Source organism: Dasypus novemcinctus, chromosome 4 (assembly GCF_030445035.2).
Source record: "Dasypus novemcinctus isolate mDasNov1 chromosome 4, mDasNov1.1.hap2, whole genome shotgun sequence".
In the NCBI taxonomy this organism is placed as follows: Eukaryota; Metazoa; Chordata; class Mammalia; order Cingulata; family Dasypodidae; genus Dasypus; species Dasypus novemcinctus.
In genome coordinates this window covers 167,008,513-167,077,046 of record NC_080676.1, presented here as the reverse complement: position 1 = coordinate 167,077,046, position 68,534 = coordinate 167,008,513, and the positions used below count along the sequence as shown (strand labels likewise).

General features: G+C 63.1%; 1 protein-coding gene across 4 annotated transcripts; it reads left to right on the top strand.

Moving 5' to 3' along the window:
• Positions 1–28,141: 28,141 nt before the first annotated feature.
• Positions 28,142–56,386, top strand: POFUT2 (protein O-fucosyltransferase 2). Of its 4 annotated transcripts, none has more exons than XM_058296352.2 (9): positions 28,142–28,292; positions 30,057–30,307; positions 33,616–33,760; positions 35,323–35,433; positions 41,860–41,926; positions 50,019–50,144; positions 51,130–51,310; positions 51,554–51,677; positions 54,862–56,386. In XM_058296352.2, exons 1-9 carry the CDS (start codon positions 28,162–28,164, stop codon positions 55,013–55,015), a joined length of 1,290 nt encoding a protein of 429 aa, XP_058152335.1. In that variant the 5' UTR covers positions 28,142–28,161; the 3' UTR covers positions 55,016–56,386. The 4 variants fall into 4 exon arrangements, with proteins under 4 accessions (XP_058152335.1, XP_071071101.1, XP_058152336.1 ...); XM_071215000.1 differs by having other exon boundaries at positions 28,148–28,292; positions 51,494–51,677; XM_058296353.1 differs by lacking the exon at positions 35,323–35,433 and having other exon boundaries at positions 28,148–28,292.
• Positions 56,387–68,534: the final 12,148 nt, after the last annotated feature.

The following is a 68,534-nucleotide window of genomic DNA, read 5'->3' as shown; positions in this document are numbered from 1 at the left end:
GAGAGCCGGGGGCTGGCGTGTGAAGCCCTTGGAGGGCGGGGGGGCCCTGCCCTTTCTCCCGCTTTCCAGGATTCCTGGGGAGGGTCCCCGCAGTGCCGGCTGGGGGAGGGGACGGTGCCCCCACTGAAATCCCCAGAGCGGTAGCCTGCGGGGGCATCAGCCACGCCAGCGCCCCCAGAAGCCGCTGCACGCCCGGCCTGCAGGAGGGGACGGAATGTCCTCGAAGACCACACCAAGGCCACATTTCAGGGCCCAGGGACAGGAAACGCCCGTCCCCGCCCTAAAACAGAGGCGCCTCAAGTGTGACGGTGGTGCGAGGGGGGGCTTGGAGAGACAAGATCCCCAAGCGGCCACTTTGCGCGGGACAAGGACGGCAGACCGTGGCGGCTGCGCGGCCTGGAGGAGACCACGAGTGCCACGTGCATCACGGCCGTCAGGACATGCGTGGGAAACGCAGCGAGCTCCCGGGAGCACGCCGGGGGGCGCCACGCTGACCTCTCGGTGCCGTGGAGTGCTGTGGGGTGCCCCGGGTTCTCGCCACTGTCTTTGCAGTTCTGCAAATCTAAAGCAAACAGCTCCCAAGCCACATGGGCTCAGGCCCGCCTCGCTGGGCACCGGCGCGTGTTCTTAGCCCGGGCGCTAACGTGGCAGCGAACCCTGCTGCTCCTTGGCAGACAGGCGACTGAAGACAATTCCTATTTCAAAGAGCCGTGAGCGACAACTGGGCCCCTCGTACCTGGAAATATTTCCTGTTCCCTCGCGCCTCGTAACAAGGAGGTGATTATTCTTTCACCGCCGAGAAAGCCCTGACCCCGCAGCCACCCTTCTCTCTCAGGAATGTCCTTCTCCCTGGGGGTCCCCACGTCCCACGGATTCTTTCCATCAAAGGGTCTTTGTGTTCGTGCCGCAGCGGCGGTCCTGATTTCCTGGGCTCTCACGGTGCCCCGTCTCGCCAGTGTTGCCCCGCCCCTGGGCCGCCCGGGGGTGGGGCCATGGCCACGGTGCAGGTTCTGCCGAGCCCCCCGGAGGCCTGGCCGGGGCTGGGGTCTCCAAGACACCGGGGCCCAGGGCAGCCCGGAGGAGGCGAGAGCGTCGGGGCCGACGTGGGCAGGCTGAGCCGTGGCCAGGGGACGACCTAGGCCAGTTCTCAGGGTGAAGGGGAGAGGAGCCGTGGGCGCGCCCTCCCGCCGCAGCGCCTGCACCCAGCCGAGGCCCGGGGCGACCCCAGCGCTGGAGCGTGGAGCTTACAGCATGACTCAGTCTGCAAAAAATGTTGGAGAGCTGCGTCACTGCTCGGCAAGCGGGTGAACGGGGGGGGGGCCAGAGTCCCAGCGCCCCAGGCCTGAGCGGTCGGTGCACAGACCTGTGCCAGCCACGAGGCTGAGTTTAGCATTTGTCATCACGTACGAGACGAGGCACGGCCTCTCATGGCTAGTTTAATGTGCACAGATACTTAAGCGTTCATTGGCTCCGTTCGGCTTTACTGAGCCTTCCTGCGTGTTGGCACTGGGGACGTATCAGTGAGCAAAGCAGACAAGCATCCCCCCAACCTGGAATTCACATTCCTGTAGAGAGCAGCCAATAAACGAGACATAACAGGCAGAGCACACCGTGTGCTCAGGCACAGTTTAATGTGCACAAATATTTAAGCATTCGTTGGCTCCATTCGGCTTTACTGAGGCTTCCTGCCTGCTGGCAGCGGGGACGCATCAGTGAGCGAAGCAGACAAGCATCCCCCCAACCTGGAATTCACGTTCCTGTAGGGAGCAGCCAATAAACGAGATGTAACAGGCAGAGCACACCGTGTGCTCGGGCTCCAGGCGTGACGGAATTAAGGTGACATGACCGAGAGGGGAGAGGGCACGAGGGGCAAGCGGGTGGCCGGGTGGCCTCACTGGGAAGGCAGTGTCTGAGCAGAGGCTTGGAGCTGGGGCAGGTGGGAGCCAAGTGAGCTCTGGAGGATGCGCATTCCTGCAGGGGGACAGCAGGGCAGAGCAAGGGGGGGTCCTGGTGCATCCCAGGAGCAGTGAAGGAACAGGTGAGGCTGGAGAGGAGCGAGTGGGGGGCTGGCTCCCCAACGCGGGATATCAAGGGAAAGCAAGAGCAAAGGAGCTTGGCTGGAATGCCCAGGGATGTGGGCATGGAGTGGGCACCAGAGCTCCCCTTAGGGGGGCACGGGGCTGAGACGCCACCTAAAACTGAGCGTGAGCAGGTGAGCGAGGCCGGGGAGGGGCCGGTCGGAGACCCCTCCTGGGAGCCCCCACCTGCTGGTGCAGGTGCAGGGGCTCGGGGCTCGGGGCTTCCGGCCAAGCCGACCCCACGGCTGCAGCGCACGGAGGGGCAGGGAGGGCTGAGGTGGAAGCTGGGGGAGGAGGGGAGCAGAGGAGGGACCCCGGGAGCAGCCGGCTGGGAGCTCAGCAGCCGGAGGGGCCAGCACCCCCAAGGCCCAGATGGGCAAATGTGACTCGCGGCCCGAGGAGCTGTGGTGGGGCGTGAGGGCTTGAGAGACCCCCAGGGCGCACGAGCGCCAAGAGCTGCCACTGCCGGGCATCTCAGAAACGGAGGGCAAAAGGAACCTTCCAGAAGGCGGCCAGAGCGGGCTCCTGGGCACCGGGTGGGAGCGTGGGGGTCGGGCAGGGGCGCAGCTCCAAGGGGCGTGGGCCCTGAGCCTCACGTCAGGCTGGGCACCCCGGGCCACACCCACATCCCCACGTGCTCGTCCTGCCTGGGAGCCCCCCTGAGTGGATGCCATCATGGACTCGCAGCGCCCGGTCCAGGCCCGGCCCCCCGGGGCAGGCCGCTGAGACCCATGGCCCTTGGGATCCCGCCACATCCCGTGCCCGGCATCACCGGTCCTCGGCTCTAGAGCGGGACCCACTGGGCAGGCCGAGCGGCGGCTCTGTGGCTCTGGCCTCTCGAGCGCTGTGACGTCCCCAGACTGCCTGAGGCCGTGCACAAGGCCAGGCACTGGCACAGTGGCGCAAGAGCCGCGGGACGGGCGCGGCCGAGCCACGGCCGATGGAGCCTCCTGTGGGCGCTGGTGTCCATGGAGCTGCCTGCAGCCTCGCACCACACACCTGCCTCGACGCAGGCGGTGCCCTCCGAGCGCAGACGCGAGCCGGGCCTCCATCCAAGCTGGGCAGGGGCGCTGCCCGCTCCTTCCTGCGCTGCCGCCGCCTTGGCCCCGCCCGAGAACCACGGTCCCGGGAGGACGAGTCACGAGGCCGCAGGACCCACAGCACTCCCGGCCTGCTCTGCCCGGCAAAGCTCCCCCCCGAAGGGCCCAGGGCAGAGGCGGGGACCCCAGGTTCTCCAGAATTCCTCCCCGGGCCCGGCAGGCATTTCTAGCCTGAGTTCCTGGAGAATTAAAGTTATTTTTACAAACCTAGGAGGCCGGCGCAGGGGGTCCAGCTCCGATTTGGCCAAGCCGGCCGCGTTTTCCCCCAGAGTGGCCGTTCCTGGGTCTCGGCAGGAGCGTGTTGTGACACGAAGTCTTGTTGACCATCTCCTCCGCCCTCCCCGAGCCCCTTCCTGGTCAGCACCGAGGCGGCCGCAGGCAGCAGGCAGACGGGTCCGTGCATTGAGCGCCCAGCGCAGAGACCAGGCGGCCGGCCTGCGTTGGGGGAGCACATCTGGATGAGCGGCGGGAACTGGGACAAAGGGTCCCAGGCCACGAGGCCCCACGGCTCCACGGCCCGGGCTGAGCCGCGGCCGCGGCTGCTCCTGAGTGTGGACGTGACACGCGTGGGGGGTTGGGGCTCATGCAGCCGTAAGGAGGACGCGCAGGCCACCGGGACTCCGCCTGCTCTCGGGGAGGGCCTCTATAAGGCGTACAACCCGATGGGGCTCGCTGCGGCTTCCAGAACGGATGGCCACACACGGGGGCTGAGAGGGACGGACGTGTCCCCTCTCCCGTCCGGGAGCCCGGGACTGAAGTCCGGCCGTGGGCAGGGCCGGCACTTCGGAGGCCCCGGGGAGGGCTGCTCCGGTGGCTGCGGCGCTCCTGGCCTGTGGCCACCGCCTCTGTCGCCCCCGCCGTGGGCCGGGCCCCCATTCCCCTCATCAGGACGAGGGACTGCTGGCCCGACAAGCCTCACTCCAGCCAGGGCCCTCCGGCCACGTCAGGTCAGGCCATGTGGCGTGGACACATGCCCCACGGTGCCGAGAGCAGGCGCCTCGCTCCAGGGGAACCGACCCCCCGAGGGCCATCTTAGCTGGCGTGAGGCGTAGTGGCCGCGCGTTCCGCACCCTCCGGCCGTCCTTCTGCAGCCTGACGACCGAATCCGCCGGGCGGCTGTGCCGGCCCTGGGGCCCCTGCCACGGAGCTTCGAGATCGCCCGCGTCATGGAAGGGGCCCGGTGGAGTGGCCACCCTGGCCGCAGGACCCCGGCCCTGTGCTCACTCAGCCCACCCTGGCCTGGCAGGCGACGGTGGTCCCGAGCCCTCCCTCCGCGGCCTCGGCTGACTCAGGATGGGGTCGACCAGCTGCCCGCACACGTCGTGAGAAGACAGAGGCTGGTCTGCACAAATAAATGGGATCCTGAAGGACAGGACTGCAGGGGTGATGCCACCCCTGAGCTGGCCAGAGCACCACGCACAGCCCCTCGCCAGGGAGCCCGGCCGGGCCCAGGAGCTGTGCGGGGCTGTTGGGTCAAACGGCCGGTCACCAAGGATGGGGGGGGAACTGAGGATGGGGGGACAAAGGACAGGCAGGTGAGGACGCCGCAGCGGCCCCTGGCCCAGCCCATGCCCGTGTGGGGCCGCGGCCCACCAGGGTCCCCCTGCCCTGCCCTGCCCTGCCCTCGAGTCTGGGCAGCCCTTCCTGCTTGGCCGGGCACAGGACACAGGGCAGTGCCGAGCTGGGGCTCCCAAGGCTGGGCGGGGGCGAGACCAGCCCCGGGGAAGGCCGCCTGGGGCCACCTGCTGGCAGGTGCGTGAGCCCCGGCACCCAGCCCCGCCGTGCTGGTTCCCCCACACCTGGATGAGACGCGCCCGCCAGGCCCCCATCGCCCGAGGAGCAGGGAAGTGCACCCCAGGGGTGGCCTTGCGCCCCAGCCTCGGGACAGCAGGTAACCCGCGCCGGGGACGTCGCCGAGGGCGCCCTGGGACCTGGAGGCTGCACCCGCAGGCGTGGGCCCTCCACGGAGAGGACGGTGCTCCAGGACCCGCCGGTGGCCTCCCCATCGGCCCGTCACCCTGGAGGCCCCTGGGGGCCTGGCAGGTGCAGGGGGGCGGCGCCTCTGAGCTGTGCCCCAGGCCCGGGGGCTCCACACCCAGCAGGCACCCGTCAGTGCCAGGTCTGGGGGCTGCATCACTGCACGGATGGGGCCTTCCAGCAGCAGGAACGGGCTGTGCCCAGTCCGGGGCCCTGCCGCAGTGGGCGGCCCTCCCAGCCCCTCGCAGCCTCGGGGGCCTCTTGGTGTCCGGCTCTTGGGTCGGCACCCCCCACCCGCCACGAGGCCGCCCCTCGTCTCCCCTGACGGCTCACCTGGGCCAACTCCATCCGCACCGCCCCAGGTCCGGCAAGGACAATGCGAGGCCCAGGGCGCCGTGGGGTCACAGCCCGCCCCTCCCCTCATCCCTCCCCTCATCTCCATTCCATCGTCCAGCTGGTGCCCGCTGCCCCCAGGGGTCCTGGGGTGCCGGGGGGGGGCCAGCCCTAGCTCCACCCTCCCAGAGGGGGAAAGGCACCTGCGCCCTGCTCTGTGCGCCCTGGGGCTCACGGCCCGGCCCCCCTCTGCGGGGAGGGGGCTCCTCGAGGGCCGGTGCCAGCGCGGCCACAGGGGAGGGCCGCGCACCTCGGGCCCCCAGGCGGCCAGGCAGCGTGGAAGCAGGGCCTGTGGCCGCATCCGCCGGGCCCCGCGCCGGCATTCTCTCCCGTCGAGTCACATCCTGTGAGGTTGTATTTTTGAACCTCTAAAATACATGTATTATTTGGGCCCAGCCCAGGTGTTTGGGTATGAGCGGCTAAAAATAAGTGGAAGCGCGGGCTCCCACGGCCCCTGCGGACGCGGCGCTTCCACACGCGGAGGCGGGCGCCGCCTGGCCTGTCCCCAGGGACTCTCCGTCCAGGGCCCCCGGCTGACGTGTGGCTGGAGGCCTGCCCCCGAGGAGGGCATCACAGGAGCAGGACCGCGGGCCGGAGGGGGCAGGGGCGGCCCAGGCCCCAGGCCCTGCCCCCCGTGTCCCGCGGCCGCGGCTGGACAGGGCCTTATAAGGCGCGCTCGGGGCAGGCTCCGAGAATAGCCCCGCGTGGCCTTCGGGCCGGCTGGCGCCAGGGTGCCGGGGGTGCCAGGGCTGCAGGAGGGCCGGGTCAGCCCCCGGCCGGCGTCCCCTCCCAGGCCCTGCCGCTTCGCTGCCCCGGGCAGGCCAGGCCTCCAGCCCGCGCTCGCAGTGGCCCCGGGCGCCCCGAAGCCCAGTTCCCCGAATGCTGAGGCTCGGGCTGAGGGACAGCGGCGGTGGACGCCGCAGGACTCCTCGTGCCACTGCTGGAGACGGGGGCCCTTGTCGGGGCTGGAGGCAGCTGCACCGCTTGCCCGCTCCACCTGACCACCAGACGGGCCGGCGGCCGGGGGCTCAGGACACCTGTCACCAAGTCCCCTCTTACCTGTCACCTGCACCGCTGCACACTCGCACACTCCAACCTGCACGCTCACACACTGTCACTTCCACACCCGGCCACACCCACACAGCCACACTTGCACACTCAGGCTCACACAGCACTAACTCACACACTGACACATGCGTTTATCACACACATCCCTGCTCACACACACTGGCATGCTTGCTAACACCCAGGCTCACACGCTCACAGAGTGCTTGCTCACACAGTCGCACACACTCAGTCATTCACACTCACTTGCACACTCAGGCTCACACAGCACTAACACATGCTCATACATGCATTTATCACACACATCCCTGCTCACACTCGCATGCTTGCTCACACCCAGGCTCACATGCTCACAGAATGCTTGCACACATACTTGCATGCTTGCTCACACCCAGGCTCACACTCATGCACACATAGTGCTTGCACATATACTCGCACGCTTGCTCACACTCACAGAGTGCTTGCTCACACAGTCGCACACACACGCAGTCACTCACACTCACTTGCACACTCAGGCTCTCCCGCCCTCGTGTGCTCTCACTTGCACACACACACTTGGCTCTGCCTGACTCGGGGCTCCGTGGCACACATGTGGCCTCGGCCTCCAGGAGACGTGAGCCCCGAGGGCAGCAGTCCAGGCCCCGGGGGCCCCGTGCGATCTTCGTTTTGGGGGCGAGGCAGGGTGTCACGGGCACTCCTGCACCCCACGCCGCCGCGGCCTCACCCCTTCCAAGCGAGACCAAGCACCCTGGGCGTGGACTGGGCGCCCCGGCAGGACGACTCGGCTGGTGCCCGGTGCCACTGCTCAGCACGGGCCATGGGCACAGGCCCCAGGGAGCCCACGCCACTGCCCGCGCCTGGGGCCTGCCTGCGCGACGGAACGACCGTGTGACACAGGGTGGCGGCCGGGACGCCGGAGCGCTGAGCCTGCTCCCCAGCGTGGGGGCACCCGCGCCTCAGGGGCTCCATGCCGTCCCACCCATCCCTCATCATCCCGGCCTCCCCCCCCCCGCCACTGTCCTTCAGGTCTCGCGCCGCCTGTCTCCGTGGATGACCTGGAGCCTCGGTCTGTCCAGAGCTCGAGCCAGATGCCTCAGAGTCCACCCTTGTCTTTCCCCAAACCCAACAGAGCCACCAGCGCGTCTGTTAGACCGGCCCCCAGCGCCCACTGGGCTCCGCCTCGGACTGCGCCACCCCTTCCCCCAAGTCCGGGATCTGCGCCCTGAGGGCAGCCGCAGTGCGCCCTTCCAGGCCTCGTCCACCGAGTCCCCGTTCCCCGGGCTCAAACGTCCTGCAACAGGTGGACCGGGAGGCGGGTCTGTTGGTGGGCACAGGGGGTCTGCGCCACGCCCAAAGATCCCCTCCGGGGGGAGGCCAGTGTGGCTGTGGGCCAGCGGGCAGTGGCAGTGGACAAGCGGCAGGGGTGGGGGCTGGAGAGCGGGAGCTGCTGCCGCCGGGAGGGGGTCATGGGCCGTGCTCAACCGGGGCTCCAGGGTCCCCGTCACGGGCAGGATGCGGCTGCTCTGGGAAAGTGGGAGGAAGTCCCATGGAGCAGGGACGGGGTGCAGGGAAGAGGCCCCGCAGGGGGTGGCACGGGCCGGGCGGCACGGGGAGCCCCAGTGCTGGGGGATGTAGCCAGCTCTGGGCAGCAGGGCCTGGCTCAGCCCCCACCCCAGCACCCCACTCTCCTGGGAGCCACGCGTGTGGCCGGTGCACTCAGAGCTCTTGGTCCTGTGGGGCCCCCGGCAGCGGGGACGGGAAGAGTGCAGGGCTGGATCGAGGTCCCTGCCCTCGCTGCCGGTAGGCCCAGCGCTCCCGCGGTCACAGCAAGACCCGTCCTGGACAGAAAGGCGGCGGGGGGCAGGGGGGCGCATCGTGGGGCTGGCAGGGGCTCGGGGACCCGGGGGAGATGCTTGGGAAGTGGCTGAGCCCCCCGCGTGGCGCGCTGCACTTACCAGCGTGAGGTCCCGGGGCCGGCCGGGGTACACACGGGAATCCGTGTGAGCAAGCGTGGGCGCGCTGCGGCCCAGGTCCTGTCCTCCTGCACCCATGTTTCACCCCGTCCACTCCCATGAGCTGCCCCGATGGCACCGGCGGCCCGCGCGGGGTGCACCCTAGAGGGCCAGGGTGTGAGGGGGCAGGGGCCCTGCTGGGCGGCCGGGGACGAGGGTCCAGGGCAGCCGTGTCGGCCCCGCCCTGGAGCCTGCCTCCAGGTGACGCGGCCCCTCCCTGGACTTTGCCTCCCCCGCCCGGTCTTCCCGTCCCCCATGGCGGGGCGGGGGCTGCCTGGGCCCCACAGGAGGGCTACAGACGTGGACTCCTGTCCCCGCCAGACCCCCGGCAGTCGTGTAGGTCGAGCGGGCGGTTTCCGTGGCCAAGGCCGTGCGTCTGTGACCACAGGAGGCCGAAGCCCGTCCTGTCCCCCCGTCGCCTGGGGCGGAGTGGCCAGCGCCGTCCTTGTCCCTGCCGCTCCTCAGCACGATGCTCGCAGCCGCCCAGGGGGAGAGCAGGACGTTCTGGGAAACCACGTGCGCCCGGAGGGTTGTGGCCCACGCCCCCCACACTGCGCGTGCATGGCCCACGCAGGCCGCTCTGTGCTCGGGCTTCTTTCACGCGCCCACAGCTGGCGTGTGACCCACGCCTGCGGGCCCTGGGAGCAGGAGGGAATGCAGACTCCCAGGCCGGCCTGGGGAGGGGGATCCCAGCCCCCTGTCGGCGCCATTCAGGAAGTTCGCCGTCAGTCCCCACTGCACACCCCCTGCAGCCTTCTCAGGACCCCTGGAGGGTAAGTTGGAATACAGCTGGGGGGCCCAGAAAGGGACGGGACAGGCTGGGGAGCCCGGGAACTTGCATTTCTGGCCGGCGCCCAGGAGCGCCTGTGCTGGTGGGACCGACTGTGCCCCAGCTCTGAGGCCCTTAAATGGGAGGGACAGAATACAAGGACGAGGAAGCGCCTCTGGAGGGAGGCCGCGGGCCCGGCAGGCCTGGAAGCTTCGCTCTCGCCCTCGAGTCCACCCTGAGCATGGGCCCATCAGCGCATGCCGGCCGTTTTGTCGCGCTCTCCCCATGACCGCGAGGTTCCGGCCTCCTTACCCCCACCCACGCCGCTCCCCTTGGCCTCGCTCCTGGGGCCTTTGCCATAAGAGGCTTCCCCGTGGCCTCAGCGGGCTCCGCGGCCCATGCTCAACCTCTGCGCCCACGGCCCATGCTCCGTGTCCGCCCCGCGCTGGGCCTGCGTGCGCAGAGCCACCTCCTTGCCACATCTGCCTCTGCCACCGCCAGGGCTCCGTTCCAGTTTTCATAAACCTGAGGACCGCCTTCTGAGCGGAGCGAGCGGTCGTCCTGGGCGCTCCGTCCTCACCCCCTTCCCCGCTCTGGCGACTCAGGAACTGGCCCTGGCCACGGCAACCCGTGGGTGCAACCCCCCAACTGGCTCCTCGGTCATGGGTGGGGGCTCTCAGCCGAAAAGGTGCAGAGAGCCCAAGGGCGGGGGCGTCCCTGAGGCGTAGGCAGGCTGAGGTGGGCTGCACTGGGGTGCAGGGCCTGGCTCGGCCCCCACCCCGGCACCCCCACTCTCCTGGGAGCCGCACTTGCAGCCCGTTGACTCGGGGCTCCTGGTCCTGCAGGGTCCCCAGCAGCGGGGACGGGATGTCAAGGTCCTGAATCGGGACCCCAGCCCCGGCCTGGCACATGTTCGCACAACGAGCTCAAATGGTAGCTCCGCGCTCACGTGTGCCAAGGCCCTGACGAGTTCCTGAGACACGCAGCCCCCCACCACAGCCCCCCGTGCAGCCCCTGCACCGTCCACGCTCAGGCCCCCCATGCAGCCCCGTGCCACCCCCACACCATCCTCCCCTGCAGCCCCCACACACAGCCCCCATGCCGCTCCCCACGCAGCCCCTGCACCGCCCTCGCACAGCTCCCCCCCCATGCAGTGCCCCCCGCACTGCCCCCGTGCATCTCCCAGCCCCTCACAGGAAAGGAACACACTCAGCTGATCTGACGTTCCCCATGCCCACGGGCCTGGAGCAGGTCCACCCACCCGCCCGGGACGCTGTCACAGGCCAGCCTTCGTGCCCCGCAGCACCCTGGCGATGGGCCGAGCCGGAAGCCGGCTGCCATCTGCCTGCTCGGCCTTTCCAAGATGCGAGCCCTCCAGCCCCTTGAGCCGCCCGGGCTTTCCTGGCCAGCCGAGCAGCTGACGGACGTCTGTTTATTTTGACAGAAAGGGCTTTTCGGGAAATGAGAAGTGGATGAAGTTGTTTAGTCTTCCATCCCTCTGCCGGCTTGGGGACAGGCTGGGGTGCCCGGCCACGCCGCAGGGGTCAGGGGGCTGCCGGGAAGGCGGCCCCAGCGCTCGGAGCTCCTCGCTGGACCTGAGGCTTTCGTCCTTCTCTCCAGCTCCACCTCGGCCGCCAGGACCAGGAGGAGGGAGGCCAGGCTGGCGCCAGGAGCTGCGGACGCCCTGGGCCACATGGCGCAGGGGCCTCCCCACCTGCTCAGCCCCGCCCACCTGTCCTCCCTGCTCACTCCACCTGCAGACATGCCGTGTGCACGTGCGTGTGTGATCTGTGCGTGTACTTGCATGCATGGGCATACATGTGCACTGTGCTCACGTGTGTGTATGCGTGCATATATATGGGACATACACGTGCATGTGTGCAAAGGTGCGTGTGTCTGCATGTGTGTGTCCATGGGCACCTGTGTGTGTGCTTGCAGAGGGGCAGCCCTGGGCACGGCCCGGTCAGCGGAGGGCAGCATGCCCTGCCTGGAGCCTGGAGGGGGAGGCGCCTCGCCCTGGCATGGTCGGGGGTCTCAGCAGGCCCCGCCCACCTCGCCCAGGACCCTCGTCTTTCAACTTCCCAGCTGCGGGGCCCGAGGAGGCTGGTGTTTGCGGCTGAGCGCCCGGGCTGGGAGGGGTGCGAGCAGGCGCCCCTGCCCGCTTGCCCTCCACGCTCAGGCTCCAAAAGGCTCTGCCACACGAGCTGGCGTTTCCACTCCACACGCACTGCGGAGGCGTGAAAGCACAATTTCATAAATCTCCCCTTGTGTTTACAAGAGCTGCTTTCCGTTTCCGAGCGCCCTGTAAACACGCAGGGCGCCGCGCTCGCTGGCCTGCGCAATTGCGGTTTACGGTGACCCCCGGGTCGGTCGGGGCAGCTGCACGCTCCCAGCCCTGGCCCTGGGGGCCTGAGCGAACACCCAGGTCCAGCCCTGGGCAGGCGCCCACTTCTGCCCCCGCCCGTCCAGGAGCATGGGGTGCGGTGGGTGAGGGCGGGGGCTGCCTGCAGGTCGCAGTTCACGCCAGCACGATTGCACCGGGACTGCAGCTGTCTAGCTGGATGGGCAGTGTGTGTGCACATGTGTGTGCAAGTGTGCATGGACATGGTTTGTGCACATGTGCAGGAGTGTGCACGTGGGCAGTTGCGTGTGCGGGTAAGCGTGCACCTGTGTGCACGTGAGTAGCTGTGTGCAGGTGAGTGTGCACATGTGTGCATATATGCAGGTGTGTGTGGGCATGTGGACAGGTGTGTGTGCACGTGCAGGTGTGTGTGCAGGTGTGTGTGGGCGTGTGGACAGGTGTGTGTGCATGTGTGCAGGTGTGTGTGGGAGTGTGGGCAGGTGTGGGGACATGCAGGCGTGTGTGCACGTGTGCAGGGGGGTGAGTGCCCTGAGGGGACGGCTCGTGCGCCACTCTCCTCCGGAGGACCGGGTCGCGCCTGGCCCCGCTCCGTCTCTCTCGTTCTCGCTGCAGCAACCCACGAGCCTTGTTCCAAAAGAGACGGCGACGGCGGGTTTGACCTGGCACTGGGGAGCACAGCTGGCTGGGGTCAGCAGGAGTTTAGGGGATGGCAGTGCTGAGCAACCATCTGCAGTGAGGCCACGCAGGGGTGGGGTGAGGAGGGCAGGGGGTGGGGAGGGGCAGGGGTGGGGTGGGGAGGGCAGCTGCTTCCGTCCAGAGGGCTGTGGAATGAATGGAAATGTCAGACACAGCCTTGGGGGAAATAGTTCCCACAGCTTGTCATGCCCCAGTGGGGAGCGGGTGCTGGGGGCGGGTGCTGGGAGCGGGTGCTGGGGAGGGGCTGCTGGGGAGGGGGTGCTGGGGAGGGGATTTGGGGGCGGGTGCTGGGGCAGGTGCTGGGGAGGGGATGCTGGGGAGGGGGTGCTGGGGAGGGGGTTTGGGGGCAGGTGCTGGGGGCATGTGCTGGGAAGGGTGTGTTGGGGGGCGGGTGCCAGGGAGCGGGAGCCAGGGGGGTGCAGGGCCCCCGGCGGGCAGGAACAAGGGCCCATTGTGCGGCTGGGCCAGCTGGGCCGCCAGTCGAGCTAAATGGACGGCTGTCTGGCCTCCCGGCCTGAGCCCCAGCCCCCTCGAGCCTGTCCCCGGACTTCGGGACCCCTGCCACAGGCAGGGGCTGCTGCATCCCAGGGGAACATTTTTAGACCAAGAAATCCACAACCACGGTACTTCTCGGGGGTGCTCAAAGCTGCCCTGCCACCTCCAGAGGAGGACGGAGGCCCCCCGGGGTAGCCCGGCCTGAGCGGGGCGGGGAGCGCGCTGTCCCCCTCGGCCTCGGGGGCTGGCTAAGCAGAGCCGGGCCGGCCCCCCCAGGACAGCAGCTCCCCTCCCCCAGCCCTTCCTGCCCATGCCCCCAGGTGACCCCCCACAGGGTGGTGCAGAGCGAGCAGCACCCCTCCCACACGGACACCTTCAGGGGGCCCCCTCCCTCCGGGGCATCCCCTCGTCTTGGAGAGACTTGCCAGCTTGGAGGGCACAGCCTCCCTGTCTGGTCCAGGGCAGGGCCTGGAGGAGGGGTCCGAGGGGGCTAAGGGCAGCCGGCAGGGGCTGGGGGCCTAGCCCGGGGCCAGGGGTGGGCTCTGGGCAGGGGGCTGAGCAAGTGGGCTGCGTCTGTGAAGGGGGTGCAGCGCAGGAAGGGTGGTCGGCGGCCCTGTGGCGTGGCTGGCACGGAGGCTCGGGGGTGGCCGTGGTGGAGGCGTGAGCGGAGCTGGGGTGTGTGAGCGTCGCTCCACGGCACGCCCTCTCGCCCTGCCCATGGAGGGGCCTGGGGGGCCACCTGCGGGCAGCGGCACAGCTCGCTCCAGAGCACGGCTTCTAAATGCCGTCCCCGTCACAGGGCTGGGGCAGGGGAGGGACAAGGGGGCTGGAGCACCTGGCGGTGCCGGAAAGGATGGGCGCTCCAGAAAGGCACAGAAGCCAGCTGCAGGGGCTCCCGCTGGGACGAGCGAACAAGTTACCAGACAACAGAGGAGAGTAACGGAGGATAGAGATAATGCATGAAACAAGACTAAAATGAAAATGGAACTAAGTAAGAGCCTCAGGGACCACACTGACACAAGCAAATGAAGACACGGGGAGAAGAGAAGTCTCTTTCTAAGAGTAGAAATGCGGCTGAAAAAGGCTGGCATTAGAAACCGTCAGAGTAACATTTGGCCATAAGAACCTGATAGATGCGAAAACCGGAGGCTGAGAAGGAGGCGGGACTGGGATTTTACATAAGCTCGGGGCGTCCCACAAACGCAGCTAGATGCCATCTCTGGTTACCCATAAAGGCCCTGTTTTGAGGCCTAACTCTGCTCCCCAGCCTCCCGGCCCCCACCAGGGGGTCCCGAGCTCCGGCCCCAGCAGGGGGCTCCTCAGAGTGGTCGCGGTGTCCCCCGGCGGCACAGAACACCGGGCTTCCTTGGCAGCACCCCAAGGGGGCCGAGCTGCCCCACAGCTGCTGGGAGCCAGCGGGACCCCCAAGGGGGCTGCCGGCCCTGGTGTTCAGACGGCCTCGTGCGGAGGCTCAGAGGCACACGGGGGTCGGGGTGCCCGCGGCGCCCAGGAATCTGCATTTTGCGCAGGCTCCCCAGGGGACGCAGACCCGTAGCCGGCTTTGCCTGCAGGCTCAGTCCATCCTCCTGGTCACAGGAGACCGGGCTCAACCTCTGGCCAAAGCCGCACATCTGTCCCAGACCTCGAGGCCCAGCTCCAGGCCGGGCCTCCCCACCCCACTCCCGGCTTCGAGAAAGGGGGCTCCAGCCACCAGGAGACAGGCTCCAGCTATCGGCCCAAGCGCGCGGTGGTCTGGGCGCCTGGTGCTCTGGGGCTGGGCCGCCAAGGGGGTGGGTCACCAAGTGGGGTTGATGAGGGGTGAGTGCTGCTGGGGGTGCTGCGGGGGGGATGAGGACGAGGGGGAGCTGATGAGGGGAGGTGCAGCCAAGGAGGGCTGACGCCCGGGGGAGCATCTGAGAGGGGCCCCCAGGCATGGGGCACTGGAGGAGCGTGTGCAGGGGCCGCCGGAGCCCCCACCCCTTCTGGGGGCAGAGGGGCTCGCAGGAGGGCGGCAGAGGACTGGGGCAGGGCGGAGGCCTCCGAGGCATCAGGGACCCTTGCCCGACCCCGCGACCTCTGCAAGTAGCGTCCACCCCCGACAGCCCCGGCCTTGCAGTAGCCCCGGGCTCTGCGCTGAGGGTCCCTTCCATGCGAGGCTCAACGGGAGGGCACCCAGCCCTCGTGCCTGTGCCGCTCCTCCCCGCGTGCGCGCAGCAGATCCGCCCAGGACGCCTGCGTGGCCTGCGGGGGAGCGCGGCGGGCTGGGCAGGTGCCTCCCCACACACCACTGAGCACCTCAAGACGGGGGCCCAGGGCGAGCGGGCCACACGGAATGGCCTCACAGAGCGGAGGCGCCGGGCACCGTGGGGACTGGGGGGGCTCCGGGACAGCGCCCTTGAGAAGCGGGAGGGCCGGGCGGCACGGAGGGCGCCTCTTCTGTTGGAGGATGCGTTTAGAGAGCGCCCTCCCGCTAACGGGAATGAGCCCAAGCAGAAGGGGAAACCGAGGAAAGAAAGGAAGGCCTTGAGGGGTGGGGGCAGAGGAGCCCTAAGAGGGTGCTTGCCGGGAGGGCGTCTCCCCGCTGCCGTGGGGGCTGTGGGGGCTGTGGCAGGTGCAGGGAGGGACGGCCTCCCAGCTGGACTAGGGGCCTCCCCCTTTCTCGGGGTGCTTCCCCGATTATCAGGGACGAGACCGCGTGTGCCTGCTGACCCCCGGGCTTCCTGCTTAATGGGGGTGGGGGCTTGAGGGGGGTGGACTCACGGGGAGGGGTCTCCAAGGAGAGCCACGGGGGGGGGGGGTGGCGAAGAAGATGGCCACACGGTTCAGGGGGCGTTCCCGGGGATAGCTCGATGGTTGGGGCGTATCGCAGGGGACAGGTGGCTCGGGGGCGGGTGTGGTGGTCAGGCTCAGGGGTCAGCTCGGCCAGGTGACCGTCCCCCGCCGCCCGGTCCAGCAAGCTCTGGGCTGTGACACGAGGGCATTCCGAGGACCTCGGTCACAGCGAGCTGACCGCGTCGGGGCTGGTCACGGCTAAACCAGCCGAGGAGATGGTGTCGGCGTGAGGGCGGCCAGCCGGCCGGCGGAGGCCCTGACAGGTGACTTCAGGGTTCAGGGCGATGTCCCCTCTGCTTCAGACGGCCTGGGGCACCTGCGGCCACATCGAGGACCCTCCTGGAGCCCTGGCTGGAGCCGGCCCTGCGGGACTTGACTCACGCGCTCTCCCCACGGCCGCCTGGGAGTTTTGTAAAATCTCACACTATTTACGGGCATCTCCTGTTGCTTCTGTTTCCCTGGAGAACCCTGACTAATGCCGGGGCGACCCCAGTCAGATGGTGGGGGCGACCCCAGGGGGCAGTCAGATGGTGGGGGCGACCCCAGGGGGCAGTCAGATGGTGGGGGAGCGATCCTGGGGGCAGTCAGATGGCGGGGGGGAGTCCTAGGGGGCAGTCAGATGGCGGGGAGGGGTGACCCCAGAGGTCAGTCAGATGGCAGGGGGATGTGATCCCGGGGGCAGTCAGATGGTGGAGGTGACCCCAGGGGACAGTCAGATGGTGGAGGTGGCGCTTTACTCCTGCGCCCCCGACTCCCAGGGCTCTGCCAGCCCCTTAATGGCCCCACCCAGCAATCTTCAAAGCCCTTTTCCTGCCCCGTCGTGCTCCAGGCACGGCCATCTCGAAGGCGGGACGTCGAGGTCTGCAGGGGGCACCCAGTCGATGATGAGCGCCCTTCCCCAGAGGCCTCCAGCGGGAGCGATGCCCCACCTGCCGCCGTGGACGCCGGCCCGGACCAGACCCGTCCTTCCTGGGGTGCAGGACTCAGGGCACAGGGCACGGAGTGCGGGGGGGTGCCGGGCGCGGGGCACGGGGTGCAGGGCGTGGGGTGCGGGCGCGGGCATGGGGCGGCGCAGACACCCGGCCGTGTCTGGGAGCCGGGCTGCAGGACTCCTGCCTCGCGGCCATGCTTCAACGAGGAGGCGCCAGCAGGCAGGGAGCGCGGAGCGGGCAGCGGCAGGCCGGACAGGGCCGGGCGCCGAGCCTGTAAGGCCAGGAGCTGTCCGAGGCCCAGCCCACCTGGCACCCCCGGCCCAGCCCTGGGCGTCCCCAGAGCCCCTGCCTGCCCCTGGCCGGCCCACGTCTGACGAGCCTGCTCCATCTTCTTGCCCGGCTGCCCCCCGCGCAGTGACCGCTGAAGGGTGCAGGGGGCGGGGGGAGGTGGGGGGGAGCCAGCGCCATCAGAACCAGCGTGTGGGGGACCCCCTTTCCATCGTCTCCCCTACTCTGCCTCTGGGCTCTGAGCCCCCGATGCTATTCTCTTCAGCTGAGCCCGTGGGGGCTCCGGCCTGTGGCTGGACCTGGGGGCAGCCCTCCCCGGTCTCAGGAGGCAGGGACTGCGCCTGTGGGTGCACACCGTCCAGGCCGCGCCCAACACTGGACGCCGGGGTCCACCCGGCCTAGCCCCCCCAGCCTCGGGCCCTGGACCCAGCTGCCGCCTTCCCGCAGGACGCAGGCCTCGGCCGCTCCGGCCATAGCGCAGGCGCATCCCCGGGGAGGCCCAGACGTGGCCGGGTGTAAAGCCGCGCGAGTCTCGCCGCCACGAGCTTCTGTCCACACCGCTCCCTCCTTCTTTCTCAGACCTTGTCTGTGACAGGGTCCCACATAACCCCCCGCTTTGAGTGGCACCAAGGGGCGTAGCGTACGGCGTCCGTCTCGTGACAAGCGCCTTTCTCGGCACCTGCCCATCCATCACAGAGCTGGGCAAGCGGAACGCAGGTGAGTGTAGACAGGTCGTCCCTAAAGACGAGGCGATCCTTGCCGTCCTTGGAGTCCGTGTTTGCGCATCCTGCCATGGGCTCGGCTTCGTGGGTGACCCCCAAGCTCTCCCCACCCTGTGCTCCCTCCTGGCGGTTCTGCGCAGTCTGAGCGCTGCCTGCTAGTCCTAAGAGGGACGGCGGCCGTACCTCACGGAGAGGCCACGAGCGCGGCGGGCGACCTTGGCGCGGGCCGCAGCTGCGGCGTGAGCGCGACGGTAATGGTAGCGGCTATCGACTGAGGCGTCTTTAAACGGAAACGCACCTCCAGCCGCCCGCGGGGGGACCGGCTCCCCGTGCTCCCCTCGAGCTACTTACTGCAGCGTCCCCGGAGACGCCACAGAATGCAGGCACCACGGAGGCAGGAGCCGGCTGTCACGTCTCTGCCACCTTTTAAAACGATTTGGAAACTTCAAGTCAACATTTTTTTCTCTGGGCCATCAGCCATGTTCCCTGGTGGATTTACAAAAATCAAATTACAAGCCATCTTGGAACACAGGTAACCCAGGTAAAAGTTTTGCCCCCCTGCACTGGAACCATTCACATTTTAATCAGAAACAAGGCAACGAGCCTTGGTTTTATTTTCAAGTCCTAGCCAGTATAATGACACAAGAAAATATATATATAATATAACTTTTAGAAAGGCAAAGAAAGAACTACAATTATTTGCATAACTTTGTGGCCATTTACCTAGAAAATCCCAAATAATCAACTGACAAGCCATTTGAATTAGTAAAAAATTTAGTGAAACAGCAAATCATAAGGTCACCATTTTAAAAAACAGTATTTACTAGAGCAGCAAAGCACGATTATAACATTTCAAGGGGAAAACTGGCCTGCCGGTGACGGGATCAGCCAGGGACTAATCCCTCTCAGAAACGAGGCAGTTTAACGCAAAGGAGAATCAGGGAGCTTTCCTGAAGCTCCAAATGTGCCGAAAGACAGGCTATTCTAATTAGAACGCCAGATTGTTTTCCAAATTTTACCCATAAACTCGGTAGAATCCCAATAAAACTCCAAAGGGAATCTGCTTTGAATCTTGACAATTGTTTCCGAACTTCCTATGGGAGAGGAAATGTGCAAGATTAGTTGGGAGATTTTTTTCAAAGGATATATTGGAGGGAACTTGCTGTAAAGCTGTTGTAATTAATGTTACATTATGTAACATTAATTACAGAACAAATCGTGTAATGTTTAGTGGTTATTGTGCAGACTTGACAATGGGATCCAGGGATCAGATGCGCGAGGCTGGAGACAGAACCACGTAATGGAGGAAATCGACTTTACGGAGGTGTGTCACCTCGAGTCAGTGGAGAAGCAAGACCATTTTCAATAAACGAGCATGTGGCAACTGGCTATGCATTTTGAAAGGAAAATGCTAAGCCCCTACTTTACACCACCTAAAATCAGTTGCAGATGGGCTAAGGAGCTCACACTAAAATGTAAGCCGCGAAAAGAATTGGAAGAAACCACCGATGAGTTTTTTAACCATCTTGAGGTAAGAAATATCTTTCAATCAATACATGAAACTCAGAAAGAGGTGTCCGTATAATGTCACTCACATTTTAAATTTCTGAGCCTCAACCAACACTTTTTGGTGGTGAATCTAGGCAGAGTACGCAGGAATTCATTGTACTCATCTTGTAACTTTTCTTTATGTTTCAATTCATTTATTTTCAATATCAAGTAAAAATAAAACACCATACAAATGGGAAGCGGATTTGGCTCAACTGATAGAGCATATGCCTACCACATGGGAGGTCCAGGGTTCGATCCCCAGGGCCTCCTGACCCGTGTGGTGAGCTGGCCCACATGCAGTGCTGATGTGCACAAGGAGTGCCGTGCCACACAGGGGTGTCCCCCGTGTAGGGGAGCCCCACATGCAAGGAGTGCGCCCTGCAAGGAGAGCCACCCCACGCGATAAAAGCGCAGCCTGCCCAGGAATGGCGCCACACACACGGAGAGGTGACATAGCAAGATGATGGAACAAAAAAGATACAGATTCCCAGTGCTGCTGAGAATGCAAGCGGACACAGAAGAACACACAGTGAATGGACACAAGAGAGCAGACAATGGGGGGATGGACAGGGGAAACGGACTTGGCCCAGTGGTTAGGGCATCCATCTACCACATGGGAGGCCCGCGGTTCAAGCCCCGGGCCTCCTTGACCCGTGTGGAGCCGGCCCATGCGCAGTGCTGATGCGCGCAAGGAGTGCCCTGCCACACAGGGGTGTCCCCCGCGTAGGGGAGCCCCACGCACAAGGAGTGCACCCCATAAGGAGAGCCGCCCAGCTTGAAAGAAAGTGCAGCCCTGTGCCGCTGATGACAACAGAAGCAGACAAAGAAACAAGACGCAGCAAATAGACACAGAGAACAGACAACCGGGGGAGGGGGGAGAATTAAATAAATAAATAAATCTTTTTTTAAAAAATGGGGGGATGGACAAGAAATTTTTAAAAAAATTTTAAGAAACACCATACAAAAGTTTAAAAGGTAAACAATAGGTGGAAAGAAAATATTTCCAAAATACTTGACGTAAATAGCTAGAATCCTTAAAGTGACCCAAACAAGACAAATAACTAATTGACAATAAACGCTGTGAAATGGATCACAGAGGAAATAACACATTTCCAACAGACTCTAAAATATTCAAACTTTACTAGCAATCAGGAATTTGCAAATTTAAACAGCAACAAGGTATCATTTTTCCTAGACTGAATCCTAGAAAGTTTAAAAAAGTTCCAAGTCCACTTTTGTACATGCGCGTGTGTGAGCACGGGTGTGTGCACGCACAGCAGCCCCGCCGCCTGCCAAGGGCCCCCCGCGGGGCGCACCTGCCGCTCTCCTCGCGGGTGCAGGGGCACCCGTCCCGACGCAGGGCTGAGGAAGGCCGTCGAGGGTGCCCGGCCGCGTCTTCACACTTCCAGGTCTCGCTGCCTGACGGACTCGCGGCTGAAGGAGAGGCGCCCACATCCCACGGGAACGACCCCCGTCCCCCCTGTCCTCAGCACCCCTGGGGCACGGCCCCTGGCCCCGGCTGAGCCCCCTGCCCTCCCTCACAGCCCACCGCTCATGCCCCCCGCTGCCCTGCTCCCTCTCCCGCCAGGGTGCCTGGTCCCATCCCGGGTGCCTGCCCCTGTCCTGGGTGCTGGTTCCACTCCCCTGCGGGGACCTGGGACCCTGGACGGGCCTGGGGCTGTGCTGTCAGCCCCCGGCCTGCTGAGGCCTTCTACCCTGCCCAGGGCCCCCCGGGACCTGCCACATTCCAGCCTCCATCCCTCTCGGGCGCCTCTCCGAGGGGCAGTGGGCGCTCGTCGGGTGACCGTCCCTGGCTTTCCGCAGAGCAGGACCCCGGGGACACTCGCCCAGGCCTGAAGCTCCTCACCCGTGTCCCGGGAAGCCCCCAGCCGACGCTAAGCACAGGCCCCAAAGGTGCCAGGCCCGACCCCTGGCCCCAGCTTGGGAAAAGGCTCCTTGCCGCAGTGGGTGCAGGGTCTTGAGTGGGGGGCTGCTCCCAGACTGCCAGGTGGGCCCAAATGCAGCCCCAGGGTCCTTATGGGGGGGCTCGGCAGAGGAGAGAGGTGGGCGAGGAGCGCCTAGGGCGCTGCAAGCAGGAGAGCAGAAGGGCCGAGGGGTCCATTCCGGCACCGTCCAGCCCCCTGGGTCCTTCCCTTGGTCCGCGGCCAGGAGGAGGTGACGCGGCCAGAGGCAGCTCCCCACAGCCTCATGTGCCGGGCCCCGCGGCCTCGGCCACCAGCTGCTGCCCGTGAGGCGGCCACCACGCCCCTGGACCCAGCGGCCCGCGGGTCACTCTGCAGGAGGTTCTGCGGGTCCCTGTGCAGGGCCCGCCCCCCTGCCGCGAACGTCCTGCGCACTCAGCCGCACCCCAGGTCTCGGGGTCCCCCGGCCCTGCCAACCACGCCCCCGCTGCCCGGCACCCCTGCTCGGCTTTGGAAACCCCAAGTTCTTTCGCAGCTGCGGCCGTGGGCGCCGGCGGGGGTCTCCCGGGCGAGCGTGGGCCTCGCCCTGCGCTCGTCTGCCCTCCTGCAGCCGCGGGCGCCCGGGGGGCTCTTGTGCCCCCTGGTGGTGGATGCAGCCACGGGGCCCGGGCAGGGGCCTTCCCAACATGCGGGCGGCCGGGACCCCCGTCACAGGAGAGGCACCGCCTGCGTCACCGCGCGCCGACCCCAGCAGCTGCGGCAGAAAGGTCCCCTTCCCCCTGAGGACGGCCCCTGACGCCACAGGGGTCCCAGCACCGGAGCAGGCTGCCCAGAGCAAGCAGCCTGGAGGGGCAGACGGAGACAGCCCTGCCCTGGGGGGGGGGGCAGGGGGCAGGGGCCTTAGAGCCCCAGCACCCCACCCCAACTGCTTACACCCCACACCCACAGCTCTCCCCGCACATGCATCCCACACACGACCCCCACCCCGGGACCCCCGCACCCTAGCTCCACACCCCCTGCTGCCTACACCCCCCCACACCACACCCCCACACAGTCCACCACCCCAGGACCCCCGCACTCTAGCCCCACCCCCCCTACTCCCACCCAAATGCCCATCCCCCACACACCACATCCCCCCACACATCCCCCACCCCAGGACGCTGCACCCTAGCCCCACACCCCCACCTACCTGCCCCCCAGGCACTGCCCCTGCGGTGCTCTTCCTGTCTGGGGGTGCCCCCAGAGGAAACCATGCAGGGAGCTGTGGCAGCACCAAGGCTCACCCAACGGGCGCGAGTTCCCGGTTCATGGGGTGCCTCCAGGTGTTCCCACAGGGGCCTTGACTGGAGGAAGGGGGGACACTCCTGGGGGCCTGCAGGGAAGGCACCTGCCCACAGGTGTTGGGGGAACACGTTTCTTGAGCTGCAAATGCACACACCCACCATGGCCACACCTCCGTGGCCACAGTCATGGTCAGGTGCCTGGCCTGGGGAAGGAGAACGCCACAGAGAGGCACGCACCCCAAAGTAAGGGGAGCCCCCTTTTCCAGGATTCTTCAAGAGCCTGTGCAGCGAAGCACATCAGCGGGGGTGGGGCCTGGGTCCCTGGCACAGCATGAGGGCGGCAGGAGGCACAACGGGGACACCCCACAGGTCAGATGCGTGGGCTCCCCGCCTGCCGGCCCTGCCCCTCCCCTCCACCCTCATAGAATCCGGGTGGTTTAATGCCTCTTGGCATCTCCTTTCCAGGGACCCACCTAACACAGATGGGACCAGAGGTGGCCCGAGGAAATGGGCAGTAAAGTGGAGGCTTGAGTCTGGCTTGCCCACCACCCAGTGGAAAAAGAGGTAGCCAAGAGTTGGCAGGGAGGTCATGGGGTTCCCACACACCAAACAACAGCTCAGTTGCTGAAGGTGTTGCTTCAGTGACCTGGAAATGCTGTGGCAGGGGTGAGGGGGCAGGCATTTGAAAAAATAAGGGGACTGGGCCCGTAGGGCAGCCGCCTCATTGCAGCTCATTTTATGGATGCCCAAGAGGATGCTGGGACCAGAGGGATGGCGGGACCAGAGGGATGGAGGAACAGGAGGGATGATGGACCAGAGGGATGGAGGGGCCAGATGAAATGGGACCAGAGGGATGGAAGGACCCGAGGGATGATGGACCAGAGGGATGGAAGGACCCGAGGGATGATGGACCAGAGGGATGGAGGAACAGGAGGGATGATGGACCAGAGGGATGGAGGAACAGGAGGGATGATGGACCAGAGGGATGGAGGAACAGGAGGGATGATGGACCAGAGGGATGGAGGGGCCAGATGAAATGGGACCAGAGGGATGGAAGGACCAGAATGAGATGGGACCAGAGGGATGATGGGATCAGAGGGATGGAGGTACCAGAGGGACGGAGGGACCAGAGGGATGGCAGGAGGTGTACTGAGGGCTGAGGGGTGGCCTGATGCCTTGGGAGAGGACTCACTGAAATGCCACCCTGCCCTCCTGCAGGCGGGGGGCTGACCAGAACCTGATAGTGAGAGTCCTGGGACAGGCATGATTTTGGTCAGGAAAACTTAGGACCCTGAAGGCGTGGCACACCAGTGGAAGCCCCCAAAGATTATTCTCTGCAGACCCCCAAATCCTCAGAGCTTGCAGAGGGACCCACCCCTCATGGGTCAGCAAGATGCAGCTAGGGCCTCCCCCACAAGGCAAGTCCTCACGGGGGGCTGCACCCACCTCTCCTGGCTGCCGGGCCAGTGCCTAGGGAGAAAGCCCTGCATCGCCGAGAGGTGGACGAGTGGGGTCTGATGGAGGAAGAGGTTCCACATTAGGGCCTGCAAGAGCCAGGGCACACCCTTGAGATTGGGTTTCTGGGTGCTGGGTGCAGGGGACAGAATAGGTGAGAACCATTGACTTGGGGACACTTTCTTGGGACATGTGGTTTAACACCCTGGTGGGCTCCCAGAGTGGGGGGAGGGCTCAGAGCGGGCGTGGTGGCGGTGCCCGGGGAAAGCGATGCCCGTGCTGAGTGAGGAGGGAACGCCTCTTCCAAATGGGCACGCCCTTCCCTGGGGAAGTGACCTGCACGTGGACTTGTGGGGAATGCAGTGGCCCCAAGGACAGTTGACATCTTCCTCCCCTCTGTGCAAACAGAGCCCTTCCAGACGGGGCTCCCTGGTGGAGGAAATGGCCTTCTATGGAATCTGGTCGTCACCAACCAAAATCCAAACCACTGCAGCTGCAGCGGGGCCACCGCCTGGCCAGGAGCCTCCCATCTCTGCCCAGGACTCCACTGTCCTCCCATTACTGGACATTTACAGGCCAGTCAGCCTCAGAATGGCCTGTTATTTTTGTGAACAAATGCACTTTGAAAAGATCTGAGTGTAGAGGATATGACAGGAAATAAAAACAAATGAATTACTATTATTTTTGGAGGTACTGGCACTCGGAACTGAACCTGGGACCTCGGATGCAGGAAGCCAGCCCTCAACCACTGAGCCACAGCAGCTCCCTTGAGTTGTTTTTTTCATTTGTTTGCTTGTTGTTCTTTTGTTTTTAGGAGGCACCGGGGACCAAACCCAGGACCTCCCATGTGGGAAGCAGGCGCTCAACCGCTTGAGCCACATCCGCTCCCCAAAACAGATGTATTTTGATGAGCGCTTTACCCTCTGCCAGGCTGCTATGGCAAATACCATACAATGAGTTGGCTTAAACAACAGGAACCTATTTGCTCATGGTTTTGAGACTGGAAGTCTAAAATCAAGACACTGGCCAGGCTTGCTTCTCCTGGAACCTGTGTCATTCTGGTACTGCCACCACAGTCCTCGGGGCTCCAGGCTCACACCTCAGCTCCTGCCGTGTGGTCCTCTCTCGCTCCTTGCATCTGCTCTTCTGGTTTCTGCTGACTTCCTGTGGGGTCTCCAACCTTCTCCCTCTTTATAAGGCATCTAGGAATCTGGATTAAGACCCACCCTCGAACAGTTGGGCCACAACTTAACTAAACTCCAGGAGGTCCTATTTACAGTGGATTCATCTCACATTTATAGAGACGTGGATTAGGACTAAGAACATGCTTGTTGGGGCACATAATCCAATGTACCCTCCTGGTGCTTGACTCCATTACACTCACTTACATATCTATGTTGAAATTAAGGAATATTGAAAAGAGGGAGAAGACAGACAACTCTTCAGCAATTGCTCCTAATTTTTGGTTTGGCCAAGAATGAAGAATGGAAATTTAAATTGAAAAATATGTACCTATATGGCCATGAAATCTTCATTGAAAAAGGAAATATTTCCTTAATTGCCTGTAATTATCAGAGCAACAAGAGCAGAAAGTTGCCCATATTTCCTCACAAGCCTATTAATGTCTATAGGTTCTCCAGTGATGCTCCTTTCCTCGCTGGTATCTTTCACTGCCTTCCCTTGGAAGCCAGATTGCCCACAAGCCCTCCCTGCTGCTCTCGCCTGGGGGTTCAGGGTCCAGCCTTCCACTGCCGCGTGGTCCTCCCCTGTCGACACCCTCTGCCTCACTCATGGACGGGCACACCTTTATAAGAAACTGTAAAAACTATTTCCAAGGTGTTGTACTATTTTATGTCCCTCTTGGTACAAATGAGATTCCAGTTGCTCCACATCCTCAGCGACACTTGTTATCAGAGATTTTAATTTTACCTTTCTAGTGGGCGATAAGACATCCCACTGGGATTTTTTAAAACATTTTTTACCTAAAAATTCCCATTTTAATTTACGTTTTTCTAACATCTAATGATATCTAACATCTTTTCATGTGCCTATTGACTAATTGCATATCTTTTGCCCTTTTCTTAATTAGGTTATCTGTCATCTTACTGCCATATTCTTACATTTTGAAAGATTTTTATATTTTCTGGCTGTGATCCCTTTGACAGATTATTCTGAATATTTTCTCCCAATCTGTGGCTTATCTTGTCTTCTTAACAGTGTCTTTCAAAGACCAAAAGGTTTTAATTTTGATGAGGCCCAATTTATCAATTTTTGCTTTTATGGGTCATGCATTTGTAACTTAATTAAGAAGTCTGCCTAGACAAGGTCACAAAGGTGTTTTTTTTTTTTCTTTCCCAGAAGTGCTATAGTTTTAGGTTTCAGTTGTTGTCACTGGCCCACCCGTTCCAAGCTACATCTGTGTGAGGCAATGGCTGCGGTTCCCTTTTTCAAGTACATGGCCAAGTGCTCTAGCAACTTCTTGTGAGGAAGAAGTGAATTGCCTTGGTGCTCTTGTTGAAAGTCAGATGGCCATGGACACACGGGTCTATATCTGGACTCTGCTCCTCGGATCTAAAAGTCATCAACACACCACTGGGATCGCCAGCACCACACCCCCTTGAGAGCCAACACGACCCTCCGTCTTCGCCAGTTCCACTGCCTTCATCACCAGTACCACACGGCAGTGATTACCGCAGCTCTAAGTGAAGTCTTTAACTCAGGAGTGTCAACCCCTCACTGTGTTCTTCCAAATCATTTAGGCTATACTAACGTCTATGCATTTCTAGACACGTTTTAGTTTCAGCTAATTATAGGTAGTTAACGCAGTGTTTTCTTTCTCAATAAGGATTTCATGGCTCTCTATGTTCCCAGTGTGGTTTTGGGGGTAGAGAAAATAGGAGCAAAGCTAAAATAGTTACTACACTTAGTCTATTTAAATATACTCTTATTTTTAAACCTGTGTCTGGATTCCATTTGCTAATATTATCCTTAACAATCTGTGCTGATGCTCATGAAGGATATCGGCACGTCGTTTTCCTTTCCTGCCACGTCTTTGTCTGATTCAGTATCAGGACAATATTGGCATTATAATCAAGCTGAGAAGTGTTACCTCCTTCCTGTACTGAGTGGGTTTACACAGGACTGATATTGTTTCTTCCTGAAGTAGAACTCACCAGGTTAGCTCTCAGGGCCTGGAGATTTTTTGTGGGAAGCTGTTTCATGACAAATTCAATTTCTTTAACAAAGGCTAATTTACATGTTAGGATTTCTATTTTGGTGGTGGGTGTTAATTTTGGTGATTTGTGTCCTTCAGGGAATTCATCCTTCATCAGAGTTGCCAAATTTGTCTAAAGTGGTCATTCCTTATTTCCTTTTAATGTCTGTGGGATGTGCAGTGAGGTCCCTTCTTCCAGCCATCATTTCTGTGATTTGTGTCTCCTTTTTCAACAATCAGTCTGGCTAGTAGCTTACCAAAGTAATATCTTTTCAGAGAACCAGCTTTTAGTTTCATTAACTTTCTCCATGGTTTGTCTTGCTCTGCTTCACCGGTTTCTGCTTTTATTTTTTCCATCCTTCCACTTGGGGTTTAGCGGCTGATCTTTCCCTGCCTCGTCCCCGCTCTCGGGGGCCCCACAGGACTTTCTAGTCAGCTTACCTCCAAGGGCTCCAGTGCCACCTACCAGCCCAAAGCCCATTCCCCACCCGCGGTTTTATTTACAGCTCCCTCCTCTTCATTCAGTTTCAACGAGCAGATCCGAATATTCACTCAGCAGCTTGCACAGGAAGGGCCTGCTCAGAAAAGCCCGCCTCGGCCCACGCCGCGGCCGCTGGAACCCCTTAGCAACACCGGCTCCCGACCTGTGTCCGACACCGGGAAACACAAAGAGCTGGCGCCGCAGGCGCGCCCTGTGCCCCGGGCGGGGCGCGGGCGCCGGGGGACCCCTCACCCCGTGCCGCGAGCTCGTGGACCACCCACCGCGCGGCTCAGGAGGCGGCCCCAGCGCAGGAGGCGAGGCCGGGGCGCCCCAGCCCTCCGCCCACCCGCCGCCGCCAAAGAGTCTCGCGTGGGCGCCGCGAGTCCGCCAGGGCAGCGCGGGGCTTGGAGGGCGCAGGACGCATGCGCGGGGGCGGGCCCGGCGCCGTTGCCGTGGCTACAGGGACGCGCTACGGGCGGGCAGCGCGCTTCCGGGGCGGGGCGCGGGCGCCGGAAGTGCGTGGCCGCCGGGGCCATGGCGGGGCTCGGCGTCGCCGTCCTGCTGCTGGCGGCCGCGTCCTGGCCGCCGGCCTCGGCCTCGGGCGAGGAGTTCTGGCCCGGCCAGTCGGCGGCCGACATCCTGTCGGGGGCGGCGTCCCGCAGGCGGTAAAGCGCCCGCGCCGGCCGGGGTGCGGGGTCCGGGGTGCGGGGAGCGGGGAGCGGGGCCGGGGGGTGCGGGGTCCGGGGGGCGGGGAGCGGGGCCGGGGGGTGGGCGGGCCCGCGCGGGGCCGTTGGGGCGAGCGGCGGGGCCCGGGGGCGCGAGCGGGGTCGAGGCGGGCGCGCCGGGGGGCGCGAGGAGGCGGGCCCGGGCCTCCGCCCCCCTCCCCACAGACCCCAGGCCTGTGGCCCCGAGGCACGGTCGCCCCAGTGCCCCCCGCGACCCCGGGAACGCGTCCCGTTGGAGCCCGCAGGAAGGGGGCCGGCCTGGGAGGGCCCTTCCACCCCGGGTGAACCTGGAGGGTCCTTGCCCCGGGTTTGAGGAGACCCAGAACCCAGTTTGGATGGGATGGGCCTTATTGTTCACTTGGGGTCATTGCGTGTCCATCCAGATGCTGGAGGGGTCAAGAGCCTTTTTCAGGGCCGGTGGGCAGTGGTGGTGGGCCTGGTACCAACAGAGCTCCGGCCGGGGGCTGCCTGGGTGACGGAGAGGCGGCCCCTTCCCCCAGGTTGGCAGTCTTGGAGGCTTACAGCATCGCGTCCTCTGGCCTTAAGCGAGCGTGGAGGGAAGCTGACATGTTGGAGGGTGGACAAGGTCCAGTGCCCACCAGCCGCTGGCTGACCCTGCTTGGAGTAGGGCAGCAGCTCCTCAAGGTGTCCCGGGACCCCTGGGGTTTTGGAGCCATTTCCCTGGTGTTATAATAGCTGGACAGTATTTGCCTTTTTCACTCTCATTTTTCATACAAGGATACTGTGGAGTTTTTCAGAGGTTCCCTGACCCAAGAGCCCAAGAGACTGAATGCAGAGCAGATATGGAAATCCAGAATCTCTGACCTTTAAAGAGATTTACAAACATGAAAATCATTGATACCCTTCTCAGTAAATATGTTGAAAACTTCGGTTATTTTTCATGAAAATGTTAACATGTAATGGGTTTATTGTTACTTTTTAAACAAGTTAGAACTTTTCTGAAGTTCGAGTTTTATTTTCTAAAACAGAACTGTTGAAAGATTGATCCCACATAAATAAAGTGCTTTGGGGTCCTGAGTAATTGTTCAGAGTATATATTAGTTTCCACTGGAATAAATTACCACAAACTTGGTGGCTTAAAACAACAAAAATTTATTGTCTTGTGATTTGGAAGCCAGAAGTCCACGATCGAGGTGTGCACGGGGCTGCTGCTTCCTGAAGGCTCCGGGGCAGCATCGGTGCCAGGCTTCCCTTTGGAGCCACTGGCTTGCAGCCGCTCTCCCCATCTCTGCTTCTGTCGCACAGCCTGTCCCTACGTCTCTCTGTCCACTTACAATGACAGCAGTCACTGGACTTAGCCCGAAGTCCAAGGTGGTTTCATTTTGAGCTCCTTAACTCGTTACATTTGCAAAGACCCTTATTCCAAGTCAGGTCACGTTTGGAGGTTCTGGGTGGGTGTGGTTTGCTGGGGCACCATTCACCCCACGACCGTGTCAAGAGATCTTTGGACCAGAGTTGGCGAGCTGCCGGGGAGCTGGACTGGACCGGGTGGTTTTAACGCGCTCGCCTGCCCAGGTTGTTTGACTTAGCTTGTTGCTGCGCGCTGCACGGTGCGGCGTCCGCCGCGCCTCCCGGGTGTGAGCGGGCGGTCCTGTAGACACGGCCTCTCCCAGCTGGACGCCGCGGGAGCGTGGGAGGCACGGGGGGCTTCTGGAGAGGCCTCAGCTCCCTCTCCCTGTCCAGGTACCTCTTGTACGACGTCAACACCCCCGAGGGCTTCAACCTCCGCCGAGACGTCTACATCCGCGTCGCTTCTCTGCTGAAGACGCTGCTGAAGACGGAGGAGTGGGCGCTGGTGCTGCCGCCCTGGGGCCGCCTCTACCACTGGCAGACGCCCGGCATCCGCCAGGTCCGCATCCCGTGGTCGGAGTTCTTTGATGTTCCAAGTCTCAATAAGAACATCCCGGTCATCGAGTACGAGCAGTTCATCGCAGGTGAGGCGCGCGGCTCGCTGGTCCCTGTGAGCGCCGGGCGGCCGCGCACCCGACCCTCCCGCGGCCCCCCGGCAGGCCCCTGGTGCTTGCTCTGCGTCGGGCCCCCCCATGTCTCCCACACCTGCCGGTGATTTCTCTGTAAGGTTTCTAGGGAATCAGGTCTGAAGTTTGTGAGCTCTGTGTTCCCTTGCCTCCGAAAAGCGTGGCACCCTGGTAAGTAGCCGCGGAGCAGCCACTTAGAGCTACGATGAGAAAGCGGTGTGGACAGGCAGCCCCTCCTCTCGCCTCAACCACTCGTTCTGTGGTCGGTCTTCTCCGCGTGCCGACGAAGACGCCGTGTTTAATTGAGTCCTGTCTGGTGGTTCCGTCTTAGTTTTTGGAGAGAGAAGTTATTCCGTCTTTAGAACACAGATGTTTAGAGCTCGTTATTGCTTTGTTTGGAAGACAGACTGGAAAAATAAGAGATGCTTTTTTCTGGCTGTGTTTTAAAGGCACTGAGGAAGAGTCAGTCTACGCTGGCTGATCCTCGTGCTGTTTATTGAATTCTTACTGAAAGGGCCCCGGTTCAGGAGTGTGGCTTGTCTGTGTTTATCTTCACTTCTCGGGACTGATCTTGAGGCACCTGAGGTCTTGTCACTTTGAAATGCTTTTCTGTCTCCTTGTGAATTTGTGGGCCTGGATGAATGAGAGAGTATCTCCTGATATTTCCTGTCACGTTGGAGCAAAATCTGAAACCTGTGAAGAGCTTTCTTGCCTGCACCCTCCCCCGACTCTGACCTTTGACATTTACCTGGGAGCCCCTGGACCAAGCACTGGAGTTGGGCACGTCGCAGGGTTGAGTTCCTGCTCAGAGCCTGCCCTTCCCTCCCTCGGGGCCGGGCAGCGTGTCAGGAGGTGTGGGGAGAGACTGGGCCTCCGGCATTTTGAAGTAGCCCTTAAGGACTGGAAGCTGTTGGGGCAGGAAGGTGGGCAGGTGAGTCGGTGTCCGTCCAGGTGGAGGTGGGCAGGTTGGGAGGCGCACGCTGTGCGGGGAGGCCTGCCCGGCCCTGGGGCTCTGCCGAGCTCTGCTCCCACCTGGGACGGGAAGGGTGGGATCTGCCCTCAGAGCTCCTGGGGGGCCCCCCAGAGGGCCCAGCGCCTGGAGTGCAGGTGATGTGGACTCTCAGTGAAATCCCAGCCTCACCCTGGCCGCCTTGTGGGGGAGACCACCCACACTGACCTCGGGGCCGCTCAGTGACACAGGCGTCAACCCCCAAGTGGCGGGGCCGTGGGAAATGGACTGCATTCCCTTACTCTGGGGTCTCTGGTTCCTGGGAGCGGTGGTTAGACTGGCGTGTCCACTCGGCCAGGTCCTGGTGCCCAGGTGTCGGGTCAGGCACACCCTGGGCTAACTGTAACACGAGGACCTTCCGTGGACTGTGATCGTCAGTGAGTTGGTGGCACCCACGGCTGGTCACATCTACAGTCACTGAGGAGATCACCGTCAGCAGCGAGGGGCAGCTCATCCGGTCGGTGGAAGACCTTAAAAGGAGGTGATTTCAGCATTCAGAGAGAGAATTCCTATCTCTCTTTCAGACAGCCGTTGTCTCCTTGGAACTCACTAAGGACTTTGTCGGATCCCGTGGCTTGCCTGCCTTACGGAATTTGCACTTGTGCATCCCCACGGTTGTGCCAGACAGTTTTGTGAAACCTCGTAGTAATTATAGGTCTCTTCTGGGGGTTCTGTGAGAATCCTGTTACAGCTTGGTACTGGGCATAGAGCAACCTGACAGTGGGGGTTCCTGAGTTGGTTCTGGGTGCTTCTGCAATTGTCTCTCCACTCGATTAGATTCGAGGGCACTAACGACTCTCTTTCCAGTAACAGGAGGCCACTGGCCGTCCGTGCTGTGAGTTGGCAATAGTGATACACAGAATATCACCACTGAATATGAGTACTCCCATGCTTAAAAGAGGCAAGGCTTTGGGTGAGAGTGATTTTGACACCTTAACAGAGTTTCATAGGGTTAAAAGAGTGATGTTGACTGGCTGTTGCTAAATATGCTCGATACAGGTACAGAAAGTTACATTTCTTGGCTCGATAGTTACAGAAAGGAATCAACTGAAAGCTTCAAGTTTGCATCTTAAGCACTGCAAGAATAATGGGAAAGTTTCTGCGTGTGCTCTGAAAGAAAATCTCATCTCGTGCAGCTGCAGACTTGGGATCTCTGAAAACCAGCCTTAGACTCTCAATGTACACGTAGCAGAGTTACAAAGGAAACAGGGTGTCTGCTGTTAGAGGGAGGCCATTGATGGGCAAGAAGTGGAACCCTGAGGCGGGATGGAGACATGCGGGGTGATGATGGTATCGGTGCAGATGCCGAAACCCTAAGTCCTGCTGAGACTTTGCCGAGGAGCCGCCCCAGTGTCAGGCACCCCCGCCCCCCCCCCCCCCGGGGAGTCCAGACCTCCGCCCTGCCCTGGAGAAGCCGTCACACTGGGCTCCTTCTCCACCTGTGACGGCTCAGCCCTCGGCCCTGCGTATGGGGCCGTTCTCTTGTGCGGGTTGGCTGCTGGGCACCAACAGCAGAACCTGCGTTCCTCGCGCTTGTGTCCTATGGAAGGAGATAGAAATAAATAAGTGAACAAGTGAGCTGCTGTGTGGTGTTTGAGGTGATGGAGAGTGCAGTGGGGGAAAGAGCAGGAAGGGGGTGTGGGGAGGATTGGAGGGGCGGGGGCTGGGGAGCACAGGAGTGGGGGCTGGGGAGTGTGGGGCGGGGGCCGGGGAGCGCAGGAGTGGGGGCTGGGGAGCACAGGGGCAGGGCTGGGGAGTGCTGGGTGGGGTTGGGGAGTGCAGGGACCGCGGGGCAGATGTGCAGGGGCCTGTATGGTGATGGCCTCCTGAGAGGGGAGTGGGCCAGCCCGGGGGCTGCACTGCAGAAGGGCGGGGCCTGGGGCACCTGGGCTCGCAGCCAGAGCCTGCGGGCTGTGAGGGGTGGGCTTGGCCCTGGTGAGCAGGTACAGGAGAATAGAGAAGGGGGCGGGCCGGGGGCCTCCACCCGTAAGAGGCTGGGGAGAGGATGGGGGCCCCCAGGAAGGCGGCTAGAGGCCTCGACCAGGCCCGGGCCCCCCTTCCCAGCAGTGCCACTCGCCCCTCTGGGGTCCTGTGCCCTGGCGGCATGCGTTCTCCCCGCCTCTGCCCTCGCGAGCATCCGCTCGGGGAGCAAGGGGGCGGAGACTAAATCCACAGACGTGCCCGTGTGCTGCAGCCGCCCGGCCCCTGTGCCGGTGCCCTCGGTGACCCTCACGGCCCGTTTCCTGGTCTTTTACAGAGTCCGGCGGCCCCTTCATCGACCAGGTTTATGTCCTGCAAGGTTTCGCCGAGGGCTGGACAGACGGGACCTGGGAGGAGAAGGTGGCCGACAGGGCCTGCCTCGGTCAGCCGCTCTACTACCAGGACAAGCACGAGTACTACAGGTAGTGCCCGCGTGGCCCGGCCCACCCCCTGTGCGGTGGGGCTGCCCCAGGGCCGTCGGCAGGCGGGCTCGCCGCGCACATGTGCGTGGCCGCAGCGTCCTCCTGGCCCCAGCCCGGCCCCGCGGGGACTACCGGTGCTCACCGCACTCCCCCGGGCCGGGCCTGCCCTCGGTCCTCACGTCCAGGTCTCCTGCCATTCCTGCCACCTCGAAGTGGTCATGCGCCTCCCTGGTTTACAGGTGAGGAAACTGAGGCAGTTTCAGAAAGACCTGGTCAAGATGATTACCACTTCCCCCATCTTCTTTTAAAATAAAATTTTATTGACATTTATTCATACCTGAACAAACACAAACAGGAAGTGTGTAGTCAAAGTTGTGAACTTTCAAAACACACATACCGCCATGCGGCGCTCCCGCACGTCACCCACCACCGCCACCTCGTGTTGTCACAAAACAGTTGTTACAAACCACGAAAGAGCATCGTCGTCATGTTTGTGCTACGGTAACATTCAGCCCGCACTTTTCCTGTAACCGACCGGTTAGTACCAGCCTGAGTTAGTGTCACGTATTGTCTCTCAGGAGAAAACGTTCTCCTCTCTGCCCTGCTAACCACATCCATCTCCCGCCTCTTGCACAGCCCCACGCTTTGCCCAGTCCATCCAAAGTGTCCACTCAGTGGCTTCATTTTCATCACAGAGCTGTGCTGTCGTCACCTCAGTCCAGGTTAGAATGTTCTCCTGAGGCCAAAAGGAAAACTCCCATCCCCCTCATGCCCCCATTGTCCCTTAGGATTGAAGTAATATGTTCTTACCTTTGTTGTAAAATATTACAGTATTACTGTTAATTATTGCCCATAAGCTACTTAGCACCTTGTAAGAGCATTCTTGTATTTATTCTAGTAACTGCAGTCTTTACCCACCACCGAGATCACTGTTGCGCCTTCCCCAGGTGATTCTCCAGCTTCCTTTCCCATGGCTCCTCCGTCCGCAGACGGGCCCTTAGCCACAGTCCCCTTCACAGATGGTGGCACGCGTTGCGCTCCCTGTAATGCCGCTCTTTAACACGCCGGCAATCCTGGGATTGAGCCCGTGCGTGTGAATCTAGGTTCTGTTTGTCGCCTGTGCAGAAGACACAAGTGGGAAGTCCCGTGGCCGTGGCGGCGCAGTCTTGTTAACCCTGAACGCGAGGCCCCGCCGGCGCCCTGCCTTGCAGAGCCCCAGGCGCGAGCACCGGCCTCGGGTGCTGCGGACGCCGGCGGCTCTTCGAGGCGCACGGGCGTCTGCAGGGGCCGTACCCGCCCCGGCCGTGGCACTGGCGGCTCACGGCGTTCACGGCAGCTCCTTCCGGGCGGCCCTGCTTCCCCTCACCAGGCGGTGTCCAGGGTTCGCGGCGACAGCTGCCGCGGCTCCTCAGCGCCGGGGAGTTCACGGGGTTCTGGTTTTCCTGAGCACACCGCCACCCGGATGAGTTTCCACGCGCGCTGGGCGTGCTCGAGGCGGAGCCCCCGGGCGCGCGTGGACCTGCGCCTGAGGCTGACGGGCGTCCTCTGCTCTTCCCCTGCAGGGGGTGGTTCTGGGGGTACGAGGAGACGAGGGCCCTCAACGTCTCCTGCCTCTCCGTCCAGGGCTCGGCCTCCGTCGTCGCGCCCGTCCTGCTGAAGAACACGTCGGCGCGGTGAGTGCCGCCCGCTCGGCGGTGGGCTGCGGGGCCGCTGGGGGTCGCGTCTGCCCCGACCCAGGCGCCTGCGGTGCGCGACGTCCTGGCGCTGCGCCGCGCGCTGGAACTGGTCGGGCGGCGGGCTGTGGGGTCAGGAGGAGGCTGCGCATCCCGGGGCCGAGGTCCCGGCGCTCGGTGCAGGCTCGAGGCTGGCGCCCCTCCTGGTTGTTCTTGAGCTGCCGTGTTCCCGAGGCGCCAGGAAAGCCGTCGCCGTGTCAGCCCAGCCTGCGTCCTGTTTCCTCTTTTCTCTTTTCTCATCTGACTCACAAAACCAGTTGCTCGGTGTGTCCTCAGTGCCGGGCGCTGCGCGGGGGAGGGCACCAGCTGGGCACTTCGAGCCGCGTCCGGCCCTGTGGGCAGGGCGCTTGTCAGAGGCTGGAGGGCAGGGCGTCCGGAAGGCCGAGGAGCGGTCAGTGCAGCCCGGGAGCCGCCACCCGTGGGGGGGAGCAGCCGGGCTGTGGGATGGGGGTGGAGGGGCTGCCGCGGGCCCCCTGCGCGGGCACGGCGAGTCCTGGCTGTGCTGCGAGCCCTGTGCCCGCGGGTTTTCCCTCTCCCCGTCCCACTGGCCATTGGAACGTGTGGCTGGAGCAGGGTGGGCAGAGCCGGGGCGGAGCGGGAGGCTGGGAGGGGCTGCGGGCCCTGTGCTGCCGTGCCACGTGCCGGCCTCGGAGCGGTCAGGTGTGGTGCGCGTGTCCAGGCTGGGAGCAGAAGGCCCCGTGGGCTCCGGGTTGACGTCCAGGCGCTCGGCCTCTCCGGGAGCCTCCGGAAGCCGGGGCATCTGCAGGGTCTGAGTTACCCTCGGTGCTGCCCCACCTGGCTGCCTCCAGGGCTGCTGGCGGCCATGGTGCCAGGAGCCCGCTCGCCCGCTGGGGGCTGGCCGAGGCCCGCACCTTCTTCCCGGGATCCCTCGCTGGGGGCAGGCCACGCGGGCAGGGGCCGTGCCGTGGCGGTGTGCGGGTTGGCATTGCTGCAGACTTCACGTCGGCATGGTGGTGATGTGGTTGCGGGTCCTGAGGTGAGGCCCCCTCAGCTGCCCACGAGCCACCGGGCAGAGGGGCTGGCCGAAGGCGGGTGAGGGCTCTCGAACCCTGGGTGGGACCCCCGACCGAGGATGCCCTGCTTGGGAGTGAGGCCTGCAGCGGCGAGGGCAGCGGGCGGCCTGCGTTCCACCTACAGGCCGCCTCTGAGTGGACAGCGCAGCTGCAGCAGCCACTGGGCCTCACAGCTGCTGCCCGGCGTGCCCAGGGCCTGAGGTGGCCCCTGGCTCGGAGGAGCTGCTGGGAGCATCGGTGCGCGGGAGACGCGCGCGTGGCTGCTGCTTGCTGGCGCGGGCCGGCCGCGAGTCACGTTCCATACACGGAAACGTGGAGACAGGGAGTTGTCGAGGGAACAAGCAAATTTTTTGGTCCCTGAATCCCGCTCTTAGGTCGTCATCAGTTCCTTGGGTGTCAAGAGCAGATCGGGCTGCGGTTTCGGCCGCGGGATGCGCAGTGTTACTGGTCAGCGCCTGGCGTGCGTCGGGCGCCTGTGAGTGGAAGCAGGCGACTCGCCAGCACGGCCCCCCTTCTGCTTGGTGGTTTCTCCAGAGTTTCCGAGGCTGTTACTGAGCCCGTGGCCTGGTCGTCCTCGAGCAGCCTGTGGGAGTCGGGGTTTGGAAGGCGGCAGGGGTGGGCCCCGTGTCCCCCGCAGACGCTGTCCCTGTGCGCTGGCGCTGACGCCTGGTTCCACCCTCGGGGGAAGCCTTTGGTTCCCATCACCTTTAGAGGGCGTCCCCGTGTTTCTCCGCTAGGGGAGTACAGTCCACAGACGTCTGCAGTGTCCTCAGGCTGCGCCAGGCACCCGCCCACCAGGACCGAGCTGCCCCGTGCCCGGCCGACAGTGCGTCCCAGCACACAAGCCCGAGGCACAGTGGCGTCCACTGCACATGGGACGGGCCACTCCAGACCCCGCCTGGGCCTTGGCACTGCGAAGAGATGGGGCCAGGCCATCCTCGGGGCTCCAGCCTGCGCCTTCCCGGGCGTCCCTGCTCTTAGCCCCTTGGCAGGCGGCCTCGCTTCTGGGTGTGGAGGGCAGCGTGGGCCAGGCTGGCACAGTGAGCGCGCCCTGAAGGTCACCGTCAGGTGGTCCTTGTGGCCCTGCAGGTGCCTCTTCTCCCAGAGCTCCTGTGGGCACCTGGCGGGCTTCCGGGAGGCGGCCATGGCCCCGGGCCCGGGGCAGCTGGCTGGTGTGGCCAGGCCATGGCCGCTCGGCCCCCTGGCACTGCTGGGCCTCTGGCCGCGCCCCCAGCCCTCGGCCCCTCTGCTGCCCCCAGGCCGCGCACGCCGGGCTCTGCTTGGAGGTCCCCAGGAGCCCCTGCCCCAGCCCTGGCCGACCCAGTCCCCCCGTCACGGGCCTGAGCCCCTCCCTGCTGGGCGTCGAGGCCCCGCCCTGCCCGTGCGGACCCCGAGTCAGCCCGGTTGGCGTGTCGACGCCAGCTCTCCAGGACCTGCGGGTTCCAGCTCCGACTGCCCGAGCAAAGCAGGAGCCTCCTGGTGGTTGACAGACTCAAGGGAAGGGGCTTCTTCTGGCTGTCGGGGTGGACGGGGATTGGGAAATGCAGGACTCGGGGCTGGAGTGAGCTCTGGGATCGTCCTCGGAGGACTCGTGGCCTGACTCGAGGCTCAGCCCGCCCCGTGGCCGGGAGGGGCGGCCGCCTGGACCTTCACCGAGGCCCCTGCCGTGTGGGAGGCGGGGGTCCATGAGCTGGGGCGGGCCAGGGGCACCGGGGTGCTGGGGAGGCCAGACAAGGGGTGCCGGGGGCACCGGGGATGCCGGGGGTGCTGGGCCAGGGGTGCCGGGTGGGCTGGGGTGCCGGGCGGGCCGGGGGTGCTGAGTGGGCTGGGGTTGGCGGGCGGGCCAGGGGTGCTGGGCCAGGGGTGCCGGGCGGGCTGGGGTGCGGGGCAGACAGCGGCTCCAGCTCGCTCACGTCCCCTCGGCAGCCTCCTGCCCACCCCCTGCCCGGCCCCCACCGCCCCCTCTGGCGGGAGCTCCCAGAGCTGGCCCGTCACCATGTCCATGTCCAAGCCACGGCCCTGGGCCCCGGCCAGGACAGGAGGCAGGTTCCCAGGAGGTCCTGGGGTAGGCGGCGCGGCGGCAGGCATGGGCCCCGGCACTGCTGTGTGTCGGCGTCTGTGTCCTGGGTGGGGGGCCCACACCTCTTGGTTGCCCTTCCCTTCACCCGACCTGCTCCCCCGTGCCCCCCAGTGCCCGGGCTGCCCGCCCCCGGCCTGTCGCCCTTCTGCCCCGTGGGAGCAGCAGCCTCGCTTCCACACGTGCTGTCGGCCCTCCGCTGGGTGCCGGGTGGGTGCAAGCCTCGGACCCCGGTTCCGTGGCTGCAGTTGTGGCCTGGGACAGCCGGCTCGTCAGGCCCCCACGTGTCCGAGCAGCTGCCCAGGGCCCCGGGCTCCAGACGGGGCAGGTTTCAGGACAGGCCCTGGCGTGGTGGCTGACTCACCGGCACGCCAGCCTTGGGGGGCTCTCCCTGGGGATGCAGGAGCCCCCTCGGCCAGGAGCCTGCCGCCCTGCTGTGGGCCCCAGGACGTCAGCTCTTACGTCACGTCTACGCTGGTGGCTCATTCCGGCACGGAGGGTGCGGCATCTCTGGTGAGGGCCTGTGCACACGGGCGCGGTGCCAGGACAGCAGGCTCAGATCAGGGGCCCCGAGGCCTTGGCCCTGGCACCCAGGGTGCCAGGTCGGGGGTCTCGGTCCTACCTGGGCCTCGCCGGTCGTGTGCTCGGCTCTGCGCGGTGTGGGCCACGGAGCTCTCGGCAGCTCGAGTAGTCGGGGCTGGCGTCCTGAACAAGGGTGCAAACAGCACAGGGTACAGGTCAGGCTCATTCAGAGACGCAAGTTCATAAGTCGCTGTGTTCTGCTGTGGTGGAAAAATCCACATGACCTTGATGCAGAAAAAGTATTTACAATTCTGCTGCACACACAGACGAGGAGTGGGAGGGAAGTTGGCTCCACTGCTCGAGGTACTTTCAGAAACCCCCCGGCACTGGTGTCTTTGGGGAGCAGAGAGCTGTCCCCTGAGGCCCGGGCCCCCACAGGGCAGTTGTACTTACCCTGTCTGCAGCAGGAGCCCCTAGCCCCGGCAGCCAGGAACGAAGAGCACGTGAGTGTCGCAGACGGGGAGCCTACGGCTCTGTCGGCGGACGACGCGGTTGCACGTGCGGAGTCCCCACCAGACCTCTGCGCTCTAGAGTCGTAACGGCGTCCCAGGGGGGCTGGCTGTGAAGTCAGCATCTGGTCCTAAATAGCTTCCACGCGCGCTCACCCGAGGAGGACTCAGGACCCGGCCCTCGCTGTGGCTGCGCAGAGGCGTCCTTCCGAGTCCAGCCTGGGGAGGGCGTGGACAGCGCAGCTCTGCAGAGGAGGCCCTGGCAGGCACGGCCTTCGCGGTGACCACAGGGCCTGCGCAGGCTGGCCGCGCCCTCGGCGTGGGGGGAGGCCCTGCCTCCAGTCTTCCACCCACGGCCCGTCCACGTGTCCAGCCCGGCAGAGCCCACGGTGGGCGTCCTGCACGGCCCCCTGTGCTCAGAGCTGCCGGTTACCCAGCCGGGAGGCACTGGAGGACACAGCCCAGCGGCTGTGCGGGGCCCTGGGTGGGCCGGGCCGGGGGGCGTCGGGGGCTGAGGCCTGCGGGAGGCGGGGGCTGTTAGCGTGCCGTGTCGGTGTGGGTTGTAGCCCAGCAAAGCCAGGCCTCCTCCGCCCCGTGTTCAGGAATCTTCCAGCAGCGTCGCTCCTGACGGCCCGACCCGGGAGCCCACGTCCCTCAGCGGGAGGGGGGTGAGTGGACGGACATGTGTCGGAGCCGAGCATTGCCCCCGGGAAATGGGGCGGCTGCGGCTGCAGGCGCGGAAGTGCCGTGTGTTGACCGGCAGAGCGGGCGAGGCCGGCGTCAGCAGGTGCCGGTTTCCACTGAGAGTCCAGGAGCAGGCCGCACTCGCCCCTCGTCCAGGCAGGCGTGTGGGAGGCGAGGCCCAGACGCACCTGCTCTCGCGGCCCCCGCGGTCGGGGGCGTCACCTTGGTCCGGTGGGCCGTGCAGGGCCGCGTCTTTCGGCCATTTGTCCCCCTCTGCACAGAACGCAGCGCCCGTTTCTACTCACGATGCTATGTTTGTGATAAACCAAAAACCCAATTTTTGTGACTCTGGCAAGTGGAAAGTAGATGCAGGTTTTTTGTACGTCTTTCATGTAAGGGTAAGAGCCTGCGTAAAGCCCTTGTGGAAGTTGTCGAGTGTCCATTTGTATTTTCGGAGGGTGTTTTTGTCCTCTGCAGAGATTTTAAATTTCCACATGGGCTCACCAGTCTTTTTAAAAGATTCCTGTTCTTTTGAAATTTCAACCTTCAACATCCCAACATTCTTTAAAGATTCTGTCAGGTCTGCTTTTAGCGCCGCGCGTCTCGTTTAACTCTGAGCCACCTGAGCTTGCTTCGTGGTAAGAGGGACGGCAGGGTCTGCTGCTCCCCCGCGCAGCGCCCCGGCAGCCTCCTGCTCGTTGCAGCCTTGCCTCTGGGGTCCTGCCGACAGTCCGTGGGGGTGCCTGAGTTCCTGGAGGGCCTGGGGGCGTCTGGGGTCCGGGGCTGCCTGGGTCTGTGGGTGCCTGGACAGTCGTGGGTGTCTGGGGGTCCACGGGCATCTGGGGGTCCGGGGTGTCAGGGGGTCTTGGGGGTCTATGGGCATCTGGGGGGTCCCTGTGTTCTGGAGGGTCCACGGGCGTCTGGGGAGCCCAGGGTATCAGGGCTCCACGGGCATCTGGGGGTCCGCGTGCTCTGGCCGGTCCCACTGCCTGTGCTGGGCGTGGCCTCTTTCTCGTGGCCCCAGGCATGGGCCAAGGGCTCACCGCCCCTTTTTGGCTGTAAATCCCCGGGTGTGACAAGGAAGGCCTTGTCCTGCTTATCGGGCAGCTTTGGAGAAAGAGCAGTGAGTGCTCCCTTCTGTGCGCTGGCGGCGCCCCGCGCTGGCGGGCCCAGGTCTCCTGACGCTGCGCAGTGTCGCATCCCTGGCGTGGGGCTCGCCTTCTGACGAGCTGGGGGTCTGCCTGCGGCTCTCGCCTTCCCGTGTCTCCGTCCTCCCCCAGGTCAGTGCCTGGGCTCAGGCCGTCCACTAGGGTTGTGGCTGTGAGGGACTGGACCGCCCCTGGGGCAGTGGCCTGGAGGCCAGGGGCCTGCTGTGGCTGCCCACAGCCCTTGCCCGGCTGCCCCGGGCACCAGGAGGGCAGGTGTCCCCTCCAGTGAGCCCACGCCCGTTTCCTGCCAGGCGGCCTCCCCCTCTAGGCTCCTGGAGAGGGTGAGCGATACGCCTCTAGGCTGAGCTCTTCCTCCTGTTGTTTAAAAATAGGTCCGTGATGCTGGACAGAGCTGAGAACCTGCTGCACGACCACTACGGGGGAAAGGAGTACTGGGACGTGAGTACTGGCCGCCTCGGGGCGCTTTCCCACGCCAGCCGTGCGGGTTAGACGCGCCTCGCCTTAGAGGAGGGAGAAGGCACCCGCAGCCTCTCCACCTTGCTGCCTCACGACGCGCCCGGGTCAGAGCAGGCAGCCGTGGGGCTGTGTGGTCAGATGTCACTCAGCACCAGCGCAGCAGAGTGCAGCCACGTCCCGGGCATGGGCCAGGGCCTCGGGGCACGGTCCAGGGCAGCTCTGGCTCCGGCCCCTCCGGCCTGTCGCAGGCGGCATCTCGTTCTCGCCGGCCCCTTGAGGAGCTCGGCCCGGCCCTCTCTTTGCTTACCCGTCTTGAGGGGTGTTTGCCGTGAGGCGCCCTCGGTTTGGGAGTTGTGATGGGAAAGCCCTGCTGTGGCCCCTGGGGGGTGGGAATCGTGGCGCGCAGCCGTGGGTGGAGCAGCAGGCTCCGCCAGCGTGGGAGAGCGCTGCTTACGGCCATGGGTCACGGCCATGGTGGGCGTCCTTGCCTGAGCAGGGCTGTGGGTGCAGTTTGAGTTGATTTGCTAAAACCGTGCATTTAGTGACACAGGTTTAGGGTTGTGAGTGGGGACACTAGAGCAGGGCCACGGTCCCCTGAGGGTGTGGCCAGCCTGTCGGGAATTCTGGGCCCGGAGCGGTGGCTGCGGTGAGCCACGCACAGGAGCCTCCCACCCGAGCTCCCGCAACGATCTCTGAGGGGGTGCATGGACATCAGGTGGGCTCTGCTGCCCCTCAGGTCAGTCACCGCCCACTCAGCTCCGGCCTGGCTAGGACCCTGGTACGCAGGCAGCAACGAGAACGTGGGAGGCGCATCGTCGTGGCTCAGTAAAGCACACCCAGGTTCCTAGGCGAACCCCAGCCCCCAAGGGGCAGCACATGCGCTCGCCCAGGCTGCACTTCCCGTCGTTTCCTCTCTCCCTGCGGCATCTGTGGCGCTTTGAGTCGATGAGCCGTGCACCCGTGAGTTGCTGGGCCTCCTGCGCTGTTGGGGCGGCCCCTGTGCTGGGGAAGCAGGTTGCTCAGAATCACCGCACCTTACCCGGGGCGTAGTTGGTGCTCGCTGGGGTGGGTGGGGCAAGGGCAGGCCCAGTGCCGTGGCCGAGGCTGCCCAGTGTCCAGTCGGCCAGTGTGGCCTTGCCAGCCATGTCCAGGCCCTCACAGGGCACGAAAGTTCTGACTTATTTTTTATGGAAGCTGCTTGTGACAGGCTAATGTATCAGCTCGGCCAGGTGATTGCGTCCTGTTGAAGCACGGGGTCAGTTGTAACACAAGGACAGGTAGGAGCTTCAGTCACCAGTGGCTTCACTGCGTGGATGGCTGATTTTCTCTGCGTCAGCCAGGGAGAGCATCAGCAGTGAGTGATGCGTCATCCAGTCAGCTGAACGCCTCCAAAGGGGAAGTGATTTCAGCATTGAGAATTTCCCAGCTCGTCTTTGGACAGCCACTGTCTCCCAGAACTCATCAAGGACCTTCACTGGACTTTCACTGCAGCCCTGGTTGCAGCTGCCTGCGGAACTTAGACTGGTGCATCCCCACGGCTGCGTGAGAGACTCTTAGAAAATCTATGCTATTTACAGATATATCCTGTTGATTGTTTCCCTAGAACCCTGACAGTACAGCTTGGTACCAGGAGTGGGGTCTTGAGGAACAGAATCCGAGGTAGTTCTGGGAATTTTTGCAATTGACTCTCTAATTGGACTCAAAGGCACGAATCTCTCCCTTTCCAATAGCAAAGAGACCACCAGTCCTTGGCATGATTTGGAAATGGAGATACACAAGATATCATCACTGAAATACCATCACTGGATTCCCCTACTTTCACACTTACAAGAGGCAAGGATCTGGGTAAAAATGTTTTCAACACCTTAACAGAGTTTTGTAGCATCATAAGGTACAATGATGTTGGCTGTCCTCCTAGAGACTCTAGATACTGTTACAAAAGAAAGAGATGAGTTAAAGGCTTCAAATTTGAAACTTAAATGCCACATGAATGATGTGAAAGTTTCTATATGTGCTATGAAAGAAAAACTTGTCTCCTGTAGCTGCAGGCTGGAAATATCTGAGAACCAAACTCAGGTTCTTATTGTACTAGTAGCAGAGTTAGAAAGGAAACTAAACTCTGGACCCTGCAGGGTTTCTACAGTTAAAGTAAAGGCATTGATTGGAAAAGAGTGGAATCCAGAGAATTGGCATGGAGACATATGGGATGATGATAATGCTGGCGAGACATTGGAACTCTGAATAGAGCTGCCCACCCCACCCACCCCAGGAATGTCCAGAGGACACACCTTCACCAGGACTGTGAGGAATGAATTATAAGACTAACTCCATCTTCCCTGAGGAGCTCTGTGGTTGCTCTTCTCTGAAGTCCAGATATTCCCGTAGGGAGGGCTGTGATGGAATTAGAATCCCTAAACATTATGGGGTGATTGCATGTCGTCTGGTAAAAGTCAAGTATCTGCAGTTCATCCCCAAACCATCCCCAAGGTGGGCGTGGCTACCGCAGTGAAAGGCAGATTCAAAGCAGCTCTCAGAATAGGCTGAGCTGCATCGAGTATGGCATTGGCTAATAGACTGTGGGGTACCTAGAAGTGAAATGGATGGACAGTACGAAGTTCCTACTTGATCTGTATAAGCAGAAGCGTTCTGGTTCAAGTAAATGAAACCCTAACTCAGATTACAAACACAGAGAATCACAGCCCCTTAATCAACTCCCAGACTTGAGACAGTTTACAGACGCAGAGTCCCTTGAATGAGGAGGAGGCCAGGTCTCCTTGGGGAAGGATCCTGTTTAACTGCCAAAAATGTTTACTCTTAATCTTCCTCCCACCTTTCCCCAAGGAGACCTATGGCCTTTTACCAGAGTAACTGTGCACTGGGGAAAAGGAAATGATGAGATATTTTGGGGATTGTTAGACACTGGCTCAGAAGTGGCGTTAATTCCAGGAGCCCCAGCACGTCACTGTGGTCCACCAGTCAGGGTAGGGGCTTATGGAGGTCGGGTGATTAATGGAGTTTTAGCTCAGATTGTCTCACAGTTGGTCCAATGGATCCCCAGACCCATTCTGTGGTTATTTCCCCAGTTCCAGAATGCATAATTGGAATAGACATACTCAGAAACCGGCAGAATCCCCACACTGGATCCCTGACTTGTGGAGGAAGGCCTATGATGGTGGAAAGGCCAGGTGGAAGCCACTAGAACTGCCCCTGCCTGGCGAAATGGTGAACCAGAAGCAACACCAGATTCCTGAGGGACTGCAGAGATTAGCGCCACCGTCAAGGACTTGAAGGATGCAGGGGTGGTGGTTCCCACCACAGCCCCATTCGACTCTCCTGCTTGGCCTGTACAGGAAACAGGTGGATCTTGGAGGATGACAGTAGACTATCATAAACTTAACCAGGTGCTGACGCCAATTGCAGCTGCTGTCCCAAATGTGGTATCATTGCTTGAGCAAATCAGCACGTCCCCTGGTAACGGTGTGCAGCTGTTGATTTGGCAAGTGCTTTTTTCTCAATTGCTGTTAGTAAGGAACACCAGAAACAGTTTGCTTTCAGCTGGCAAGGCCAGCAGTATACCTGCACAGTCCTGCCTCGGGTCTGTCAACTCTCCAGCCCTACATCATAATATTGTCCACAGGGGTCTTTTTTTTTTTTTTAAAGATTTATTTATTCAATTCCCCCCCTCCCCCGGTTCTCTGCTCTCTGTGTCTATTTGCTGCGTCTTGTTTCTTTGTCCGCTTCTGTTGTCGTCAGCGGCACGGGAAGTGTGTGTGGCGCCATTCCTGGGCAGGCTGCACTTTCTCTCGCGCTGGGCGGCCCTCCTTACGGGGCGCACTCCTTGCGCGTGGGGCTCCCCTACGTGAGGGACACCCCTACAAGGCATGGCACTCCTTGCGTGCAACAGCACTGTGCATGGGCCAGCTCCACAGGAGTCAAGGAGACCCGGGGTTTGAACCGCGGACCTCCCATGGTCCACAGGGATCTTGATCCTCTCTCCCTCCCACAAGACATCATACTGGCCCATTATATTGATGATATCATGCTGATTGGACCTGGTAAGCAAGAAATAGCAATTATTCTAGACTTATTGGTAAGGCATTTATGTGAGAGAGGATGGGAGATAAATCTAACGAAAATATAGGGGCTTTCCACCTTGGTGAAATTTCTAGGTGTCCAGTGGTGTGGGGCATGTCGAGATATCCCTTCTAAGGTGAACTATAAGCTGTTGCATCTGGCCCCTCTTCCAACCAAAATAAGAGGCACAACGCTTAGTTGGTCTCTTTGGATTTTGGAGACAGCACATTCCTCATTGGGGTGTGCTACTCCGTCCCATTTACTGGGTGACCAGAGAAGCTGCTGGTTTTGATTGGGGACCAGAACAAGAAGAGGCTCTGTGTCAGGTCCAGGCTGCTCTGCAAGCTGCACGGCATACTTGGGCCATATGATCCAGCAGATCCAGAGGTGCTGGAATTTTCCATGGCAAGTAGAGACGCTGTCTGGAGCCTTTGGCAGCCCCTATAGGAGATTCACAACACAGATCCTTAGGATTTTGGAGCAAAGCCCTGCCATCCTCTGCAGATAACTACTCTCCTTTTGAGAAACAGCTTTTGGCCTGCTGTGGGCCTTAGTAGAGACTGAATGCTTAACCATGGGCCATCAAGTTACCATGAGAAAAAAATTTAAAAATTTAAAAAAATAAAATAAAAAGTTACCATGAGTCCTGAGTTGCCTACCATGAGCTGGGTATTGTCTGACCCACCAAACCATAAAGTTGGGCGTGCACAGCAGCACTCCATAATAAAGTGGAAGTGGTATATACAAGATAGGGCTCGAGCGGGTCCTGAAGGCACGAGTGAGTTACATGAGGAAGCAGCCCCAATGCCCATGGCCACCACCCCTGCCATGTTGCCTTCTCTTTGGCCTCTTGGAGAGTCCCTTACAATCAGGTGACTGAGGAAGAGAAAACTTAGGCTTGGGTTTACAGATGGTTCTGCAGGATATGCAGGTACCACCCAAAAGTGGACAGCTGCAGCACTGCAGCCCCTTTCCGGGGCATCCCTGAAGGACAGTGGTGAGGGCAAATCCTCCCAGTGGGCAGAACTTCAAGCAGTGCACCTGGTTGTTCATTTTGCTTGGGAGAAGAAATGGCCAGAGGTGCATTTGTGCACTGATTCATGGGCTGTGCCAATGGTTTGGCTGGATGGTCAGGGATTTAGAAGGAACATGATTGGAAAATTGGTGACAAGTAGTTCTGGGAAAGAGTTATGTGGCTAGACCTTTCTGAGTGGCAAAAAACATGAAAATATTTGTGTCCCACCTGAATGCTCACCAGAGGGTAACTTCAGCAGAGGAAGATTCTAATAATCAAGTGGATAAGATGACCCACTCTGTGGCTAAGGCTCAGCCTCTTTCCCCAGCCACTCCTGTCACTGCCCAGTGGGCTCATGAACAAAGTGGCCATGGAGGTAGGGATGGAGGTTATGCATGGGCTCAGCAACACGGACTTCCGCTCGCCAAGGGTGACTCGGCTCCAGCCACTGCTGAGCCCAGTCTGCCAGCAGCAGAGACCCACACTCAGCCCCTGATACGGCACCATTCCTTGAGGTGACCAGCCTGCTACCTGGTGACAGGTTGACTACATTGGACCACTTCTACCATGGAAGGGGCAGCGATTTGTGTGAACTGGAATAGACTCATACTCTGGATGTGGGTTTGCATATCCTGCACGCAGTCCTTCTTCCAAAACTACCATCTGTGGATTCACCAAATGTCTTATCTACCACCGTGGCATTCCACACAGCATTGCTTCTGATCAAGGAACCCATTTCACAGCAAATAATGTATGGGAATGGGCATGTGCCCATGGAACTCACTGGTCTTACCATGTTCCCATCACCCTGAAGCAGCTGGATTGATAGAACAGCATCATGGCCTTTTGAAGACTCAATTACGGTGCCAACTAGGTGACAATACCTTGCAGGGCTGGGGCATTGTTCTCCAGGAGGCTGTGTATGCTCTAAATCAGCGTCCACTCTACGGTGCTGTTTATCCCATAACCAGGATCCATGGGTCCAGGAACCAAGGTGTGGAAATGGGAGTGGCCCCACTCACTGTTACCCCTAGTGACCCACTAGGAAAAGTTTTGCTTCCTGTCCCTGCAACCTTCAGCTCTGCTAGTCTACAGGTTTTAGTCCCAAAAGAAGGAGTGCTGCCACCAGCCAGCACAACGATTCTACTGAACTGGCAGTTAAGGTGCCACCTGGCCACTTTTGGCTCCTCATATCTCTGAATCAACAGTCAAAGAAGGGAATTATTTACTGGCTGGGGTGATTGATCCTGACTATTAAGGGGAAATAGGACAGCATCTACACAATGCGAGTAAAGAAGAGTTTCCCTGGAATACAGGAGATCCTCTAGGGCATCTCCCCGTATTGCCATGTCCTATGATTAAAGTCAATGGGAAATTGAAACAGCCTAATCCAAGCGGGACTAATAATGGCGCAGAATCTTCAGGAATGAAAGTCTGGGTCAGACCCCATGCAAGAACCACGGCCGGCTGAAGTGCTTGCTGAGGGTGGAAACATGGAGTGGGGAGTGGAAGAAGGTGGTGATAGATAGGAACTCCGACCACGTGACCAGTTACAGCAACGGGGACTGTAATGGCCATGCGTCTTTATTCCTCGCTTTTTTAGGCATATGACTGTACAGGTATATAAAATGAAAATTTTTCTTCCCTCATCTTTTCCTTTATCATCTGACAAGCTCTATTAGTTTCGTGCCATATTTGAGGATGTCAAGTTTAAGAGTGAATATTACCCAAAGACTGGCACCCTCTTCTGTCGGGAATTAATGCATTTCTGGTTATACGGAGGGCAGTTGAATATTGTTAGGCGGAAATATATATATATGCATGTCTGTTACTGTTTTTACTTAGAGACTAAGTATGATTTAAGGTAATGTATATGGTGGCCAAGTTGACAAGGAGTGGACTGTGATGGTTAGGGTAATGTGTCAGCTCGGCCAGGTAACTGCCCAGGTGTTTGGTCAAGCAAGCACTGGGCTAACTGTAATACAAGGGCATTTGCGAGCTTTAGTCACCAGTGGCTTTACTGCATAGATGGCTGATTACATCTGCATCAACCAGGGAGATTGCCGTCAGCAAGGAGTGACGCTTTAATCAGTTGAGTGCCGTAAAAGGGGAAGTGATTCCAGCATTGAGAGAGAATTTCCCAGCTCATCTTTGGACAGCCACCATCTCCCAGAACTCATCAAGGACCTTCACTGGACTTTAATCGCAGCCCCTGGCTGCACCTGCCTGCAGAACCTGGACTTGTGCGTCCCCACGGTCTCGAGAGAGACTCAAAGTCTCTTACTGTCGACAGCTATCTTATTGATTGTTTCCTAGGGAACCCTGACTAATGCAGTGATTTTCAAAAACCATGTAGAATCATACTCTCAAGAAAACGCCGCTCTGCTTAGTGTGTGTGCTTCATTCGTAAGGAAAGGCAGCACAGCCAGCTGCCTGCTGTCGCGGGGTCCTGTCGCCTGGGACAGTCAGCTGGGAGTGGGGACAGGCTCTTTCTCTGCTGCCAGCCCTGGGACCCGGGCGTCACCGGGCGTCACCGGGCCTCCTGCGGCCGGGCCGGGGTGTTGAGGGGCGAGGCTGGCCTGTCACACGCTCGGGGAGCACCGGCCTCGGCCATCAGGCTTGTCGGTGCGAGTCACGCCGGCCTCGCTGCCTGGTGCTGCCCCGCGGCAGCGTGCACTGGCCCTGCGTGTGCGCCTGTTGTCCCAGCGCTGCGCCCTCCACCCCAGGGTGGGTCAGCGGCTTGGCCTGCGGGGGCTCCTTGGCCAGGCGCTCCCCTCCTCCCAGAGCACTGTTGCCTCTAGTGCGCGACAGCTGGGACACGTGACGGCTAGACCCTCACGGGCTGCCTTTAGGAACTGGCTACGGTTTGGCCCTCGTGACAGTTCCCGGGGAGTCCGTGGGGGGGACACGGGGGCAGGGTCGTGGGATGTGTGGCGGCACCGTCCTCGGGGGCGCGGGAGTCAGCGTGCCCCTGTGCTCCCGCAGACGCGCCGCAGCATGGTGTTCGCCAGCCACCTGCGGGCCGTGGGGGACGTGTTCCGGAAGCAGCACCTCAACTCCACCGACCAGGAGGACGGGGTCCCCTTCCAGGAGGACTGGACCAAGATGAAGGTAGCGCCCCAGTGCCCCAGCACCCCAAACTCCCCAGCTCTCCAGCGTCCCCTGCATCCCCTTGTCCCCTACATCCCCAGCACCCCAAACTCCCCAGCTCCCCACCATCCCCCGTGTCCCCGTGTCCCCCGCATCCCCAGTACCCCAGCTTTCTCCAGTGAGGCAGTGGAGGCTGCATCTAGAGATGGCTCAGCCTCAGTTTAAACAGGCTGCAGCGAAGTCTGTGTGCACTTGTCCCAGCGCTCTGTCCCCCCGTGGGCCGTGACCCCTCATGGGCAGGTGAGGGGGCGTCGGGCAGTGCGAGCTCCTCGGGCCCCCTCACGCCCCCTGGGCTCTGTTAGCTTAGGGAAACGGCTCAGCGAAATTAGCTCCCGTCCCAGAAGCCTGGGAAGGTTTGAGACACTAAACATGAAAGTGGAAAGAGAAGGACGAGGTTGGAGCCCCGTTTAGTGTTTGTTGCCTTGTGAGGCACGAGCGTTGACGGGAAGGCAGAGGAGCATGGCCGGCCGCGCCCCGACCCACTGGGGTCTCGCTCCTCCTTTTTTTCTGAAAGGCTGGTTTTTCCAACAGCGTGTTCTCTGTCGTCAGCATTTTGACGTTATTTATGAGCCTTTTCATTATTGTTGTTACAGTCCTTTTGATGATCTCTTGTTATTTTAACAGCAATATCTTTCCTGGAAAGGAAACACCGTCCAGCGCTTGGTGGGACGTGGCGCTGGACATGGCGCTGTTCCCAGCGGGACGGTGCCCCTCAGGCCGCCCTCGCTGGGCCGTGGGGGCCGTCTGCAGTAGGAGCGGCTCCTCTTGTCCCGTCCGTCCGTCTTTCCCACTCGGTGCCGGCCTCACCTGAGCGGCTCCTCTTGTCCTGTCCGTCCGTCTTTCCCTCTCGGTGCCGGCCTCACCTGAGCGGCTCCTCTTGTCCCGTCCGTCCGTCTTTCCCGCTCGGTGCCGGCCTCACCTGAGCGGCTCCTCTTGTTCTCTGTAGGTCAAGCTGGGCGCTTCACGGGGAGGCCCCTACCTGGCTGTCCACCTGAGAAGAAAGGACTTCATCTGGGGCCACCGCGAGGACGTGCCCAGCCTGGAGGGGGCAGCCAGGAAGATCCAGAGCCTCATGGCCGCGCACCAGCTCGCAAAGGTCTTTGTGGCCACCGACGCCGTCCGCCAGGGTACAGATTCGACTTCTGGCGCTCGTTCGTCCCTCTGGAGCCCTGGTTGAGTTCCGGGAGACCTGGGCGTCCGCAGCCTGCGTCGGGGCCGGGAGGATAGAGGGGCCCCGTTGTCTCTTCACCTGTTGAGCAGGTCCTGGCGAGTGACACGTAGCAGCCTGGGCGCGTCTTTCTGTTGAGCAGATGCAGGTTTGTTCACACGTGTGCGTCCCGCTTCAGTGAGCCTCATCTTTTACTCGGCAGAATATGAAGAACTAAAAAAACTGTTGCCCGAAATGGTGAGGTTTGAGCCCACCTGGGAGGAGCTGGAGCTCTACAAAGATGGTGGCATAGCGATCATCGACCAGTGGATCTGCGCGCACGCCCGGTGAGCTGCGAGCGCGGGGTTGTGTTTCAGAGGTGTTGAGTAATGGTGATGAGTGGGCGACGGCCCGCCCCTCGGGCGGCCTCCCTGCCGTTTGCGGCAGCGTCTTCCTGGGCTGACACCTGGGTTTCCTTCTCGTCTCTGGTCCTCATTTGCAGAGGCTTTGTGGCGCCTCAACCCCGTCAGTCTTCTTTTTCCCATCACCCCCAGCTCCTGCTCCTGTCCGCCCTGACCCTCCTGGCCCACCCACTGTCTGGTATGCGTCCTTGGGATGCACGTATCAGTGGAGAATCCTAGGGCACCCTGCGACCTTTGACCTCGTCATTTTCCCGGGCTCACTCACGTGGAAGGAGGCCCGAGTCGGACCTGGCCTGGGTCTCTGTGTTCCTCTGAGACTGGTCCACACGGCAGCCATAGGAGGCCAGGGCTGGGTTAGGCCCCAACACTGAGTGACGTTAAACATTCCTTCTCCGCTGCCTGCGGGACGTCAGACAGCCCCAGCTCTGAGCGCACGTCTTAAACGTATGCCACTTGCCCTCGTTCGACGTCCTCCCTTTTCCTCCCTCAGCACTGCAAGCTCCATCCCTGCGGTCCCTGCCGGAGCTTGTGCACTGCGCCATCACCACTCACTCGTCTGAGCTGTCGGTGGTAGAGGCCCCCACCTCTCCCAGCCAGGCTGCAGGGAGCCTCCTGTGCAGTCTCTCTATGGACCAGGGAGCAAACTGCTCTGGAGCTCATGGGCAGGAGAGGCAGCTGGGGCCATGGGGCTCTCACCCGTGGTTCATGGGCGGGAGGGGCAGCTGGGGCCGTGGGGCTCTCACCCGTGGTTCATGGGCGGGAGGGGCAGCTGGGGCCGTGGGGCTCTCACCCGTGGTTCATGGGCGGGAGGGGCAGCTGGGGCCGTGGGGCTCTCACCCGTGGTTCATGGGCGGGAGAGGCAGCTGGGGCCGTGGGGCAGTCACACGCTTGGTTTCACAGAACGCTGGCCGCGTGGGTATCAGGCACAGGTAGATACCTGTGAGCCAGGTGCACTGACTCCCTGCGCCAAAGCCATCGTTGGGTGTCAACCCAGCTTTCTAATGATTGCCAGCTTTGGGTGGAAAGTGGTATCTCCATTTAATTTTCATTTCTCGTTCTACCAGTAAGTTTGAGCATCTCTTCATTTGCTTGCTATTCCTTCAGGTTCTTCTTCTCTGAATTAGGTTTATTTTTTTCCCACCATGTCAGATAGTAAAGGAGCTGGTGAGTTAAGAGGCATACCTCTAGCCACCTACTAGGGATTAGATCCTCTTTCTTATTTTGTTTGGCATCTTCGTTGCTGTATAATGTACACGTAGAAAAGTACATAAATTAAGTGTATGAGAAAATAGATTTTCAGAGTGACACAGTTCTGTGACCAGAAACTAGTTAAAAAACAAGCTTGTTCCCAGCACTTATCCCATGTCCAGCATACAGGAAAAAATGTCTAGACTTGGGAAGAGACAGGAGGTGTGACTGATAGCTAAGAGAAGACAATCACAGAGGCAAACCCCCAGATGACCCAAGTATTAGAGTTAACAGGTAAGGACTTTAAAATAACACTGATTCATGTATTAAATGAGAGAAAGATGAATTTCATCAGAAAACTAGGGTGTATTTAAGAGAACTGGCATGATACAAATAACAAAATACAGGATCTAAAATTGAGAGCTTTTTAAAGAAAGATGTGATTGGTGAACTTAGAGACAGATAATAGGAAGTATCCAAACTGAAGCACAAAGATTAAAAGGAGAATGAAAAACCAAACTGTGCCTAAGAGACAAGTGGGATGTGGTCCAGGGATCTAACATATTTGCAATTGAAATTTGAGGAGAGGAGAGGAAACAGTTGGGGGTAGAGATGGTAGCTGATGAGGTAAAGGCCGCTTGAGAGAGACGTCAACTCGCAGAACCCATCTTAGGTGCAGCCAGCACTGCTCCCTTGAAGCTAATGTGCCTGGTCTCTGCTGGCTGCTCCAAGCTGCTTCCTTGATTTTAACCGTGTAGGAGCTGCATCTTTCCTCCTCACAAAACGCTTGGCTTCTTTACCTGTGCGTCTTCACGTGTCTGGTTATTTTTTGTTGTGTGCTGGGCATTGTGAGAACCGTAGAGGTGCCAGTCTTCTAGAGCAAGAGATCCCCCTCTCCTCGATTAAGTAGGCAGGGTGAAGGGCTGATTGTCCCAGATCCTGGAGGTGGGCCAGGCTGAGTGGCAGGTGGACTGAGACTCAGGTGGCCTCAGGTGCAGCCCTTCAGGTTTGTGATGCAAGTTTGGCAGGTCTCTCTCAGCCTTGGAGGTTCTGCTGTTTTGAGGCTGTGAGCTCAGCTCTTCAGCCTCTTGCCCCGAGCAGGGTCCAGGGCTGAGCATTTGTGCATTGTGGGTGCCTCCCACATGCAGAACTCTGTCTCCTGAGCTCTGCGTGGCGTAGGGAAGCGTACTCGCCACCTCTGGTTTCGGGTCCCATGCAGTCCCGAAGCTCTGCTCTCAACTCAACGGTCAAGTCCGTCCACTTGGGCCAAGCCCAGTCCTCAGCACTGCCCCAGAATCAGCACGTCCTCCCCAGGGGAAGGCAGGGCAGCCTCGCAGCACCCCACAGGGCCTCGCCTTTGGGCACGTAGTTCTAGCGCTCAGTGCTTCCTGCGCTCTCCTGGGTCTGCAGAAGCGTCATTTACAGCATGTCCAGTTTTTCGGCTGTTGCAGCAGGGTTGGTGGTCTGCTCCATCCTCTCAGAAGTGGAAGCCCCCGCCCCTCCTCGGCGTCGCCCTCAGCCCCAGAAGGCAGTGCTGTGTGCTGCTCTGGGACCCTCACTGCGTTGCTGCGTGGACGTTGTGGGCTGGCGGCCACACAAGGTTGGGGCCAAGCTGCCCCCGGCCCCCACGTCAGCACGGTCCAGCCGGAGCCACTCCCTGGGCAAGGGGGAGGCCGGGACAGCGTCCCACCAGGCACCCCCCCTCAGGGATCTGGGGGCAGTGGGGGCACCTGGGGCGGTGGCGGAGGGCAGGCCTGCAGCGCAGGGTGGGGGCACAGAGCCCGGGCCTCGCTGGGGGACAGCAGGGGTGGGCGGGGCATGGCGAGCCCTGGACGCAGCCCTGGACACCAGCTCGGGCCTGTCCACTCGCCGGCCATCGCCTCTGGGCGGCTTCATCGGTAACTCCTGGTGCCATCGGCAGGTTTTTTATCGGCACCTCCGTCTCGACGTTTTCCTTTCGGATTCACGAAGAAAGAGAAATCCTGGGCTTGGACCCCAAGACGACGTACAACAGGTTTTGTGGCGACAAGGAAAAAGCGTGTGAGCAGCCCACCCACTGGAGGATCGCGTACTGAGCGGCCCGGCGGGCGTGGAGGCCCCGCCCTGCCCAGCTCGCCCCGGGGGGCCCCACACACCCCCAGGTGACACTGTGCCCCCCGCCTGGCCCAGCTCATCCCGGGGTGACACACACCCCTGCCAGCACCGTGCCCCCCACCGCACGCACCCCGCGGCCACTGCCCTACATTGTGGGTTGCTCGGGGTCTTGGGCAAGCCACGGCAGGCAGAGCTGGCCCCTCCCAGGACGATGGCCCCCCGCGGGATGGCGGCTGAGAGCTGGGCACAGGGGCATGGCCTGGGTGCAGTCCGCGGCCTCCTGCCCGCCCCGCCCCGCCCCCTGGGGCTGCGAGGCTTCCCGGGTGCAGGAGATCCGCAGGGTGGTGAGAAGCTGGTTCTGCTCGGCCTCGGGGCCTTCAGCTGCCCCCTGCTGAGGTTACGGGGGCTGAGGGGGAATCCGGAGGGGCCCTGGGGTGTGGGCAGAGGGGCCAGCACTGCGCGGCCTTCCTCGAGTCATCACTTGGACATCTGCCGTAGCAACGAAAGCAGCCCTGTCCTCCTGCCCTCACTCGCCCCACATGGGCCACGTGTTTCCCTCTGGGGCTGGGCCAGCCTGGCCTGTGGCTTCCAGGCAGGCCCTGCAGAGAGCCGGAAAATTCCACAGCAGGGCCTGTCTGCAAAGGGAGAAAGCCCCAGTGAACTGCCCACGGGAGGCTCCCGCCCCTGCTCAGTCCAGTGCCGTGGCTTGGGCTCCCACGCTGCTGTGACCCCAAAGCCTGTCCCCCCGCGGCCTCGCAGCTGCAGTGAAACGGAGGCTGGCGTTCGCTCCCCAGCAGCGAAGCCCGGGCCATCGTCCTTCCCCGCCAGCAAGTGGGTGGAGGGGCCTCCACTGCCACCAAAAGAGAAGCAAGTGGCGGCGGTGTGCGCCAACTCCCAGAGGCCCCCTGTGCGGTCCAGGGCTGCGGTCGGTGTCTTGTGCCACCTTAAAGACCTCCAGCGTGTAGCAGTGCCGCTGCAGAGCTCCGCTCGAACGCGGGTGGCCTGGCTCAGGGCGTGGGGTTGTTGGTGGAGCTGCCTGCCCCCTTCCCACCTCGGTCCTGGGGTGCCAGGCCGCCGGGCAGCGGGCCCTGGCTCACCTGGACGAAGAGCCCCTTCTGCCTCTGCCTGCCGCGGCCCCGCAGGGTGAGAAGCAAGGCGGTGCGTGGGGGAGTGGCCGGGGACGCCTGCTCCCCCAGGGCTTTTTAAAGACGCCCTGCCGAGTGCGCTCTGACCTTGACGCCACACAAGGTTGTGGGCGTCGCTCAAGCCGCGCAGGTAAAACAGCGGCGATATTTATTCTTTTTCATTTGTATATTCCAATGTTGATAAAATAAATTTTCTAGAAAGCAGGATCCCGTGCGTGGTGCCCTTCTCATCCCCTTGGCTTTCTGGGCTGCCAGTGCAGAGTGCCAGCCGCAGGCCGGCTGTGCTCGGGGAGAGCCGCGGCCATCAAGTGTCCAAAGCTGGGCACCACCAGGACGCCTCACCAGACCCAGCCCTCGGTGAGCCTGCCGGCCCGCCAGTGATGCCCGCTTGTCTCCCCAGCCTTGGGCTGCTGGGGGGGCGCAGCCCCAGGGCCTCTTCGGCCCCTCTGCCCTGCTGGTTGGGACCTGGGGCCTCGTGGCCTCCCGGGGCTGCTGTTGCCCGTGGCAGCCCCTCCTCTTGTCCGTCCGTGTCTCTGTTTCTGTAAGGCCAGGCGGAGAGGGCAGACACCTGGCCTGAGCCCCGCCCCCTGCGTCCAGGCAGGAGCGCCCCTGCCCACGGGGGGTTCCTTCCAAAACAGTCTTTTCCTTTTGGGGTTTCGTGAGAACTTTGGGCTGCCACAGGCTGAGCTTCGCGCGCCTTTGACGGCACAGCCGCAAGCCTGTGGTCAGAGCAGGCCGCTCTGGAGGCAGCGGTGAGGAGTGGCCACGTGGCGCAGAGGCAGGAGCCGCTCGGCCCCTCCAGCTGCCCACGCCTCGCTGGGGTGTGGGGACGGGACGGACGCAGCCCCTCAGCCCGGCGGCCGGTGTGGAAGGACGCGGGTCGGCTCTGCTCAGGGCACTGGCTGGCGGCTCCTGCGTGGGTGCCGTGCTGAGGGCGGCGCGGCCCGTCACTGACCACAGCCGCTCGGCTTGCCCGCGCGCTGCCAGCTGGCGCAGGTGGTGAGGAACGGGGAACCCTCCCGCCTCTTGCGCGCCGAGTGGGGCCCTGGAGCCCTCGGGGGCTTCCCACGTGGGGGGGTGAGGGAGGGAGACAAGACGGGTGCTGGGGTGGGCGGGGGCTGCAGGCGCAGCGGCCCCGAGGCTCCTGCCTGGGGTCAGGGCCGTGGGAGGCAGTTGCGGGGCAGGGGTGCCGGTGGGGGGCTGGGGGTCGGGGGACCCCGCAGGGTGGGGCTGGTTTCGGATCCGCTGGGGTACCCGGGGGCAGTTTGCGGCGGGAGCCAGCTGTCCCACTCGGGTCTCCTGCGTGGAGGCGGCCTTGGAACTCCTCACGGGAGAGACTGAGTCAGCAGGGGAGAGGGTCGGGTGGAGAGACATGGGGGGCCGCCAGCGTGAAGGGGACCCCAAACCACGTGGCAGGGTGAGGCCGCGGAGGAAGGGGCAAGGAAGATGCCCAGAGCCCTGCTCGGGGGCCCTTTGACCTGCCCCTCGGGTGGGGAGCGGCAGCGGCACCCCAGCCCCTCGGGGCCCCCCTCGAGCCGCTGCCGCCCTCCCAGGTCTCAGGCGGAGCCACTGGCCTTTGCACATCACGGTGGTAGAAGCTTCCAGAGCCACCGAAGCAGTGACATTATTTACACGTGTCTCTTGAGACTGCAAGGCTTTCATAAAACTACCGGAAAGGAACTCAAGAGTTTCACACCTCTCAGTGGGGAAACCAGGAAGCGGGGAGCGGGGCTGGGAGCAAGGGGCGGGCGGGGCCAGGGGCGGGGCGGGGCCAGGGGCGGGGCGTGGTCATGACCGGGCGTGGCTGGGGCTGTGGGCGTGGCCAGGGGGAGCGGGCCTGTGTGCTGTGGGCGGGGCCTGGGGCGGGGCGTGGCCGGGGCTGTGGGCGTGGCCAGGGGGAGCGGGCCTGTGTGCTGTGGGCGGGGCCTGGGGCGGGGCGTGGCCGGGGCTGTGGGCGTGGCCAGGGGGAGCGGGCCTGTGTGCTGTGGGCGGGGCCTGGGGCGTGGCTGGGGCTGTGGGCGTGGTCAGGGAAGAGGGCCTGTGTGCTGTGGGCGGGGCCTGGGGCGGGGCGTGGCTGGGGCTGTGGGCGTGGTCAGGGGGAGCGGGCCTGTGTGCTGTGGGCGGGGCCTGGGGCGGGGCGTGGCCGGGGCTGTGGGCGTGGCCAGGGGGAGCGGGCCTGTGTGCTGTGGGCGGGGCCGGAGCTGCGCGGCGTGGGCGGGCGGGGTGCGCGGTTCTGGGGGAAGCCCACGCTGGGGGCCTGTGGCCAGGCGGCTCCAGATTCCCACGCGGCGCTGCCGGCTTGCGCAGTTCGTCGTCGGAACCTCGCGCAGACCTCTCCTCCGTCAGCTCGGGGTCTGCTTCGGCGGGAGGCGGCAGAGCTGCGACCCCAGGCCCTGCTGCATGCCCCGGCGCAAGCCGAGGCCCGGGCCCCAGGAAATGGCAGGGGGCCCGTTCCGCGCGCCTAGAAGCGCCGCTCGTCACCCCGCAGTCCCGCGGGACCCAGCTCGTCCGCTGGTCCAGGCCTGCAGCCTTGCGGAGCCAGGGAGCTCCACGGCGGGGGAGGCGAGCCCTCCGCCCCTCGTGCGCGCGCCCCTCGTGCGCGCGCCCCTCGCGCACGCGCCCCTCGCGCACGCGCCCCTCGCGCACGCGCCCCCCGCCCCTCGCGCACGCGCCCCCGCCCCTCGCGCACGCGCCCCTCGTGCACGCGCCCCCCGCCCCTCGTGCACGCGCGCACGCGCCCCTCGCGCACGCGCCCCCCGCCCCTCGCGCACGCGCCCCCCCCCCCCCCGCTCCAGCAGGTGCTTACCGAGGCCGGCTGGGGGCCAGGCGCTGGGGGGGAGGCTGGGGAGAGGGCACATGTGCGGCCCCGAGAGTCACCCGCGTGGACACCATGGAGCGCCGGGGCGCGGACAGCAGCCCTGCACCCCGCCCCGCCCCCCTCGGCCAGCCGAGGTCCCCAGGGCAGGGAGGCCCTGCCTTCCCAGCGGCCGCCCAGACCCCCGCTGCCTCGCCCGGCCCCACGTCCAGCCCCGGAAGGCGCAGCCGCTTCCTGGCACCAAATGGAGGGACCAGGCCTGGGAGGACAGCCCAGGTGGGTCGGAGCTGAAGCTGGGAAATTCTGGGCTTTTCCGGAAATTGCTGGAAATTGCGTCCTGCTGGCGTCCACACCTCAGCTGCTCGCCCTTCCCGGGAGCCGGGGTCCTGGAGCAAGTCAGGCCTCGTGCAGCAGCACGGGCCGGGACGGGGTCTCTGGGGCTTTAGCCGCCCTGTCCGGCTGCCGGGGCGCCGAGCCTCTCTGTTGGCCCCTCCCCCAGCACCCGGGTTGGGGGGCCCATGTCACCCGGCCATGTGCGGGCAGGAGCCGGGAGGCCTGGGGCGGGACCGCACGGCGCCGCGCCGCTCCTGGGGGCAGCCCCAGCTTCCAGGAGGTGCAGACCAGCCCCCGCGCCCCTGGGACCCCTTGCTCCCCGTATCCCTCGTGCCCCCCGGAACCCCCCTGCGTCCCCCGTGACCCTCGCCCCCCATGTCCCCATGCTCCCGACTCCACGCCGGCCCCCACGCCCCCGCCCCAGCCTCCAGCTGCGGAGGCTTTGGACGCAGGGCCCAGGGCCAGAGCCCACAGACGGGGGGCGTGGGGCTGCCCGTCCCCTGCACCCACGTTCTGCACGTCCCTGGGGAGGGGAGCCTGGCGCGGGGGCAGCGCCTGCCCCTCTCAGAGCAGAGACGGCGCGCTTGCTGAAGGGGGTGCCCGGGGTGCTGCGCTCAGGCCTCGGGGCGCGGCGTGCTCCAGGGGAAGGGCAGCGTGGGGGTGCGGCCCGGGCGCCAGGACGCCCTCGCGGGTGCAGGCGCAGTGTCGTCTTAGCCCGCGCGAGGCAAGGGCGAGGAGGCGCTGCACGAGGGGGCGTCCAGGTGGCCGAGGCTCACACCTTAAGGTCACGGCTCTCCCGGGGTGACCCCCAGGCTAGACAGCGCCCACTCGGGCTCCCATCCTCCAGCCCCCTCCAGCCCGGACGTCGGGGCGGTCCCCCTCCCTTCCCCCAGGTCAGCTCCCTGCGGCACACCCGCTCTGTGGCAAAGGGCCCGAGACCAGAGACCCCCGGGAGCTGCGAGAGGCAGGAAGGACCCTCCCTATCGCTGCAGAGGGAGGCGGCCTGCCCCCCCCTCATTTCAGAGGTCTCGGCCGCCGGAACCACGAGAGGAAATGTCTGCTGTTTTAGCCCCACCACGGGTGGTACTTGTCACGCGGCCCTAGCACGCTGTGACAGCTGCCGCAGACCTTGCCGTTTGCGTCACAGCAAGAGCAAGCGGGCACCAGCCGTCCCCGGGCCCCTCTGCTTCCGGAGACGGGTGAGGACAGCGTCGCCTGCGGACGCGGCCTCAGGCAGCAGAGCCCCTGGGGCAGCTTCGGGCACCCAGGGCGGCTGGAATGGGGCTCGTGGCCCCTCGCCGCTCCCCACCCAAAGGAGCGAGACGAGCGAGGGGCAGCCGGGGGGGTGGGCACAGGGGAGAGCGGACAAACTCGCAGGGGGGGTGTGGGTGTGGATGTTCATGTGTCTGTCCATGTGTCTGTGTGTCTCTCCACGTGTCTCCATATGTGTCACTCCGTTTGCCTGCCTGTGTCTACCTGTGTCTGTCCCTGTGTGTCTGTGTGTCTGTCCATGTGCGTGAAGGGCGCACACGTATGTATTCCCGTGGGCATTCTGCAGGCTTTGCGGGGCCCCTGCGGGGTGTGAGCTCGGGGCCTGACCGCAGCCGCGGGCGGGGGAGCTTAAAGAGGTCAGCTCAGCCCGCCGGGGCTGCAGGGTCATCTGGACGTCAGCCCACCCCAAGACGAGTCGGGCGCCCATGTGGCCTGGGGGTCTCCAGAGCCCCCTGCGGCGGCCCCTACCGGCCCCGGGGCTGCGCCTGGACATGAGCGGGAGGGAGCGGGGTGGTGGCCTGGCCACGGGGACGGCTCTGCCGCGGGCTGCTGTAGGGGGCACGTGCTCGACAGGCTGCGCCTCCCGTCTGGGGTCCCCACAGGCAGCTGAGACCCCAGGGGAGGGGCTGAGGCTTCTGGAGCTTTCCGAGGGGCTGAAGGGCCCTCCTGCCACCAGGGGCCCCGGGTCAGCAGCGTGGCCGGGTGGAGGCGCACGTGGCCTGGGGGGTTTCGCCACCTTCCCGTGGCCCCCCCACCCCGTGTCAGCATCCCAGGCTGGTGTGGACCCTCACCTGCGGGGGTCCTGGGAACCTGCAGACCCCACTCAGGCCTCTGCCTCGGCCACGACCCCCACCTGGTGCCCGGGGTGGGGGCGCACAGAGGGCTCAGGTCCCCCAACAGCCACGGGACGCCCACCCGCCCCCACCCGCCTGCCTGGCCAACCCTGCACCTGCAGCCCCCCAGCCACCGGGGGTGAGCCGCGGCCCGGGACCCCCAGACCCCCTCCTCGGCCCCTGCCGACCGCCCTCACCCTGCTCCCCCGGCCTTGGTGCCCCCGAGCTGCTCCGTTGGCACCCTCCTGACCTCACAAGCTGCACGACTCCCCTAGGATGAGGCGGAGCAGCGCGTCCTTGAGCCGCCCCTCCCCTTGACCTTCGCCGGCCGCTTGCGCAGGCCGCTTGTTCGTCCCTTCTCTCTAGCCGGTGGCACTGGGAAGAGGCTGGATGCCACCGGCCAGGCCTGGAAGGTTCCTTCCACCATCCGGCCGACGCTGCGTCCAGGTCCTGCCAACGCGGGGCTGGACGGCGGCGCCCGGGTGCCGCGCTCCGGCCCTGCCCTGGCCCTGGCCGCGCTCCGGGTGTGGACCCCTGCTGCGGGCTTTCTTCAGGGGGCCAGGGCAGCCGGAGCTGGGAGCCGCGGGACCCCGAGCAGGAAGGCGCCGCCGCCGCGTGCACGGCGAGCTGGCCACAAAGAACGCGCACGCCAGGTTCTGGAAGTTTCCGCCGAGGCGGCAAAGGCGCCTGTCATCCTCATCCCCGCCCCGCCCCGTCTGTCTTTGCCCTGCCTCGCCCCCCGCTCGAGGCCCACGTCCCTGCGCCCAGACCCGCCCTTCTCAGCGCGCCCCGCAGGCCTCCTACGCGGGGGTCCCCAGCCCCTTCCTGAGGCCAGGCTGAGGGCCCGAGCCCCCACCTCCGCGCAACCCCGGGAGCGCGGCAGGCACGGGCGCCTCCTTCGCCGCACGGGCGCTCTCGAGGGGCAGCTCTGGCCGGGGCTGGTTTCCAGTCTTTGCGTGAGCGTCTCTATTTAAACCTCCTCCCCCTCGACCCCAAGGGCAGGCGCTCAGGAACGTCCTTCCGTCCAGCGGTGGCCGCGGGTCCGTGCTCAGACTCCTCCCCGCACACGGGGTCGTTTACATGTGCGTGTAGGCGCGTTAGGGACGCGCGTGGCCCTGCTGCCCTGCACACGTGATCCTGCACACGCGCAGACCGCGGGAAGCGTGGAGGACGCGTGGCCTCGCCGTGCCACCGGGTCCTGGGAGCCCCGCGGCTTCTAGGGGGGCCCCGGACCCACTGCCTGCCCTGCCGGGGTGGCCCCTCCGGCCCAGCGCCCCAGGCAGGGCGGGTTGGGGTTTTGTCGCCGCCTCTGCGCCCGGCGGCAGCGAGGTTCCCCGGGTTCCCGCAGCGCCGCCCTCTCTCCGCCTGTCCTGTGCAGCGGCCCGGGCAGCCTTGCCCCTCCGTCCTCTGGCCCACCAGCCGCCCCTCGTGGAGCACAGCGCCCACCTCCTGGCAGCCCCCCAGGGCTCAGCGAGGCTGGGGGCCCCACCTGGTGAGCCCGGCCCCCACCTGCGGCCCCGACCCACACCTGCATCCCCGGCCCACACCTGCGGCCCCGGCCCCACCTGCGGCCCTGGCCCACACCTGCATGCCTAAGCCCCACCTGGTGAGCCTGGCCCACACCTGAGTGCCCGGCCCACACCTGTGTCCCCGGCCCCACCTGGTGAGCCTGGCCCACACCTGAGTGCCTGGCCCACACCTGAGTGCCCAGCCCACACCTGCATCCCCGGCCCCACCTGGTGAGCCTGGCCCACACCTGAGTGCCCGGCCCACACCTGTGTCCCCGTCCCCACCTGGTGAGCCTGGCCCACACCTGAGTGCCCGGCCCACACCTGTGTCCCCGTCCCCACCTGGTGAGCCTGGCCCACACCTGAGTGCCCGGCCCACACCTGTGTCCCCGTCCCCACCTGGTGAGCCTGGCCCACACCTGAGTGCCCGGCCCACACCTGCGGCCCCGGCCCTTGCCAGGTCATGGCATTTCTGGAACAGGACACCGCCCGAGGCTCACCCTGCCCGCCGCGTCCCGCCACTGCGCTCCTTTCAGGGCAGATGCCGCGGGCCAGGGCTCCGGCTGCACCCTGCAGGCTCGAGGCCCCCAGAGGCGGGTGGCAGCGCCCTCTTAGAGGGGAAGAGGCGGGTGGCGGGGAGGGGGCTTGGGTTTTCCGTGCCGGGGGTCCTGCTTCCCCCGACGCTGGAAGTCACAGCGGCTCGCGGTGGCCCTGCAGGGCTATGCTGGCCTCCTGGCCGTAGGGTCTGACGGTTTCCCTGCTCCACCCAGAGGCCCAGCAGCTGCCCCGAGGCCCCACACCCCTTCTTCCTGCCCCAGCGGGAAGCCGTGGCCCCTGCTGGCCCAGGGCTGCTTCCTGCAGGACTTTGAGATGGGTGCCCTGCCAGGGGCACTCGCTGCCATTGGCCCTGGAGGGACACTGTGGTTCCTCGAGGCGGGCAGAGGGCAGGATGGGGAGCTGGTGGGGGCCAGGGCTGAGGGAGCTCGCCTCCCTCGGGCAGGTGAGCTGGGGAAGGAGGACGGAGAGCGAGGGATGAGCGCGGCACCTAGCAAGGCCGTGGACTGTCCACCGCACCCAGCAGGCTGTCCCAGAGCACGGGGCCAGGCCGGCCCAGAGACACTGTCAGCCCTGAGACCCCCAGGCAGCACCCACAGGGAGGTCCTGGCACGCAGGAAGGTAGGAAACAGCCGGGACGTCCTGCAGGTGGAGAAGCACCACAGGGTGCTCCAGGCTGGGGCTCGGCGAGCACCCCTGGGTGCTCTCGGAAGAAATACGACCCCCGTAAAGCGGTTCAGGCCAGGGAGAGAGGGAGCCAAAGTAGAGAAGGAACTGAGTCCCTTAATGAAAATGGTGGGAACTGTGTTTCTAGAATGTTCTAGAGGTTCAGGCCTTCTGGCAAAGGAGATGCCAGATAGCTGGAAATGCACGCGATTTATTGGAAGGATCATCTGCGGAGATGATGGTGGGGGGCAGGAGAAGGCGGGAGACCCTGGGGCCAGGACGCAGCGGGACTCCTGGGGGCGGGGGGGAGACCCTGGGGCCAGGACGCAGCGGGACTCCTGGGGGGGGAGACCCTGGGGCCAGGACGCAGCGGGACTCATGGGGGGGGAGAACCTGGGGCCAGGACGCAGTGGGACTCATGGGGGGGGAGAACTTGGGGCCAGGACGCAGCGGGACTCATGGGGGGGGAGACCCTGGGGCCAGGACGCAGCGGGACTCCTAGGGGGGGAGAACCTAGGGCCAGGACGCAGCGGGACTCCTGGGCGGGGAGATCCTGGGGCCAGGATGCAGCGGGACTCCTGGGGGGGGAGACCCTGGGGCCAGGACGCAGCGGGACTCCTAGGGGGGGAGAACCTAGGGCCAGGACGCAGCGGGACTCCTGGGCGGGGAGATCCTGGGGCCAGGATGCAGCGGGACTCCTGGGGGGGGAGACTCTGGGGCCAGGACACAGCGGGACTCCTGGGGGGGGAGACCCTGGGGCCAGGACGCAGCGGGACTCCTGGGGGGGGAGACCCTGGGGCCAGGACGCAGTGGGACTCATGGGGGGGGAGACTCTGGGGCCAGGACGCAGCGGGACTCCTGGGGGGGGAGACCCTGGGGCCAGGACGCAGCGGGACTCCTGGGGGGGGAGACTCTGGGGCCAGGACGCAGCGGGACTCCTGGGGGGGGAGACCCTGGGGCCAGGACGCAGCGGGACTCCTAGGGGGGGAGAACCTAGGGCCAGGACGCAGCGGGACTCCTGGGCGGGGAGATCCTGGGGCCAGGATGCAGCGGGACTCCTGGGGGGGGAGACTCTGGGGCCAGGACACAGCGGGACTCCTGGGGGGGGAGACCCTGGGGCCAGGACGCAGCGGGACTCCTGGGGGGGGAGACCCTGGGGCCAGGACGCAGTGGGACTCATGGGGGGGGAGACTCTGGGGCCAGGACGCAGCGGGACTCCTGGGGGGGGAGACCCTGGGGCCAGGACGCAGCGGGACTCCTGGGGGGGGAGACTCTGGGGCCAGGACGCAGCGGGACTCCTGGGGGGGGAGACTCTGGGGCCAGGACGCAGCGGGACTCCTGGAGGGGGAGACCCTGGGGCCAGGACGCAGTGGGACTCATGGGGGGGGAGACTCTGGGGCCAGGACGCAGCGGGACTCCTGGGGGGGGAGACCCTGGGGCCAGGACGCAGTGGGACTCATGGGGGGGGGAGACTCTGGGGCCAGGACGCAGCGGGACTCCTGGGGGGGGAGACCCTGGGGCCAGGACGCAGTGGGACTCATGGGGGGGGAGAGCCTGGGGCCAGGACGCAGCGGGACTCATGGGGGGGGAGAGCCTGGGGCCAGGACGCAGCGGGACTCATGGGGGGGGAGAGCCTGGGGCCAGGACGCAGCGGGACTCCTGGGGGGGGAGACCCTGGGGCCAGGACGCAGCGGGACTCCTGGGGGGGGGAGAGCCTGGGGCCAGGACACAGCGGGACTCCTGGTAGGGGGAGAGCCTGGGGCCAGGATGCAGCGGGACTCTGGGGGCAAGGCTGGGGAGGGAGAGCCGCAGCCTGAGAAGCAGCCCTGGGAGTCCCAGCCCGGCCAGGGGGCAGCTGGTACTGCCCTTAGAGCAGCCCCCGTCGGGCAGGCCCCACCCAGCCCGGGGCCACTACTAGCTCCAGCACCAGGTCGGCGTGGCCTTGGTGAGGAGGCTGTGGTGGACCCAAGGCTGTCAGCTGTCCCCGCCCCGTAGCACCCCCCCACACACACAGCCACCTCTCCTCGAGCCCCCCGCAGCCCCCTGCACCATCCACCTCTCCTTGTACCGTCAGGGCACGATGGTCCTGGGGCCTCTCCTGAGGGGACACAGTGGGCAGGAGGGGCAGTGACCACAGCCCCCAATTCTGCCAGGTCTTGTCCCCTCCCTCCTCCACTACCCACCCCCTGTGGGGGCTGGGGCTGACCTGGTGGGACACGTCCTCTGGGGCCAGTCAAGCCCAGTGATGAGGCGGCACAGAGAGGCACCAGCCCCTGCTCCACCTGCGGCCGCAGCGGTCCCATTCTCACCTGCTGGTCCCCAGGCACGAGGAGCGCACGTCGTGAGCAGCGTGGCTCGTGGCTGAGGGAAAAGCACACTCCCACGTCATGGCTGAACTTGCGGAAACCATAAAATAAAAAAAATTCCAAGGGAAGCGGATGTGGCTCAACAGATAGAGCGTCCGCCTATCATATAGGAGGTCCAAGGGTTCAATACCCAGGGCCTCCTGGCTCGTGTGGTGAGCTGGCCCACGCACAGCGCTTCTACATGCAGGGATGCCCTGGCGTAAGAGTGCCCTCCATGCAAGGAGAGCTGCCCCGCGCATAACTGCAGCCCACCCAGGAGTGGTGACACACACATGGAGAGCTGATACAGCAAGATGATGCAACAAAAAGAGACACAGATTCCCAGTGCTGCTGATAAGGATATAAGCAGACACAGAAGAACACACAGCAAATGGACACAGAGAGCAGACAATGGGGGAGGGGAGAGTAAATAAATTAATTTTTTAAAAAATCCCAGGAACAACCAGCAAGATGGTGGCAGAGTAAGGAGCTCCTAGAGGCAGCTCCTGCTACAGGACAGTTAGTACCACCCAAAGCTCTCTGGAGCTGCTGAAGCATCTGTTTGGGGGCCTAGGAGACCAGAAGAGCATCCTGTGACATCTTTGAAGGAGTGGAAGGAGGAGACTGCCCATCTGCAGAGAAGACTCGGAAGTAGAGGCTCCACACCCCGGAGGCTAGTGCCCATCCTCCACTGGAGACACAAGCCGCCTCGGGAGCTGTTCCGTGGCTGGAATTGAAAGCTCCACTTCCCAAAAATGGGGGAGGAAGGCACAGGTGGGCACCAACTTCATCTACTGAAGAGTAAATTCTGCAGGCTGCAGTATAATCCTGAGAAGAGCTAAAGTGTGAGCCTGTCCAGGTCAGAAAGAGGCCAGTAGTCTCCATCTTAACTCTGAGCCTGGCATGAGGGGAAGCAGCGCATACTGAAAATCCCAGTGCTGTGGGGACCAGCTTCTTTCCATCCAGGTCAGATTGTCACTCTAGCCTAGGACTCAGCCCTGCCTCTGGCAGGAAGAAAGCTGTGGGGACCTGTGCCAGCCTTTCAGGGAAATTGCCAGCCAGCCAGGGAGGCCAGTGATCATCCTAGTCTGGTGGCACAAGCTGTACCAGGAGCTGTTCTGTGGCTGGAATTAGAATCTCCATTTCCCAAAAACAGGGGAGGAGAAGATGGTTGGCCACTGATTTCGGCTACTGATTGGTAGACTTGGCTGCTAAGATATAACCCTGGGAACAGCTGGGGTGTGAATCTGCCCAAGTTGGAAAGAGACTGGTGTCTACCATTTTAACTCCAACCCCAGCATGAGGGGAAGCCAGGGTGACCGAAAACCACAGAGCTGGTAGGAACCTGTTTTTTCACTCAGATCAGCCTGCAGCCCCAGCCTAGGCTTCAGCCCCGCCTCTGGCAGGGAGGAGGCTGGCGGGCCCTGCACCAGCCTATCCATGTAACTGCAGGTTCCTTTGGCTGGCACAGACTGAAAATCAGAAGTCTACCAGGGCAACTGCTGTCATCTTGGATCTGCACTGCATAGATTGCTGCCCACACCTGCAGCTCCATCCCCACCCCAGGCAGGGGAGAAAGGAGTGTGAAGATACATGAATCTCTCTGGGCACCTACAGTCTAGGCCTGCATGACTTGGATTATTCCACACAGTTGTGGCTCTGTCCCTACCCCTGGCAAAGGAAAAAGTTGGGAGAAGCTTCATTGGTCCCTGGGGCAATGAGGGTAGCTTGAGCCTCCATAGCTTACAGCACCAGCTACATGCTTTGGCTCCTACTGCACAACCAGCAAGGGAGAAAAGGCAGGAAGCCCTAAACTAGAGAGAAAAACTGTACCCAGAATATTCTAGTGAGCCAGATACCAAAACACCAACAAAGAATTACAATCCATACCAAGAAACAGTAAGATGTGGCTCAGTTAAAAGAACAAGATAATCTTCCAGATAACATAAAGGAGTCAAGACAACTAATCATAGATGTTCAAACAAATCTCCTTAATAAATTCAATGAGATGGCTAAAGGGATTAATGT

Bases quoted from the DNA above. Each gene is read 5' to 3' on its own strand.
- POFUT2 (XM_071215000.1), top strand. From the start codon at position 28,162: ATGGCGGGGCTCGGCGTCGCCGTCCTGCTGCTGGCGGCCGCGTCCTGG. The intron at 30,308-33,615 runs GTGAGGCGCGCG...GGTCTTTTACAG, and splicing joins GTACGAGCAGTTCATCGCAG to AGTCCGGCGGCCCCTTCATC. The intron at 51,311-51,493 runs GTACAGATTCGA...TCTGTTGAGCAG, and splicing joins CACCGACGCCGTCCGCCAGG to ATGCAGGTTTGTTCACACGT.